At 34.2% G+C, this 61075-nt stretch overlaps 4 protein-coding genes and 1 long non-coding RNA gene across 5 annotated transcripts; 4 read left to right on the top strand and 1 right to left on the bottom strand.

Annotated features, from left to right (window-relative positions):
• The first annotated feature begins 8294 nt into the window (after window positions 1–8294).
• LOC112734304 (probable 3-hydroxyisobutyrate dehydrogenase-like 2, mitochondrial) lies at window positions 8295–9590 on the top strand. The gene has a single exon (XM_025783561.3). It carries the CDS (start codon window positions 8410–8412, stop codon window positions 9337–9339), a length of 930 nt encoding a protein of 309 aa, XP_025639346.1. The 5' UTR covers window positions 8295–8409; the 3' UTR covers window positions 9340–9590.
• Window positions 9591–14324: 4734 nt separating this feature from the next.
• LOC112734303 (uncharacterized) lies at window positions 14325–16033 on the bottom strand. Its single transcript, XR_003168345.3, has 4 exons — window positions 15753–16033; window positions 15445–15508; window positions 15179–15294; window positions 14325–14682 (listed from the first exon to the last, which is right to left on the bottom strand). It is a non-coding gene; the product is annotated as an uncharacterized lncRNA (long non-coding RNA).
• Window positions 16034–23018: 6985 nt separating this feature from the next.
• LOC112734302 (cocosin 1) lies at window positions 23019–26210 on the top strand. Its single transcript, XM_025783559.3, has 4 exons — window positions 23019–23157; window positions 23633–23827; window positions 25089–25821; window positions 25911–26210. Exons 2-4 carry the CDS (start codon window positions 23641–23643, stop codon window positions 26062–26064), a joined length of 1074 nt encoding a protein of 357 aa, XP_025639344.1. The 5' UTR covers window positions 23019–23157; window positions 23633–23640; the 3' UTR covers window positions 26065–26210.
• A 9517-nt stretch (window positions 26211–35727) lies between these two features.
• LOC112734301 (putative transferase At1g60990, chloroplastic) lies at window positions 35728–39428 on the top strand. The gene is made up of 12 exons (XM_025783557.3): window positions 35728–35978; window positions 36081–36182; window positions 36497–36530; window positions 36878–36951; window positions 37082–37147; window positions 37265–37329; window positions 37520–37607; window positions 37833–37898; window positions 38163–38328; window positions 38433–38516; window positions 38602–38729; window positions 38931–39428. The coding sequence occupies exons 1-12, from the start codon at window positions 35793–35795 to the stop codon at window positions 39114–39116; spliced, it is 1245 nt and encodes a 414-aa protein (XP_025639342.1). The 5' UTR covers window positions 35728–35792; the 3' UTR covers window positions 39117–39428.
• A 33-nt stretch (window positions 39429–39461) lies between these two features.
• On the top strand, window positions 39462–42848 carry LOC112734300 (probable receptor-like protein kinase At1g11050). The gene has a single exon (XM_025783556.3). The coding sequence runs from the start codon at window positions 40784–40786 to the stop codon at window positions 42689–42691; it is 1908 nt and encodes a 635-aa protein (XP_025639341.1). The 5' UTR covers window positions 39462–40783; the 3' UTR covers window positions 42692–42848.
• The last annotated feature ends 18227 nt before the right edge of the window (window positions 42849–61075 follow it).

Genomic DNA, 61075 nt, shown 5'->3' with positions numbered 1-61075 from the left:
AAAAATAGAGGCAGAGATCACGGAACTTTCAACAATTCCGATTCTTAGTATATAAAAAAATTTATAAAATATATAAAAGAACATCCATTTAGTATGAAAAAGAAACATTTTGATATTTAACAGAAGAAACATCTTAATGTATAGTATAAACACCATCCACATAAAAATTTTGGATTCACTCAAAAGTATTTAAAGTATTTGGCTGATTTTTTATTGCTACCCCTTAGTGCTAAACATTGTTGTTTCGCCAATTATGAGCTAACACAATGAAAAAATGCAAATATCAATTATCTCAGGAAGTTTCAAATATAATATATATGTAAACATCAGTATAACTAGGTATCTTTTAAAAATAGTATTTTTCATATGTGAAATAAGAATATAAACTGAGCATGGAGAATGAAGTGCTTGGAGAGAGATACTTGTCCCTAGGGAGAGATTATCGACGGTGGGGCTGTTACAAAGACCAGCCAAACACTTGGAAACATATCCATTAATTATGTTGCACTTTGAATAATATATATAATTAATATAGTTATTATTAAATCAAGCTACAGGACACGTTGAAACCAAGATCATTAGAAAATGTGTGTGAGTGATCTTTTTGACACCTTATATTATCTATAATTAAACTATTAATTCATTGCTTTCTGAATCAGAAAGCAAGCAATTATATATTATACGCCTTTCGTTTTCAAGAACCACAGGAAGCATTTTATTCTTCCACAACAGGCAACTTTGATTGGATGCGAAGTTAACAAACAATATCTTTAGTTTAATTTAATAACAATAATCCCATAACAAAGTAGCATCATATACAGTACTTTACTTTTAAACTTGAAAATTTTCAACGTATTAATCTAATACAAAAATACAAACAACCAATGTGGAAATAGAAAGATATTTTGAGTTTTTTCTTTAAAAAGAGAATTGTAGAAGTTATAATTTATAAATAGTCATTTCAAGCGAAGCCGCCAGGCTGATTGAATCACATCTTGACAACTTTCTCTATAATTGATAGATCATAGATGATAGATCATATTCCTCAAGCTAATGCAGTCCAAGAACAACGAATATACAAAGCAGATATTTTACCATATGATTCGTCGGCAACGCATAGAATTGGAATTGTGAGCTACAGCTTACATGGCCATAACACTGTCACTGATCATTAAACCTGGGTTTTTTTTTTAATATTGCATATTTTTATAAAAAATACCAATTACTGCCAAAAAGAACGAACCCTAAATATAGCCCATAGGGCTTAAACGTTTTTGGACTTGGCCCAAAATACAAACCTTAACCCAACTTTAAAGTCCACTCCCTCAATCAGACCCAAAAAAAGCCTCCAATTTCACATCAAATAAAAACTCTCCCAAGTCCATTTCTCTAATAAAGAATTTAAAATCTCTTGTCACGAGTATTTCGGCTTCTCCCCTTTATCATATACACATACTCACCAATAACTAACAAAAAAAATAATAATAATAAAATATTAGAGAATTACTATAATTTATTATTTTTAACTATTATTTTTTAGAGTATATACCCATTTTGATCCTCAAAGAATTTTAAACCAAACATTTTAGTCCCCAACTAAAATTAATTACTCGATTGGTCCCTAACAATTAATTCCGTCAGTCACTTAAGTCCTTGACTCCGTCAACTCTAACGGAAGACAAGATGATCCTTGAAAACTCTAACATGAGATAAAATGATCTCGGACAACTCTAACAAGGAACAAAATGATCCCTAACCCTTTATTCGAAAATGACACTGTTATTTCCCAATTTTTATCATATCTCGCATAACCCTAACATTCATACTCTCCTTCTTCACCTTCACAGTCTTCTTTTCCATCTTTTCCTGCCTCCTCTTTAGCTCCAAGATTAAGCCATGGTGTAATTGTCACACGTGTCGCACCTACCTCAACATGTCATCGACCACACACTTCCTAAATCTTTGTGACTGGTACATCCACCTCCTCTGCACTTCACCCACCAAAAGCATCCACTTCCACGTCTTTGATAACATCACCTCCAACCCCGACAACGTCCACGACATCCTCGAGACTAAGTTCCACAACTACTCCAAGGGCATGCCTTTCTCCACTATCCGGCAAGTAATATAGATTGTTGGACATTAGGACATCATGAGGAGATTCTCCTTCGACATCATATGCAAATTCTTATTTGAAATAGACATTGAGTGCTTCATTCCTTCTTTTCCGGAGTCCAAGTTGGCAGACAGCTTCGACTTCGCATCCAAGCTATTACAACGAGCAATGTCGTCGTTGCCGCTCATATGAAAACTGAAGCGATTACTGAACATTGGTTCGGATAAGAAGCTGAAGGAAGCAATCGAAGTGGTGGACAATGTGGTCATGGAGATGTTAGGCAGATGAGGAGGGAGATGGCAACGACGACGACGAGTCTTAACAAATCAGACTTGCTGTCTAGATTCATGGGATCCATCGAAGATGACAGCTAGTTGAGAGACATAGGCATTAGTTTTCTGAGTATGAATTGGTTGAGAACAAGTTGAGGATTTTTTTTTCTTGTGAACATTAAATTTATAGAGTGTGCATTGTGTAGTTTGAAGTTATAGTGTTATATTGTTAGTGTTATGCGAGATATGATGAAATTTGAGAGAGAACAGTGTCATTTCCGAATAGAGGAGATCAGGGACCATTTTGTCCCCTATTAGAGTTTTCAGGGTCTATTTTGTCCTCCGTTAGAATTAACGGAGTAAAGAACCTAAGTGACTGACGAAGTTAATTGTTAGGGACCAATCGAGTAATTAATTTTAGTTGGAGACTAAAGTGTCCAGTCTGAAATTCTTTGAAAACCAAAATGGATATATATTAGATTTTTTATTTTTAATTTATTTTTTTAATCTTATAATATACTTTAAATATTAATAACTAATGGAAGAAGGGACAAAATTACACCTGAAAGTTCATACGCTGGACAATAATACACTTGAATCATTTTATGAGTCACGCATGCACAGTAATTATACACTCCGGCGGACACAATCACCATTTCGGCCATCAGCGTGTGGCGTGGTTAGTTTGAGTGGACACCTAGCTCTATTTTGTCCTTGCTGGCACGTTCAGATTCAGTGAGCTGGCCATTTAGTGCCAACTCAAAAAAAATATTTTATTTTAATGAATAATTCCAGTAAACCTTCGTTCTCTTTTATCTTCATAAGGAAGATGCTCAGTGTTGAAACCCTAACACCTTAACCAATAACTAAGAACATGGCTTCACTCAAGGAAAAATCGAGCTCCATATCCCTAAATTGTGGCAGCGCTGTTGGTGGCGGGTCTTCGTTGTTGAGGAACAAGAAGAAGAAGAAGAAGTTTGAGTACAACAACGGCAAGTGTTTGCACGGATTTGAAGCTGTGGTACTCAAGTCTGGAACAGAGTGGAATCTAGATAGATTGTTTCTGCGATGTCCTCTGTGGGAGGTAGGTTTCGAAATTGCATTTCTTATTGTTACTGAGCCGTTTGTTTCCTTCTTCACCCCTCCTTGGATTGTTGTGTCTAATCTTTAGAGTGCTGAACATCGTTGTGAGTATTTTGTTTGGCTGGACGAAGTGGAAGAAAAAACAAGAAACATTGGGGTAGAGGTTGTATCTGAAAAAAGGCCATTGAAACAATCATACAAGAAGATGAATAAACTTACAGAGTGTGCCAGCAAGTTGGAAGAAGATGTGCAAGAGTTACATAAGACAGTTGATATAATTAGGGGTGAAATAACTTGTATTAAGAATATAGTTATGGGTGTTTGTTTAAGGTTGAGTTTTTGGGCATTATTGATTTTGATGATATATTCTCAGAAGTGAGGATCGTGTCTAATAACTTTCAAAGTTGTATTGAATAAATGGAAGAAAAAAAGATCTCATTTTTTTGTGAATCATATATTGTAAGTGGTGTAACATCAACCATTGACATCAGAAAAAAATATAAACATGTGACAAGATTAGGTACAAAACAAGCAATTCATAACCAAGCTATTTCATACAATATCCAACAACATCTTTTCAACCACAAGTCTCTGCTTCATTGTAAACACAAAATAGGCAGAGTAGCGACCATAATCATTGAGTTTTCAAACAAGGCAGAAATACATAATTAAGAAGCAAAGTCACAATGTATATAAGATAATATATCACATACTACTAGATTACATAAAAAGGTCCCAAGGTTTATGATGATAAAGAAAACAGCCATGTCCACAAAAAACAAAACATACACATCAGTCTTTAGTAAAGGTTCTATGTCTATGTTGTAGCCCCTTGCATGGTCCACCTTCACTTGGGCCAACTTGATCAGTTGCTGCAGCTGGGCCATTGGTTATCCCATAAACTCCTCTTGGGACCACTTTTGATGGTCTTGGGTCCGGATTTGGTTGTTGTCTCAGACTTGGAGTTGGCATAAACTGTTCAAACCTCTGCCTCATTGTTGGGCTTGCAGCATTCATGGTTTTAGTGGAGACTATAGCGTTAGACTTGAGTCTTGGAGCAGTAGCATCATCATTAGGGTTCTGTTGTTGGGGTGGTGGTGGCTGTGCAGGGTTTGTTGCAACAGCAGCTTCCTCTGCCTCCATAGCTGCTACCTCATCAGCCATATCAGCCTGCTTTTTTTCACAACTCCTACTATTGTGGCCACTCTACAACATATAAACATGATTGGAGTAAATATAAGAGTATGAGTAATCTCTAGGAATAATACATAAAACATGATATTCATACCTCTTCACAGTATTTGTAAATGATTGTTCCATATCTCCTTTTAAGCTTATGTGGGTTGGAATTTGGTCTTGCCTCATTTCTCTACTTTCTTCTCTTTTTGTTGGTCTGTCAATGGGTGTCTTATAATGAGGGGCTAGTGGAGGATAGCCTTCAGCTTTATCCCAAAATTCTTTACTTGGTACAGGGTTGATGTTATGTTGATATGCTGAGTTATATGCAGTCATTCCCAACCAGTTATGAATCTGGTCTTCTGGCCTCCGACCCCTCAGAGCAAGTGCTGCACAAGCGTGTCTGCAAGGCAAGCCTGTGAGCTGCCAAAATCGACAGGTGCACTTCTGATTTCCCAAGTCAACAGTAACCTTAGTAGGATGCTTCTCAACCTCATATATTTCTTCATTGTCATCCCCTGCCCATGTGGGAGTCTATTTGTTACTTTCTTCCTTCTCTCTCTCAAGCCTACTTAGTTGTCTTGGTGCAACAGAACCAACATAGCCACTTAGAAACTTTTTGTTCATTGCCATAACCCTCATGATATGAACTATGACTTCCTCTAACATTGTGATGATTGGCTTGCCTCTGTACTTGAGAATCTTACCATTGAAAGTCTCACAGTTGTTGTTAGTGACATTGTCCACCTTCGGCCACTCATTGAAATGTGCCTTTGTCCAAGTTTTTGGGTCAAGTCGATCTAAGTATTCCCAGACAGCATTGTTGATTCCCTTTAACCTCATCATTGCAGCCTCAAACTCACTAACAGTGGTAGCTCAACAACATGCCCACACTGCTCCTTTCAACTGTTTATCCTTCCACCTTTTAGTGAAGTTGCTCCAAATGTGCATTGCACAAAAATGATGATGCACTCCGGGCATTACCTGCTCCATGGCTGGTATGAGACCCTGCGTTCACACAAACAACAACAATTAACAAGCTGAGTGATACAAATCAACTAGGAAACAACAATTAACAATTACCTTCTGTTGATCACTCATGAAGTTCCAACCATGCACCCTATAGTTTCCCAAATCACGATGCAGGAGTTCTAGAAATCATCTTCAGTTATCTCTTGTCTCTGAGTCAATGACTACATATGCAATGGGAAAGATCTGATTGTTAGCATCTTGTTCCACTATTGTAAGCAATTGTCCACCGTAATAACCTTTTAGGAATGTACCATCAAGTCCAATAAATGGACTGCAACCTTGTATGAAACCTTTTTTGCAAGCGTTAAAACATATGTAGAGTCTCTTGAAGATCGGGAGGGAATTAGGCATAGGGGTAGTGTCCATATCAATAGTTGCTCCTGGGTTAGCTGTCAACAGGGCAAGAATGTAATCCCTCAACTCAGCATACTACTTCCTCTCTGAGCCCTCAATATTCTCCCTTGCCTTCTTCATTGCCCTCTGTATTTTCTTGTAGTTGATGGTTACATTGAACTCTCTCCTAAACCATGCCTCAGCTTCAGAGGTTTTAAAGTCCCTTTGGTCCCTCAACTTCTCCTCCAGCTGTTCAATAACCCACTTTCTATCAGCTGATTTGTTGGTGTGGCTTCGTGCACAAACATGTTGGTTAACAAACGTCTTTACTTAAAAACTCTTTGGTTCATTAGACCTTGAACAGTAGATAGTCCAAGGACAGTTGGCCTCACAACAAATTGCCTTACACTTCAAAGGTTCCAATCGGCTAAACATGATACTCCTTTCAATTTGTATATTGAACTTCCTAACAGCTCTTTTAAATTAGTCCATAGTTTTGAATTCCATCCCCAGCTCTAAATGTACTGAGCCAAAAGCAGCATTCGGGTTCCCTTGAGACCAAACAGTACGCTCTGCCTCATAGTCACTATCACAGTCTACTGAATAAGGGCTGTGCAGCTCCTCAGACTCATACTGATGGTAATCTGGGTCAGAGTCGTCATCATCATCACTCTCTGATGACTCACTGGTTGCACGAGGGACAAATATTTTTGGAGCTTCACCTATGCCTCCTTGCACAAAGGTCTGTCCACTAGGAGCTAGCCTCTTGTAAGAATTTCTTCTGTTCTTTTGTTTTGTTCTTGATTCTTGGGTAGGGACCTCATCTTGTTCAAGGTTAGGTTGTGATTGAGTTCCAGGTTCAGAATGTGTTGGTGGTGCAGTTTGAGTGGTTTGGGTTTGGGCCACAGGAGTTGTATGTTAGGTTGGGCCACATGTGGTGTGTGTTGGGTTTGGGCCACATGTGTTGGATTAACTTGGGCTGTGAGTGAGATTTTTTTGGACTTGGACTGTGGGTGAGATTGTTTTGCTGGTTCAGATTGTGTGATTTTTTATTGTCTTTTCCTTGGGTTGGTTCTCTTCATTGAAGGTAATGAACTCTGGGATGACTTCTAGCCTAGTGTTGTTAGTTTTCTTGGCCTCGGAATTCTGGCTGGTTTTTGAGTCCTTTGTGCCATCTTCTTTATCCTTCCACCAGGTGATTTCACACTATCTGCATTTACATTGGATGGTTCTGTTTTAGGGCTAGGGACCTCTTCTGCATCTACGTCAACCACCTCAACCTCAGTTGGAATGTCTACCGTATGCTCTCAATACACATGTACCACCCTATCATCATTTGTAATTGCATCCTCATACATGTTCACCACATCTCTATCAAGCCTAAGTAGCTTAAGAGCAACACCACCTCCGGCATCAGGTTTTTTCCAGTAAAAATCCTTCCAGTGAATATATCCCAAATCCTTGAACAATCCCTCCATGAAAAACAGGTTCAGCGTATCCACATTGACTCTAAGTATTAATGATACTTGACCACAGTTGTATACTGTAACCCCTTTTGAATTTCTCTCCAACCTCCCCCCGTGGTGATACACTAGCGTGATGTGACTTGACATCTACGAAGAAAAATAAAACCTTCATAACCACAACTAAACCCAGTAAAACCATCATTTTTTTTGGACAACCACAAACTAGTAACTAAACAAAGATCAAATAGCATGTTTGATCATCATAGGTACAATGGAAAGTTCAAAAGATGTTACCTTTAGATCGTCCCTGACTACCGTTGCTGTTGGTGGTGTGGGTTGCCTTTCTCGAGTACTCCTCCAACGATCAACTGAGTCACCACTTCAGAGCAATGTCATTGCCTCTCTGCTAGGACTCTCTAACTCTCTCAACGTGCAAACTATGTTACATTAAACACCAAGAAAACCTTGAAGGTTCATAATTCAATAAAAGAGAACGAAGGGTTTCAGCCTTAATTTTACCTAATTAATCATTAAAATAAAATATTTTTTTTGAGTTGACACTAAATGGCCAGCTCACTAAATCTGAACGTGCCAATAAAGACAAAATAGAACCAAGTGTCCACTCAAACTAACCACATCACATGCTGATGGCCGAAATGGTAATTATGTCCGTCAGAATGTATAATTAGTGTGCACACGTGACTCATTAAATAATTCAAGTGTATTACTATCCAGTCTATTGCATATGAACTTTCAGTTGTAATTTTGTTTCTTCTTCCAAAACTAATTAATAGAAGAAAAAAACAATACTTTTAACAGCCTTCTAACCTTTCTTGTTAACAAGTGCGAAATTAGAAGAGCATCCAAAACACACCAGAGTGGCCAGTGCGCACTCCAGTCTGACGAGCATCTTCACTCGGTACCAAAGAAAATGGGAACGCCGTACCCGATGCCCATTGATCCATCGAAGACCAGAATTGGATTCATCGGAATCGGAGTTATGGGCGCCGCTATGGCCTCCCGCCTCATCTCAGCCGGCTACAACCTCTCTTTCTACGCACGCGACCCATCCAACCCAAACTCCCTCTCTCTCCAATCAAAGGGCGCAACCCTCTCCCCTTCCATCTCCGCCCTCTCCCAATCCTCCAACATTCTCTTCACCATGGTCGGTCACCCCTCCGACGTCCGCTCCCTCTACCTCGACGGCCCTCACTCCATCATCTCTTCCCTAAACCCTAACTCCGTCACCGTCGACACCACCAGCTCCCACCCGGACCTCGCCCGCCAGATCTTCTCCGCCGCACGACAACGCTCGTCCTGGTCCGTCGACGCGCCGGTCTCCGGCGGCGACATCGGCGCCAGGGACGGAAAACTGGCGATCTTCGCGGCCGGAGATCGCGACGTGGTGGAATGGCTGCAACCGTTGTTCTCGGTGATGGGAAAAGCAACGTACATGGGAGGCGCGGGGTGCGGACAGAGCTGCAAGATCGCGAACCAGATCACGATAGGAGGGAACCTGGTTGGGATAAGTGAGGGTTTGGTGTTCGCGAAGCGCGTGGGGCTGGATCTGGAGAAGTTCGTTGAGGCGGTTAGGGAAGGCGCGGCGGGCTCGAAGGCGATGGAGCTTTTCGCTGGGAGGATGATTGGGAGAGATTTCAGGCCAGGTGGTTATGCTGAGTATCAGGTTAAGGATTTGGGAATGGGTGTGGATGTTGTTGAAGGTGGTGATGATGAATCTTGTGTTGTGCTTCCTGGTGCTGCCATCTGTAAGCAGATTTTTCAGAGTATGGTTGCTAATGGTGATGGTAAGCTTGGTGGTCAGGGTGTTATAACTGTTATTGAGAGGATCAATGGCATGTGATGTTTGTTAGTTAGTTAGTTAATTATCAATGTAAAATTATCACTATGACTCTACCCAATAAGATTGCATGATTTGCATCACGCATTCACACTCTTAGTAGGAATCCAGTATAGGAAGCACTAGCAGCTTGCACTAGTTCACGTTCAAAGTTGAAACAAATATATTTGCCAAGACCAAGAGTACATGATAGTATTGCAAGTGTAAATTGATAGCTAGTTAGTAATGTGTGGCTGCCTCATGAATTCCTCTCACCTAGATCTTTGACTTTTGAGTGAATTCATTCCATCTGCGTTTGCTTATTCAAAATTGGGCTTCATATCACTCCACAGACTAGACGAAATTTTGTGTCCGACAGAAAAGGACAAATAGTCATTGATCTTTTGATCCGCAAACATTTAGGTTTTCGATAATTTGAAAATATATTTAAGTCCTTGATCTTTTTAAAATTTAGACTTATCAATCACTCATGTTCATTTAAATTATTGACCTTTTCAAAATCTAGACTTATCGATCCCTTATGTTCACTTGGGTTTGTCAGACTCAACAGAAAAATCTGATATGGTTGATACAAATGCACACATGAAAAAATTTTTAAAATTGGACAAATTAAACTCAGGGATCGATATGTCTATATTTTGAAAAGGTCAGGTACTTAAATATATTTTTAAATCTTTAGGAATTTAAATGTCCAAAGACCAAATAATTAGGGATCTATTTGTCCTTTTCTATATGTGTTTTCCTTATTTTGTTTTAGTTGGGCCTTTCCCCACACATGTAATAAAAAAAAATGCCTTTGCAAGATCTCACAAGTCTCAAAATCCTTGCACGATCAAAAGTGTGGGCTGAAATCAAGTGTTATTGGACATACACTCAAGTTGATTTGTTAAGAAATTTGTTGTCAAGTTGGGGTAGCTCTTCTATTCTAACATCAGAACCCCATTGACCCAATAAAAAGTTGGCATTCCCCCAAAAAAAAAAAGACAAAAAGTGTTGGGTATACGAAGATGGAACATGATAAAAATTTAATTGTGTTTTGGTTTGGAGACACAATTTTATCGCTTTCTTTAAAGAGTCCCTATTTACTATAGATTTGATGATAATACTCTCTTAAAATATAATAAAACTTAAGAATTTTTTAATTAGTAATATTAAAATTTTTTTAACTCTCTTTAACAAAATAAATCTCTTAATAATTGAGTAAAATGTACAGTTAATACTTGTATGTTTGAAATAATGGAGAAAGACATATTTATACATATTGTACGTAATAATTATAATTTGCTACATATACAAATAATTGTGTCTATTGTTAATAAATACAATGTTTTAAATATACATAATTCTTTAAGAATTGTGTTTTTTTAACCAATAAATACAATATTTTAAATATAGATAATTTTTAAAAAATTATGTCCTTTTAACCAAATGATATTAATAACCATTTATTAAAAAATTTCGTCTTGTTTGGTTTATCCACACGCACTCGTTACATGCATAAAACGTTTCCAAATTTCAATTGTTCAGAAGTTTAGTTGGAGAATTGCAAATCATGAATCATGGTTTTTTTTTCTTTTAAAAAAATCATATTTAATTTATATTAGAAATATAAATTAAATATGTTTCTTTTATTTTTTTGAATTGAACGCATTAGAAAAATCAAATTTTCTTATATCTAATTCTCTTAACTAATATTTTTAGAACTTTTAAACCTAAGGTTTAATAAATTTTGTTCTTTTTTTCTTTTTATTTGGTTGAAAAATAAATTATATATAAATTTTTCGTTAGTTGAAAAAAAGTCTAATTAGTTAGGCCTTTCTAAAACGGCACTAGACATTTAATAGAGCCGCGTGTGCAAGTCTATTAGCTATATTTATTTTGGTTGTTTACCGTATTTTTTAGTTTGATAAAAAATTTAAATTTTATTTAAATTATCGATATTTATTTAGGTAGATAAATTTAAATTGATTGATTATTAGCTATATTTAATTAAAAATATTATTTATATATTAAAATTAATTATAATATTTATATATAAATATAAATATAATAATTTATTTTTAATATATATTTTATATTAATAAATTATTTTAATAATTAATTTTAGTATATATCTAATATCAATGATATATAGTTACCAATTTGAATACATTTGTAGACTTTATCTTCCTCAATCATGAAATTCACGGATCAATAATTGCTTGTCGTGCCACAATTCTTTATGGTTGACGAAGGAAGGAAGACTTATTTCATCGTAAATTCGTAACTATATGGACTTATGGAGTAATGTTACTACAATTTACTCTTTGTTGAGCAACTAATTATTTGACTATGTATACAACATTATTACAACACACAATTGTAATCATTTGGAACGCTATATCACCGACGTTGCAATGCAACAAGTGGCTCTGATTCTGGATTCAGAATTTCTAAAAGCTTTTTACATATATAATGATCGAAGACAGCATCAATATATATGTTTATCTTATCCATCCCTTTTTCTCCGCATATAGCATCAATCTTTATCTCATGCTAATTCAGGTGTGGTCCCCATATATATCTAAACAAAAATGACATAGCTGGTTTCAAGTTAATGTGGCCGCACATACTTTAATGATGAAAAATGTGTTTGTATTTACGTGATATGTTTATACCCACCGAATCCATTCTATAGATTTTGTGTTATTATTGGTACGTACCATATGTAGCAGGCAGATACTATTGCACGTACGTTAAGTGAACAATAAAATTATGGTCAATTATAATGTACACATCTAAATTTATACAGATTTTATTATAGAGATTCCATTTTAGTCACAATCTAAGTGACACATGTATATGATGATACAAGAGTGATGTAAGTTAGAGAAATATCTTATCAAAATATTTTAATACCATTAGTTAGTTAAGCATTTGATTAAAAGAACTAAGTAGATAGGATTATGCTAAATATTTGTATTAATTGATTGATATTAATTTATATATCTCATAATTAATTAGGGATAAAATTTTAAAATTCAAACTAAATTATAAAATTTATTACTTTTTAATGTTCACAATCAACAACCACACTTTTAAAAATATTTCTATAAGGAAAAGTCTATGAGACCAGCAACTTTTGTGTTTTCTGGCCGGTACTTAACCATCAAAATAAAAGTGAGTGATTTTTCACTATTAGATATAATCTCACACCATTAAAAATACTATTGATGGCCAATTAATGGTTACAAAGCCCCCTAACATTCCTCTTATCATTATTATGTATTTCTAAGCTTAACAAAAAGAATTTATCTAAAAAGTATCACAAAAGGCATTTGTTATCGGTTTATTATTAATAGTAAATTTTGTAAATTTTTTTAGAAGTATTGATTTCTAACTCTTCAATATAGAAGTTTTTTAAAATTAAACACCTTATTATCAAGTGATCTATGTTGTTAAATGATAGGATTGTTAAAATAGTTATAAGAATTGAACCAATAATCGATGAGTCGTTAGTTAAATTGGTTGAACCGATTTTATATAAATAAAAAATATAAAATAGTCAAAAATCTAAAATTAAAATTTAAAATACATATCTTAACTAATATTTTAAAAACAATTATGCTTCAACAAATTATAATCAATAAGTTATAATCCGGTTATTGTTAAATAAGTATATAAAATTTTAGAATTTTTCATGATAAAAGTTTTTAAATTTTTTTTATATTAAACTATATTGTTATATACTATATGTATTTATTAAAAAATAATATTAATAAATATCATATAATTATAAAAAAATAACTATATTGTAATTAATAAAATTTTTTTATTTTTTTTATACATATTTAATAATATTTATATTAATAATTATGAATAATAAAAAAAATAATTAATTTAAATATAAGTAAATGTAAAATTAAAATAATATTTAAAAAATTATTATATAATTTTACTATATTATTAATAATTAGCATATAAAATAATAAGAAATATCGTGGTTTAGCAATAAGGAGAGCATTCTTATAGTATATTTTTTTTTCAAATCAATAATATTACTTTTGTTGATTCATATTTTATAATTTTTACAGTACCCTTTTTAATACAAGAGTCTAATATTTTTTATTTAATCAAGGTTTAAGATTCACTTTTAACTTGGTTATAATCTATTAAATAATGAATTATTTTTACCCATAACATCAAAATATTAAATTATAATTTAGTGATAATAAATAAATAAAATAGTTTCCAGTTTTGATATTCCAATTTTTTTACATATTTATTTCGTTTATCCTCTAAAAAAAATTGATTGTAAAGTATAAATAAACTTTTTTAATTATTATACACAGTTATATGATATATTACTAACAAAAAAATTAAAGAATATATTCTAACAATTTAAATTTTTTTATAAAATCTAGAATTTATTTATGTCCTTTATTATCAAACAGATTATTTAACATATACTACAGGAAATAATTTTAATTATAATTAAGGAATATTACTTTTATTTTTAACTGAAATAAGTATTTCTTTTAAAAATGATTTAATTATTCTGCAGGTCCCTATAGTTTTACCGAATTTTTAATTAGATTCTTATACTTTTTTTCTTTTTAATTGGGTCCCTATACATTATTTTTTTTTTCAATTTAGTTCTTGTTAACGTTAAACGTCAAAAAAATGTTAGTGAATTGTGAAATTACTTGTATACCCTTAGGGACCTAATTGAAAAGAAAAAAAAAAGTATAAGGACCTAATTGAAAATTCGATGAAATTATAAATATTCAAAGAAAGATATTACTATAATCCCTATTCAATGATTTTACGAAAAGAAAAATATTCCTATAATCTCTTTTATTTTGTCACTATCATTCTTTTGCTTATTGATATACAAATTGTACCAAAAATACCTTCTCTTTTTTCTTGATTTTTAAAATACCTTATCTTAAGAACATACAAAAAAAAGTAATGGATAAAATGAAACAAAAATAGTAGTAATAAGTATATATAAAATTCAGCTTCTATCATTCAAGTATTCATTATGATCATATAACATTTTACATCTGTGTGGATTCATGGAATATAATTTGTCTTTATCATATCATGGTACTCCATAAAAATCACAAGACTATATAATTTGTGTTATTAAAATTTGAAATTTAAAAACAAAAACCATAAAAAAACGTAATTTTAGTGTAATACAGATAATTTAAAAATTAGTTCTTGTGTTGCAACCTCTCATTCTCTGAACCAGCATAGGGATCAACAATAACAAAGGATCAACAATAACATTGATAACTGTCGGTTTCTGAGCCGAAAAAATTTTTGAAAGAGCAATGTCTGTAACTGGTACCGAACCAATGTCTAGATTGAAAAAGAAAAAAAAAGATTAATCATCACACAAATTGAACCATTATATCAAAAATGATCATTTTAGAGGTTATATCAAAAATTGACCATAGTGGAGTGGGGGAAACGTTTTGATAATACCAATCAAAACCATTTGATACATGAATCAAGAAAGGAAAGATTTTCTTAAACAAGAAATTATTAATTTCAAAGCATTAGATACAAAACAACTTTAAAAGCAAAATCCAAAGAAAATTTATTATGCTGTGTTTTTGTTTTTGCTTATTTAGAATCACAAGCTACTTAATCAAAGAGTATGGCTTTTATAATGTTGCCACCCAACTTAATTATCTTTTATATAATATATATAGATCAATCCAATACTAACTAATTAGTAATCCTCTTGTAAGGACTATTCTTTGCCAAAGAGATTAAGGGATGTAATTAATAGTCAGAGGTAGAAAATATAATAAATTAATAGCAGACGATTAAATCATTCCATGTGACTAACCTTCCTAGAATCACTAGGATTCTCAGCATAGATTAGATGCAGAGGTGGGAAGAGATCACATCCAAAGGCTCATAAACTTCGTGTCCCAGTTTATCTATGTTTTTCTTGCTAAAATCCTATAAAAACACTCAAACAAAGTCAAATGACTTATTAGCATTCATTCATCATTCTACAACAAGATTTAATAACATATATACATACATGAGCACCATCAAAAAATAACATTAAAACAAAAAAAGTGGTTTTATAAGTTAGATGAAGCATACCTTTTTCGAGAGCAATTGTAACAGAAGATGGATGGGGAACATTAAACAAAATTCAAAGATAAATCTGACAATTAAACAAAATTAGAAAATATGAACAATTAAACAAATTAAACAAATTCAGCAAATAGAAACAAGAAGATAATCAAACAGGAGGTATTAAACAGGAACAAAATAATTAAACAAATTAAACAAATGTTCATTCAAAAAAATTTAACAAACTCACATTCAAACAAGAAAAGAAACAGGAACAGAGAGAATCAAACATAAACAGAAATAGAAGTTGAAACAAAAAAATCAAACAAACTCACATCAAATTCAATGGGGACGGCGCAGCGACGGGATGCCAACAAAAGGGACGGCGATGACAAACGCGTGTGAATAAGCGAAGGGAATGGCGACGACGAACGCGAGCGAAAGGGAGGCGAAGGGAATGGCGATGGAGGAGCGGCGTGGCATTCTGCGAGTAGTGGAACACACCAGGGTTACGATAAGTGACGGCAGACGACCAGCGACGGATGCCAAGCGGAGGAAACGCGGCGACAGGGAAGCTCAACGAAGAACATAGGACAAGGTATGAGTGCGGTGCAATGTGAAAGGGTATTTTGGAATTTTAAAAAAATTAAAGTCTCTTTAATTTGGTTTTTAATTTTAACAATGAGAATATTTATTTTTTTAATGGAATATTTTGTTATTTTAAACATTTTTGTCACGGTAAGAATTAAATTGAAAATAAAATTATAGTATAGGGACCCAATTAAAAAAAAATATATATAGGGACCTAATTAAAAATTTGGTAAAACGATAGAAACTAACAGAATAATTAAACCTTTAAAAATCAATGAAGAATGCATAACTTGTAAAACCATTTTTTAATTTTTGTTTTAATGAAAATATTAAAGAAGTAGAAAGATTCCTTGTGATTCCACAATTCAACTCTTCATTAATATTGTAACTACACACCGACAGTCACAAAGTTAAAATTACCTAACTCCATCTATTTTATTACGGTTTAATTATACAATAAATAGAACATTGTTAACAACTTAACATCCCAAACTTTCCCAACATCACTAGTCCACTTATGAAAACTAACACGTGTCTTTTAAAATAATCACAAATTAAATCTGTATAAAATCTGTACCGTATAATGACCTGAAATTATATTAAGAATGAATGATAGTGTGTGGTGATATATAATTCTTAGTCAAAAAACATCATAACTCAATCATCTACACAAAATAATATGACAAAAGTTAAACACATGAATGAATATGTGTAAATCAAAATTAGTCACAAAATTTAGCTATGGATATAAAATATATATTAAAATATAAATATAAAAAATATATATATATTTCTCGTGTAACGTGCCACGGAAGGCAAAAAATTGGACGAGTGTTGGGAAGAACTTAGGTAGACTGAATATTTTGAAAAATTTTAGGTTAAGTATTTTTTTCGTCCTTAAAATTTTGGGTTAAAATTAAAATTGTTTCAATTTTTTTTGTATTAAAATTATTATCAACGTTACAAAAAAATATTATAAAATTGTCCTTTTGTCCATAAATAATATTTTTATCATAATTTTACCTTCAAAAAAATCCTCTCCCCATTCCTACTAACCCCAATCCCTTTCATCAATCATCATCATCACCGAATTTTTCTCTTTTTTTTTTTTTAGATTTCTACTCCCTCACCAAATTACGTTTAACTAAAAAAAATTATAAAATAAAAATAAAAAACAAGAGGCAGAGAGCATTTAAAAGGGTGAGAGGGAAGTAGAATTGAAGTGAAAACTGGAAAGCATTAAGATTAGAGGAAGGGTGTTCAATGGAGAGGCCTTCGAATTTATCCTCGTCCAGAAATCGAAGGTGGTGGGCAATAGTTTTGAGAGATCGGAGGGTGCAGGTTTGAAGAGGCAGCGCTGTGACATGTTATGGGAAGGGAGAGGTGGCGCTTGTAGTGGTTGTTGGCTTTCAACAGACGGCAACGGTGGGGGTAGTTGAAAGGAAGAGGAAGAAGAATGGGAAGAAGAAGGAGGGGCGCACTGAGGGCAGTGGCGGCCAAAGGTTGATGGCAGTAGGTTCCCGCACCACACCGTCACTTCCTTCCTCCTTTTTCTGTTCTTCCTTTTTTTTTTTAAGAATATGAACGTCATTTTTTTTATTTTTTTTTTAATTTTTAGTTGTTGTTGATTTTGGATCTGAAGTTGCAGTGATTATTGTTGAATTGTTGTTAAATCTAAAATTTCTGTTAATTTATTTTGTGGATATTGCTGCTGTTGTTGATTCATTTTGATTTTGGTGTTGCTAAAAGTGTGTTGCTGTTGCTGAACTTGGTTGTTGCTGTTGCTTGATTTGTTTGGTCCAGATCCTCAGAGTGATCCCTCAAATTCACAACTTTTACCATTTTAGTCCCTCAAATTCAAAATTATCAGTACTGGTCCCGAGATTTAGTTTGGGCACCATATTAGTCTCTAAACCATTTCTAATACTGAATTAGCGAGTTAAGTGCTGAATTGGCTCTAAGTTGCCATACTGGATGTATGGCTAAACAACGTCGTTTCGTTTTAGCATTTAAACAAGGCAAAAATGAGAAAAAGAAGAAGAGTTTATATGATGTGTAAATTATTATATCTCCTTTCATTCTCCAAAACGACCATTTTTTTTTGCCTTATTTAAGTGCTAAAAAGAAAAGACGCTATTTAACCATGTGTCTAGCGTGGTAGGTTAGAGCTAGTTCAACATTTCATTTGTTGATTCAATATTGAAAAGCGTTTAGGGACCAATATGGTGCCTGGAATTGGATCTCGAGGATCAGCATAGTGTATTTTGAATATGAGGGACTAAAATGGTGAAAGTCGTGAATCTAAGGGACCACTATGGAAATTAAGTCAATTTGTTTGTTAACTTGAACGAAAACTTGTTGTTAATGAAGTTTGAGGAGAGAGAAAATGGGGGTTGGTGTAGAGAGAGAAAGGTGGGTGAGGAAAGAAGCTTGGGTTGGGAGTTTGAGTTTATTGGGTTGTTGGGGAGAGAACAAAGTTTGGATCTTTGGTTGGAGGAAGAAATGGGTTGGGAGGATGATGGAGAAAGAGAGGGATAATGAAGCCGCTGCAAATGGTTGAGTTTAATCTTTTTATTTTATAATTTTTTATTTTATAATTTATTTTTTATAAGGGTAAATTTATTTTTTAGAGTGAAAAGGATGATTTTAAAGCGTTTTTAAACGTTAAGGATGATTTTTGTATTTTTCGTTCGTACTATTTTTTTCTTTCTTTTTTGTCTATATTTTGATGTTTTCTCACCTCATCTATTAGCTTATTCACTACTTATTCTCACGAAAAAACCATATATTTTTCCGTCACCTTCCGATGATTTACCATCTCTTCACACTTTGTCACTTTTCAACCATTTTTTGACAGTTCGTCATCTTTTCAGCAGTTTTTCAGCAGTTGACCACCCTTGTGGCAGTTCTGTCTGCGCTTCCTTCCAACAGTTCCGTCTATATTTTCTTATGGCAGTTCCGTCTACACTTTTTGTGGCAGTTTTGTCTGCGCTTCCTAGTGGCAGTTTTGTCTGCATTTTCTTTTGACAGTTATATCTGCACCCGTGCTATTAGTTTAGGAGACCATTTCGATAAAGACACTAAAAATGTCTTTATTTAAAGACGTTTACATGTATCATGATATTATTGGACATCTTTATTAAACCGGTTAATAATTTATTTTTTAATAAACCAGACCAAAATTAGTTTATTATAGCAACAATAATAAACCCAATTATTCGCACTATAATTTTTAGACCCGAGTTGATTCGATCGATTTACACAATCTAAACTGAATCATGTTTAAATTTGTAAAAAGATAAATATATCCCTGATTTTTGTTTAAAAAAAAAAAGAACAAAAAAAAATGATTTAGTGAGTTATGTAAATTGGTTTATTCGACCGAATCTAATAACAATTGGGTTTATTGTTATTGTTATAAAAAAATCAGTTTTATTGTAGTTTGTTAAGAAATTTAAAAATAACCAATTCATTAATATATCTAATAATAATGCGACAGATAAATGTCTTTACAAAAAGACGTTTTATTCGTCTTTATGGGAGCATCCTCTATTAGTTTAGGTATTTTTTCGTTATTTTAAATAAATTTCAAACTCAAGTGACTATATTAGAATATATTAAGATCAATTAGTTTTTATTAGAATTATTTAACATATCTGAATATTTATTATAGGATAATATTATATCTTTATGAAGGTTGTAGAAGGTTTAGAGAATGGCGGTTGAATCTAGGACCTTCTTTTACTTTAATAAAATATGGCTTAACTTATAAACTTTCACTTGGATTCTGTTCGGACTCAGCAGTGAAAAATTTATGAGATAATTTATTTTTATCTCATAAATATAAGAAAATAGAACAGAGAAGGGAAAGGAGAAGCTGACACCATCATGTATCTTGGTTCAGTTGCATTGTGCAATGCAACCTACATGCAGTTCCACCACAACAGTGGTGGGATTTCCAGTATAGTTAAAGTATTATATACACCAATTCTATAGGATTCACACAATCCTTCTACTCTCAAATTCTAACCTAACTTGATTTGGTTATGCTAATACCTAATCCTTTACTCTTATTGCTTACCCAACTAAGAAAGGGGTACCTCATAGGTATAAGATACAAGACACAAAACCAATCTAAAGAAATCTGAAATCACTCTAGGCTTTTCTCTCAAGTGTTTCACTCAGCCTGTTAACACTCTTTGACTTTTACTTGAGCTATCTCTTTATGCCTTTTCACACTCAAAATTACAGAAAGATATACATAGAAAATGAAATTACAATCTGTAAAACATGAAGGAGATTGATGCTTCAACAGTCTCTGTTGCTTTGTGATGAACAAGATTTGCTTAATTCTGATTTAGTTCCTCATTCTGGCGGAATGCTTATTTGAAAGAAAGCACTGTCCAAGTTGATGAACTCTCTCAGATAGGAGTGTGCATGGCCCGGCCCGGCCCAGTCCCGAACACTTTAGGGGGCTAATTTGGTGTGATTTCATCGGGTTTAGGGTCAGGTATGGGTCTCAAAAATAGACCCGGTCATTATTTCGGGTCGGATCCGGGCCATAACTCGGGTCACCCGAAATCGGCCCGGTGACCCGGTCATCATACATAATTAATATTTTGTGTTATTAGTGATGGATGATGGCTATTATTATGTGAAATTTAAGTGTTGTAAACCTTAATATTTTGTGTTATTAGTCATTATATATAAGACTATAAGTTAATATTTTATGTTTAAAATGCATAAGACTTTAGACTAATGCATAATCTTGTGTTATTTGTATTGATTTAAATATTTGGTGTTATTAGGCAATATTAGTATTGATTATGGTTATGCTTTAATTTTAGAAAAGAGTTGGTTCTTATTATATTTTTCTAAGTGAATTTTACCATGTCAAATAATGATTGGAGTCTTGGAAATTTAGATATTTTTACATGCTAACTTACAAGAAGGTATCAAGGTAATATAATGTTAATGGCCCGGTTTTCACCCGGTATAATCATGGCCCGAAAGTGTATAGGTTTCATCAGGTCTAGGGTCGGGTTCGGGTCTAACAAATAGGCCCGGTATATATTTCGGGTCGGGTCTGGATCACATCAAACCCTATTTCACCCGGCCCATGCACACCCCTACTCTCAGAGAAGACTTGTCAGAACATGAACTTCAAACCCTGGTTCTCTCTCCTTACCTCAATATGAACAAAGATTTTCTTTTTTATATCTCCTTACATGTTGCTGAGTTGCTCTCATCCAGGTCAACTCCTCGAGCTGTGTGCTTTCCAGAGGTGACATTTCACTTTCTTCCATTAACCCCAAATCAGAAATTTCAAATATGATTTTCTTGTTTGACCGAAGTTAACTGAGCAGCAAAAATGGTGGTTCAGTGATGAGCCTCAAATCCATACCATTAAGAATGTGCTTTGACTCCAAGTAACTTTGTGAACCATTGATTTACAGTAGCATAGATCAAAAATACCTTTTGCCATTTATCCAAAAATAGTGTCGTAGAGAGTTGGAGATGGAGTGAAGAAAATAAATTGTATGCAAATGGAAATGAATCACCTTTTATCTTTTGACTTAGCTTAACATGGTTTGATTTTGGTGATTAGACATTTGCTTTTTGCTTAACTTTTCTCTTTCTTTCTTCTTTGATGAAATGGGCAAGAAGAAGCTCTCTCTCTATCTCTGTGATTCTGATCGCAAATGAAAAAGGTGAACATTGCTTTGGAGGCAACACCTTGAAGAGATCAGCTTGAGAGGAATGTCTTGGACTTGGATCATATTCACTTACCATTCAATCCATTTGCTTTCTGTTCATCATCTTCGGGCCGTTAGTGTCTTGTAGCTCACCAATTTTGATTTTATTTTTCATTCATTTGGGCTGCTGCTTTGTTTTTTTCTTTGGCCTGCAACACTTAATCAAATTCAATTAAAAATTAATTAGGTGTTTAACCCATTAAAAATAATATTTGTCATTATTAAATTAATTTAATTAATTTCTTAACTCAACACTTTATTATTTCAATTCTCTTAATATTTATAAATATTTTTTTATATTATATTATTTGATACAATTAGAATACACACATTTTTTGTATACTGTGCTTTCTCCTACCTTTTATAACAATGTTGATTTGTTTTTTGGATAGTTATATAAATTTTAAAATTTATGTAATAGCTAGCTGCTAGCTATAGATTATATTGTTTTGTTTTTATCTTGTGGCTGTTATGCGTGCAAAGCATGGCTTGTTAATAGTACCTAATAAACTATAGTATCTGACTCTATTTTAGACATTTGAATAGGGTTATCTGTCGGATACATCTAATTCATTTTATTTTATTATATTTTATATGCATTATTGCTATGATGATATATCATATATCTAACATAGACCGTCAATTTTTATTTAAAAATTTAATAATGCCACTTTGAGAATAATAATATATTTAAATAAGAGTAAAATATCGTTTTTATCTCCAACGTTTAGGGTAAATCTTATTTGTGTTTCTAACGTTTAAATCGTCTTATTTGTATCCCTAACATTTATAAAAGTGATTCAATGTTATCCTGCCATCAATTACACATTATGAGTGATTTAGTTTGAGTTTTAAAAATCTCTTTTTGAAATTAGAATACAAATGTCTAGGATAGAATCGATGATCTATCTTCTCTAAAAAATAACTCATCAAATGTTGAAACTAATTCCTACAACATTTACATAATTTACTTTTCTAGAGACATAATTGAATCTAAACACAAATAGTGGGTATAATATTAAATCGAACACATCCAAGTGAGACCTAATTGAGAATGAATACATCCAAGTGAAAATAATTGAAAAATATAATCTGATTTGTTAATATAATTGATAGTAGGATAACATTGAATTACTTTTATAAACGTTAAAGATACAAATAGGACGATTTAAACATTAGAGACACAAATAAAACTTAACCCAAATGTTGGGGACAAAAACAATACTTTCCTCTTTAAACAAATTGTCGGTCTCACATACATGCCCTTCACTCGGAACTCTATAAATGTCAATGATGTCTCTTGAGTTTGCGTGGCTTCTTAATTAGAAGAAAAGATTTGGGACAACCTAGGCTTATACTCTTCTTCCTTCCATATTACATTGCAGAAGTACAGGTACATGTTTCTCTTCTCTTATAATTTTAATGTCTTTAATAATAGAAAGAAACTTGTGGTATATGTTAATTTTTTTTTTAAATATTTTTCTTGTTACAATAGAAATCCAATTCCTTCACCCTTACCCATTTTATATTTTGTTGATGGATTATTAACTAAAAGGATAGTTTTCTAAAATGGAACTGTTTTGTGTTTTATTTTACAACATATACATGTGTATTTATTTTTCTCTTTAATTTTACGTTTTCAAATGTGAGATATAGAGGCTTTTTTTTTTTAATTATTTCTTGGTCTTTGTATTTAATCTCTATTTTGATAAGTAAGAAAATATTTTAATATCCGAGTAAAAATTATATTAAAGGATGATACACTGATTAAGGTGCAAAGAGTTAACTTTTTTTTCTTTTTTAATATCCGAGTAAAAATTATATTAAAAGATGATAGAATGATTAATATGAAATTATTGGTCCCAAAGAAAAAGAAATGGAGTTGGAGTTGACACCAAAGAGAGCAGAAACAGTGTTTGAAGGAGATGGAGGAGGGTACTACGCTTGGTCAAGTCCTATGTTGTCTAAGTTCAATTTGGGTGGTGGTCGCCTTCACCTTAAGCCTTGGGGCTTCGCTCTTCCTCATTATGGAGATGTTTCCAAAGTTGGTTATGTCATTCAAGGTAACCTACACTCTCTATTTTCCTTTTTAGTTAAATTTAGTGCTCTATAAAATTTAACATTAGAGTAATGCTAGCCAACTATTCTTTTCCATTTAACATTAGTTAATTTTTTATAATATTTTATTTATCTTTAAATTATAGATTCTAAATCAATGATCTTTAACTATAAATATTTAATGATAAACTTAAATTCTAAAATCAATTAATATTAACTAATTAAAAGTTTTTTTTATTTTTTTTAACATTATTATCATCCCATAATTCTACCTGTACCAAAAAAATACTAGATTTAAATACATTTCTTAATATTAGTAAGAGAGTAAGTCTAGGATTGTACATGGATTACATAATATCCACATATTTTCCGTAATTATTTACATTCGATTCGAATTTTGTGGATATTATCCGATCTGCAAAGCCATCGGATCAGATCCAACCTGCACTATGCTACGATCAGATTGCAGATTTGATAGTGATATTCGCAGATTTGTAGATCCGCATATCGGCATGTCTCATACAATAGCATAGTTTATGATATTTTGTTTTTAATTTTTTATGTTGTCTTCAACTTAGAATAATTAAACTTAGATCTTGTGTTATTAGTTTTTTTTGTTATTCAAGAGAATTTTTATTGATAATATTTTAGGAGTAAATAGGCTTAAACAGGTGAACAAATGAATTTTCTGGACATTTTTTAGTAAAAACAATCTAACAGGACTTTAAAACACTTGCGGATCGGATCGGACCTGACCTGAAAAATGTGGATATTGTATCCGATCCAATCCGATAAGTACAGTACAGATAAGATAAAATTAAAGGCTATATCCAATCTGATCCGTATGCAGCCCTAAGTAAGGCAACAATAACTTATTCATTTTTTGCATACTCTTATGTATATATGATTATTTAAGTAGTAAATCTAAGATAAAAATTTTTCTAAATTCAAGGCATTGATAAAGTAAGAAAGTATAAATTAATTATTTTTAACCACAATTATGAAACTTACATATATGATAGAAATTATAAATTTAATAATAATTAATCTTTTTTATTTAATTATTTTACAATTTTTTTTTTGTAAATCTATATGACTATATCTATTATATATATAAAGAAAATTCAAAAAATTTTAGCATAACTTTTTATTTTTTTCTAAAATATCTTTATGAGTATTTTTCTCCTTAAATTTATTAACTCAAACTCAAATTACATGTTGAAGTTATTATTTCTTGAATTGTAAGTATGGCACATATATATGTAGGGAACAATGGTGTAGCAGGAATAGTACTCCCCAACACTAAAAAAGAAGTGGTTGTAAAACTTAAGCAAGGTGACATAATACCAGTGCCTATAGGATCTGTCTCATGGTGGTTCAACAATGGAGATTCAGATGTTATCATTGCTTATCTTGGTGAAACCTCAAAGGCTATTTTCCCTGGTCAAATCACCTACTTCTTCCTATCTGGCTTTGGAGGAATTTTAGGAGGCTTCTCTTCTGATCTCACAAGCAAATCCTATAATCTCAACAAAGATGAGACAAAAATACTCACAACAAGCCAAACTGGTGCTGTCATAATTAAATTAGAAAAAGAAAAGGCTCATGACATGCCTCATCCCCATGTAGACCTCACCAAAAAGCTGGTCCACAATATAGATGCCTCAAAACCTGATTATAGTGTGAATAAAGGTGGCTCAGTCACAACAGTAACAAGCAAAGAGTTCCCTTTTATTGGGGAAGTTGGGTTGAGTGTAATTATAGTGAAATTGGAACCTAATGCTATTAAGACTCCATCACACTCAATTAGCCCTGTGGCTCAGTTAATTTACATTGCTAGAGGAGGTGGCAAAATTGAAATTGTGGGTTTGAATGGACAAAGTGTGTTGGATACTCAAGTTGAGGCTGGTCAATTACTTCTTGTGCCACAGTTCTTTGTGGCAGCTCAAATTGCTGGTGATCAAGGAATGGAGACTTACTCTATTGTAACCACTGAAAAGTAAGTTTGAGATACTGAAACCATACCACACATTTTTCTTATTAATATTTGGTTATAGTACAATAATAATACTCTGTTATTATTTGCAGTCCCTTGTTTGAAGAGTTGGCTGGAAAGGCATCGGTGTGGGGAGCTATGTCCCCTATAATTCAAGAAGTGGCTCTTAATGTTGACTCTGAATTTCAGAAGCTTTTCATATCCAAGATTGAGGAGACAACAAATCTTATCCCCTCTGATATTTAATTCGTATTGTATGTATGAGTATGACCTACGTGTTATTTTATTTTATTTTTTATGATATCTTTGATTTGGTATGAACCCCGTGATGGATGCAAAGATTGCATGCAATTTAATTAATAATATGGGTTATTGTACCAGTGTTTGGGTTATTGTACCAGTGTTTTAATTGCCAAAAACGTGGTCTTAATTCCATTAGGAGAAAATATAAGTAGACAATAAAAATATTAAACAATGTGAATAATGGATATATCAGATGTTCATTTTATTAGGTGTATGGATGACTATTATAATATTAAGATTTAAGTGAATAATTTAGAGATGTAACATGTTTTGATTTGATTAGTGGTTGTTTATGTTGTTCAAAAAAATTATTGGTTACTTAACATTACCCATTTCATATTATTGCGTGTAATATTGAATCGAAAGGTTGAAAATATTTTCAACATTTAAATATATGAGTGATTTGATATTTATTTTATGATGAGTGTTAAGAAGTCAATAAATTTTATAACTTGTAATCATTAATTAATTATTATTAATATTTTTAATGATATTTTTTGGTGACTTAAAAGAAAAATAAACAAAAACTAAGAAAGAAAAAAAAACAAGAAACTGCTTAAGAAAGGCAGTCCCGCTGAATACTACTCTCAAACTCCTTCCAAGGCAATGGAAGCTCCACTTGGGGAGAAATAGTCCTCATTGCAGTCTTTGCCATGATGTCTGCTACTGTATTTGCATCTCTCAAGATCAATCGAAGATCAGCACGCCATTTCCAAGACATGATATCTCGGATTTTTAACACCAAAGGATCAGTAAACCCAGAGCAATCTTGTAAATTATTGACAATAGTAAAAGCCTCCACACAGTCTGTCTCACATATAATGTCTCTTTGTCCCGAGTCCCATGCTAAAAGAAAGCCTCTCCAAATAGCAAACAACTCTCCTTGCAAAATGCTACGACTCTCAATTGTTTCCAGACAGCCTCGTTGCCACCTTCCCTTCCAATCTCTGCTAACACAAGCAAAACCAACTCGAGCACCACCACTAATGGTTGAGGGGATAGATAGTCGTTGCAACTCAAATATTTTTAATGATATGAGATTATATTTAATAGTATAGAATTATTCATTTTTTTAGTTAGTTAAATATTGATCAAATTTTAATAAAAATATCGGTCTCTTAAATTTTCTCTTATTTTATTTAAATAAGATCTTAGGTTGCAATAACGTGAAAAGACTAAAAACACTATTAAAAAGAAAACATACATCTTGTGGAATTCAAGGGAAAAGAGAACATAATACGAAACTGAAAATTAGGATTATCAGGATCTGTCATTGACTCGAAATTTAGTCTGAATTAAAAGTATATTTTATTGAGTTTGATTATTTTATTTTTGTTCGATTTTATTTTTCAGTCAGATTTCGATTATATTTCGTGTCATCTGCTTCGATTTTGAAATTAGTTTTTTATAATAAAAATTATATATTTTAGAGTGAAATTAGTAGTGTGATATTATATTTTTATATTTTAATTAATATTTTTTATATTATAAAATATTATTTTTATTTTAGAATAATTTATTTTAATATAAATATGATATACCATTTATTAAATTTAATTTTTAAAAATAAAATTTTATTATTATAATATTTAAAATTTATAAATTTATATATACTAATTTTATATCGGTCAAATCGGTTTAATCTAATTTATTTTTAGTCACTTTTAAATCAAATTAAAATAGACCTATTATCCTTTTGAAATTGGGTCCGGATTTAATTAAATCTACCCAACTCATAAACACTCCTACAACGGTCAGGAATAACAAAAATTCATTGTGAGTAGTCCTTAATTGTCAAATGCCTGTAAAAGTAAATTCAATTCAATCCAGATGAAATTGCATGCCTATATAAAAATTGCAGAACTAACAATTTATTCAATTCAAGAACATCTTACTTCAAGAACATGTTCTATTATATTGTTCTAATCAATTTTGTTGTCTTGGTTTTCCGAGCACCGCTTTCACCAGTGAACAAGCTAGATTATTGGCCTTGGCTTTCTTTCATCATTGCTGTAAATCATGACTAGCAGATAGTCACTATTGCAGTTTAACATAGCTGACAAAATATCAAATTTAATTATGAACACACCAATTATAAATAGGAGTGTCAAAAATTTTCAGGATGTGAGAATTTTGGCGGAAACCGTCTTGAATGAGGCTTTAATGATGGAGAAATTTTTTCGTGAAAATGGGGATGGGGAGCGAAATTTTCTCGAGACAGGCGGGGAGTCGAGCGAGAATCTCGCCCCATCTTCGATAATTTTTCGAATTTTTTAACTTACTTAATAATCCTTACTTTATTTTTAATATAGGAGTTTTTTTAGTAATTTCACTCATTGAAAAATCCTAACCCTATTGTTTAAGATTTTATTTTATGGACTATAATTTGCTATATTATATTTCTAGACTTATAATCTTGGATAAGATATGTTTGTGTGTTTGTAATAATATTTTGTAGTTTGTTTTTTTTGTTTTTATATTTTTTATTATAATTTTCATATGGATGTTAACACATAAGGAGAGGAAGAATGAGGTTCCGCAAAAAATACAGGAAACACTGAGAATGGAGATGAGAACAATTATTTTCTCATGGCAAAAAACGGAACGGAGACGAAGATTAATTCTAGGGCCAGGATGGGAAGCAAGGAGACATCTTCCGCCCCCACCCTGCCTCATTAACATCTCTAGTTGCAAACGAGATTCTCTCATACTACTCCATTTATACGTCTGCAATGACAAATAAATCAGGCAAAATCTTGGATAAGATATGTTTGTGTGTTTGTAATAATTGAGATTTTTTCAAAAGGAATACAGGGGAAATAAGGCCAATATATATTAGAAGATAACTAGATATTCACACAAGCTTTGTTCAACGTCTATGATCTCACATCAAGTTGGTCTCTATGAAAATTTGAAAACAGTGCAAGACACCGCATATATGCCATTATCACCAAATATGAAAAATAAAAACAAACAAAGCAAGATGAGGTGTTTACGACTTTACATACACAGGGCAACCTAGATGGAGGATTATGAATAATGGATCTCTGTTTTTTCTGTGGAGTCCAATATGAGCCCATTATATACGGAGATTCAATATTATTGGGCTTAAAATGGATGCTAATATCAGTAATATTAAAAGGATTGGGTTTTGGACACACCAGCACCAAGGTCCATTTGAACCCTATGTTGGACTTCCAACTTCGCGGTGGATTAATCCTTGCTTGTCGGATTAGAAAATATCATGAAAAGTTTTTTGCATCATAGTTTCTCTCTTCCACCGCTTTTGCCGATTCTGAACCACCACCATGAGGGGCGGTTTTGTCCGAGGAGGACACTCTCGCTCACATGAACCACCCAGAGCTCCTGGAGAAGATAATGCGAGAGCAACCAGAAAAGTGAGGAAGGTAGGTGAAGACCAATGCTTTTCGGGAGAGTCTCTTCTCAAAGCAAGGGAGGAAGAATGGATGGTTGAAGAAGGGATATGAGGACAAGCTGGAGGTGAAGCTAGAAGATCCTTCAGTGAGATGGTAAAAGGAGGTAGAACTCCAGTAACAACGGAAACTAACAGTGGAGCTGGAAGCCTGGTAAGAAATCAGGAGGATATGATGGAGGAGGACGGAAGAGATAAAAGAGAAGAACCACAACCACAAAGCAGAAACATTCCAGAGATAAGGGTGGAGAAGGTTAATGGGATCTTCAACTTTATTTTGAATGAAGCGGCCATGAAGAACCTCAGACATCCATGGTGGGATACACTGATTGTGAAGTTGATGGGTAGGAAAATATCATTACCAGTCCTCACCCGCAGGCTAGAGAGTATGTGGGGGAAGCAGGGAAGTATTGAGATGATCGACATTGGCAACGAGTTCTTCATTGTAAAGTTCTTCTCACAAGAGGACCTTGACTATGCACTGACAGAGGGACCGTGGAGGATCTTTGACCATTATTTATCAATCAGATTTTGGAAGCCAGATTTCAATCCAATGGAGGCAACAATTGATACAGTGGCAGCGTGGGTGAGGTTACCAGGTCTGGCCATTGAGTACTATGACAAAGAGATGCTAGAGAGGATAGGTAATATTGTGGGAAGAACTCTCAAGGTGGATTCCAACACAGCTGAAAAGTGCAGAGGTAAATTTGCTAGGTTGTGTGTGGAGCTCGACTTGACAGCACCACTCATATCTCAATATTCCATCAATGGTGTGAGGTATTTGGTGGAATATGAGGGGTTGTATGATATATGCTTTACCTGCGGTATGGTAGGCCATGAAAAAGCAAAATGCCCAAAGAATGTAGTGACCGGAGAGGGACAGGATAAGCCGGCGGCATCAGGGAAAGAAGACAGTCAAGGAAGAGAAGTTGATCAGGATGTAGAACAGCAGAGGAGAGCCCAGAAGGGTAAAGAAGTAATTATAGAAAATGAGGGGGGCACTTTGGGAACTGATATTTCACAGGAGCAATTTGGACCATGGATGGTTGTGAATCGTCAGCCACGTGGCAGGAGAACAAAGATAGGGGACGCTGCGGCGGGTAATGGGACGAAAGGAACAAATGATGGTGGAGAAAAGCAAAATACCAGGAACGTGGGTGGTACGAGGTTCGCAGTGTTGTCTGCAGAGGAGACAAATGAGGAGGCAGCCAATCATCTGGCAATTAAGGATATTCCACCAGAAAAGACAAATCAGAAGATTCAAGAGCCTAGTATCGTTTCTACAAGCAACCCCACTAATACACACAAGGCACCCAACATGAGCTCATCAATTAACATCTCAGACCAAGCATTTGTTTCATCCCAACAAAAAAGAAACCAAACAGAAAAACCCAAAAGCCCAAAAAATCTTGCCAACATAAAGACCCCAACACAAGCCAACCCAACAAAGAACACCACAGAAACCCAAAAAGAACTCATAAGAAAAACACCCAGCAAACCAAACCCAGCCCATAATTCTGCTACACAATCTATCACCTTAGGCGATCCAAACAATATGGACACATCACAAAACCTTTTATCCCAAAGTCCGGGTACTCAAATTGAAAATACACAAGATATTGGGGAAGACATGGTCATTCCCGAGATAGCTGTTATGGAGGAGGATCAACACAACTCCATGGACTCAGAACCACCAGACCCACACTCTATAGCTTCAGAGATAATGGTGGAAGCAGCTCTTAAGTTTGAAGAAGAGGAGCGGGAAAAAATATCGGCAGAAGAGGAAATAGCTATGGCCATGCAGGAAATGGATGAGAGCGACATGCGAGTTGAAAACAACTCAATGAACACAGAGAACGGTGAAGATATGTGCCTTGAGAGGGATAAGATGCTGATGGAACAGTAGGTGTCCGGGTGTGCTTCTCTACCTATCTTTCTCTATGATCGTCCTTTCGTGGAATTGCAGAGGAGCAGTGAGTAAGGCTTTCACTCGCTCCCTTAAAGAATTTAGTAGGTTATATAAACCTGATTTCATAATACTTCAAGAAACTAGATGTAGTGGTGACAAAGCTTTGGAAGTTGTTAGGAGGATTGGGTTTGAATTTTTTCATATAGAAGAAGCCGTTGGCTTCAGTGGTGGTATCTGGATCCTTTGGAAGGACCCACATATAAATGTTAATGTCAGAGTTTCAAAAACCCAATTTGTGCACTTAGATATCACCAGCAGCAATGGGGAGACTTGGCTTCTTACCGCCGTTTATGCTAGCCCCCATGAGAGTTTAAGGAAAGAGTTTAGAGAGGATGTAGTCTGCCTTGCAAGGGGCGTGCAGAAGGAGTGGCTAGTGGTGGGAGATTTCAATGACATAGCGTGCCCTTCAGAAAAGAAAGGAGGGGGGAGTATTGATTCTAGAGCGTGCATCAGATTTAAGGAATGGATTAATGCTTGCGGCCTCATAGACCTTGGCTATGTGGGAGCCAAATATACGTGGAGAGGACCTCAATGGCAGGGGCTAGAGCGAGTTTTCAAACGGCTTGATAGGGCCTTGGGAAATACAGCTTGGAGAACTAGATTTGAGGAGGCTAGAGTTGATGTTCTTACGAGAATAAACTCTGATCACCACCCCCTCTTAATTACTTTCAAACCACAAGCACAACAACGAAAAGAGAGACCTTTCCGTTTTGAGGTTATGTGGAACCTCCATCCAGAATTCAAAGGGTATGTGGAGAGCACCTGGAAGAAACAAGAGCCGCTTGGTACTGCCTTAAGAAACCTCTCAAGAGGATTGAAGGATTGGAATAGAGATGTTTTTGGTCATATTGGAAAGAAAAAGCAGAAGCTACTCAATCGTTTAGGGGGAATTCAGAGAGCGCAAGCTAGGGGCCACAACCCTTTTCTTGAGAGGTTGGAAAGAGAGCTCACAACAGAGCTTGAAAATGATTTGGAGAAGGAGGAGCTAATGTGGCTACAGAAGTCCAGAGAGAGATGGGTAGTTGAAGGCGACCGCAATACAAAGTTCTACCATACTAAGACCATTATAAGAAGGAGAAAGAACAAAATCTTAAAGTTGCGTAACGAGAATGGGGAGTGGATGGAAGAAGAGGAGACCATTGCCCAACATGCTATTAATTTCTTTAAGATGTTGTACAAGGAAGAGGAAAACAATAAGCTAGTTCAGCTTGTTATCAATAAGTACCCCCCACTAGATGAAGACATCAGGAGGGAGATGGATGCACTTCCAACCCCAGAGGAAATTAAAGGAGCTTTCTTTAGAATTGGTTCTCTTAAAGCGCCGGGGGAGGACGGCTTCCCGGCTAGTTTTTATAAGGATAATTGGAACTGTATTAAATCTAATGTTCTCTCCATGGTGGATATCTGTTGGAAAGATCCGGCTTGCATTAGGGAGATGAATAACACGCTGATTACACTCATCCCAAAGACCCCCACACCAGAGTTTATAACCCAGTTTAGACCCATTTCCCTCTGTAACGTCAGTTATAAAGGGCTATCTAAAATAATAGTTGACAGAATCAAACCTTGGCTGGTGAGTAGAATTGCCCCACAGCAATCCAGCTTTGTTCCAGGCCGGAATATTCATGATAATATATTGATAGCCAAAGAGATAACTCATATCATGAAAAGAATGAGAGGTAAGAAAGGCTTCATGGCGATCAAATTCGACTTCGAGAAAGCCTATGATAGAGTGAGGTGGTCTTTCCTTAACCAATGTTTGGAGGAGTTTGGGGTGACAAGCAAGTTGAGAGAGATTATCATGACATGCGTGTCATCCGTCTCATACAATTTGTTGTGGAACGGAGGAAAAACAGAGATTTTCAGCCCCACAAGGGGTTTGAGGCAAGGTGACCCATTGTCACCTTATCTTTTTGTAATGGTGATGGATAAATTATCCCAGATGATAGAAGAGTATGTGGAATCTAATAACTGGAAGCCAATCACAGTTGGAAGAAAGGGACCGAAAATCTCCCACCTTCTTTTTGCAGATGATCTCTTAGTGTTTGCGGAAGCAACTGTGGAGCAAATTGCTACTATTACAGATGTGATGAAGAAATTTTGCGACGTGTCTGGGTTGAAAGTCAGTGTTTCCAAAACAGCTATAACATTTTCTAATAATGTGAAGAAAGAGGAGAGAGAGACCATAAAGGGAATCTGTCAGTTCCAGCAAAATCAAAGCTTGGGCAAGTATCTCGGAGCAATGTTTACTAATCAACGAAGAGGGAAGGAGAAGTTTAAACATGTACTACAACGAGTGCATAACAAGTTAAAGGGATGGAAAAGACAGTGTCTATCTTTAGCGGGGAGAGTAACACTTGCAAAGGCGGTGCTGAACCCTTTAGCATATTATGACATGCAACACACCAGACTCCCAAAAGGAATTTGCAGGGAGATAGAGAAAGCTATTCGAAGTTTCGTTTGGGGGGATAACCAATCTCAAAAAAAAGTTCATAACATCGGGTGGGAGACGTTGTGCCAACCAAAACAACAAGGAGGGCTAGGTTTTAGAAAGCTACATGAGATGAATGAAGCCTTTATTATGAAAACTCTATGGAGACTGTTCACGGAACAGGGAACTCTATGGACACAAGTGGTTACTCACGATAAGCAGGGAAGTTTGGATGGGCTAGAGAATATAAACATCAGTAATAAACGCTCTCCTTTTTGGAAGGAACTGCAGAGAGCCTGGGCTAGAATGAAGCAGCACTGTAAGTGGATCGTAGGTGATGGTAAAACAATTCGATTCTGGGATGACATTTGGCTATCAGGAGAGGAACCTCTTAGAGGAAACATTTTACAAGACATTCCAAGAGAGTGGGATCAGTACACAATTGGAGACTTTGTAAATATAGATAATCAATGGCAGCTCAATATTTTGGAACCTTTTCTCCCACAGAATCTAATAGAGGAAATAAGAAAGACAGAGCCGCCACAACCTCAAAAAGGAAAAGACACTATCGGGTGGAAATATACAGCAAATGGAGTTTTTTCTATTGCAACTGCATACAAGAGCCTAAGTAGCCAGCAAAGTGAAAACAGCAAAATTTGGAAAGCAATATGGAAATGGAAAGGCCCAGAAAGAGTGCGTACCTTTTTGTGGCTCATGAATCATGGAAGGTTGATGACAGCAGATAGAAAAGCCAGAATGATGGGAACTTCTCCTTACTGTCATAATTGTCCCCAAGTGAAAGAATCGATCCTCCACGTGCTGCGAGACTGTCCTAGCGCATCCAGGATCTGGGCCAAATTAGTACACCCAAATGCTATTGCTCTCTTTTTCACAATGCCTCTGGAGTTATGGATACAGACGAACTTTAGCAATGACATGGGCAAAAGCTCTGAGCACAATTGGGTGGACGAATTTGTGCTAACCTGCTATTGGCTTTGGAAGTGGCGAAATGAAGAGGTTCACAATCCAAGTTTCCTCCGCCCAGTGAATCCTATTTCAATTATAAGGGAAAAAGCAAAGGAGTATAAGAGAGCTCATCAGAAAGGCACGCTTCTATCTATTGAATCAGCTCAAAATAAGGAAAACTTACATTGGATCCCACCCAAAAGAGGGTGGGTTAAATTGAATACCGATGGCACATCACAAGAAAGAACAATGAAGGCTGGGTGTGGAGGTCTTCTTCGAACCCATAATGGGGAGTGGATTGGGGGTTTTCGGGCAAATTTGGGAAGATGCCAACCAGTGCAAGCTGAGTTGTGGGGCGTCCTCCATGGACTTCACATGGCAGCAGACCTGGGAATGAGAAGAGTGGAGGTGGAAGTAGATGCAAAGGAAGTTTACGAGGCTTTGAAGGAGTATAAGACAGAAAAATTATGTCACAACAAAGTGCTAAACGAGATTCACAAAATCCTTCGTAGACCATGGGAAATTGCTTTTATTCATATTGGTAGAGAAGCCAATCAGTGTGCACATTGGCTAGCGCACAGTAGCATCAAGTACAGGGAGTCTCTTTACTTTCTGGATGTTCCCCCGATAGATTTAGTTAGTTTAATGAGAGATGATGTAAAAGGGGTTCCTTGCCCCGAAGTTAGTTTAGTTTTGTAGGTTTTTTTTCTTTTTTTGGGCCTACGGCCCCTTACACTTACCAAAAAAAAAAAGAAAATATCATGAGAAATAAAAAAAAAAAAAGAAAAGAATTTCAATATGAACAACACACCTGCTTCGAAATTCTTATAGATTTTGCGTTCTAATCCAAAGTGTGCGTGTGAATTGCGAAAATGGCAACTACTACTACCACCATGTTAGTAGCATCTCATCTCTCACTGCTCTCAAGATATCGTGTTCCCCGAAACGCTGCGTTTTGGTCGCCACATCATCATCATCAAAAGAATAAGCTAAATTCATGGTCCATTTCGGCAAATTCTTTCGATCTCTCTCCTCCGCCAATCGACCATGACTTCCTGGTCTGCTCTCAGCCTCTCTCTTTTTACTATTTTTATATTTGTTTTATTTTTTTAAGCTCTCTTTTCTTTAGTTATGTTATTATTTTCTTGATTCTTTTGCAGGACACTGTTAAAACTGCAGGCGCTAGGGTTTCTGAGGAAGGGATCGTTGAAACATTTTATAATGATGATGAAGCGCTCGATGCCGCGGAGAACGGAGTTGCGGTAATTTTGTTGTTTTATTGGATTATTTGTGCCTGTAACTTGCTGCTTTTAGTTGACGGTTTGTTTTAGTTCCTTGAGCTGATTAATCCGTGATTCTAGAGAAGTAGAGATGCTTCAGTTTTCGTGGATTACCATAACTAAATACTCATTGCTTTGGATGTGTCTAACAAAATGTTAAAGCTAATACAATTTGTGAAGTCTAATAGTTCCATGAATGTTAACTATTTTAGCTAGGTTCATTACAATTGTGTTAGATAATATGTGGGATTTAGTTGTTTACTTAATTTGATTCTTTGTGGCGTCTAATTGTGTAGGTTGTTGATCTTTCACATTTTGGGCGGATTAGAGGTATACTTGCTTTCTCTATCATTGTTAACAAAATTTCCTAGCCATATTAGGTTAAATAAAGTAAAATTGGCAGAAACATGCATAAAGAGACACTAATGACAAAAAAAGGGGCAAAATATTTTTGCATAACTATTTTTCTTTTGCTATTTTCTGTTCATGATTAGTGTATAATGTGGTACTTATTAGTTACTTGTAGATCAAGTGAAATATGGCTAGTGGCCATGGTTTGTTAGAGATATAAAACTAAGCATTCACAGCACAACTTAACCTATTGGGGAAGTTAACCCTTGACATGTTTAATGTTTGATTAATTTTCTATGCATATATTTGTCAAATCTGAAATGAAGTCAGTGGAGAAGATCGTACCCAGTTCCTTCACAACCAGACTACTGCAAACTTTGAATGTCTGCAGCCGGGGCAAGTGCGTACGGGAAGAAAGTAGCATTGTTTCATTGAACTAAGGCGTTATTTGGAAGTTCTCTTCAATTTATTTTTATATTTCATATTATAATACAGGCTTAAGTAATGGGATTTCTAACTGAAATCCATAGGGATGTGACACTGCCTTTGTGACCCCAACAGCTCGAACAATAGATATTGCACATGCATGGATCATGGTAAACTTCATTTCTTGCTTGTTTTCTCTGACTTTGTTAGTGGTTGTTCTCTTTTCTACAATGTAATGATATCTAAGTTTTGAAGTAGCTGATGACTTTCTCCTATTGCTTTGACAGAAAAATGCAATCACATTAGTGGTTTCACCTGAGACTTGTAGGACCATTACAGAAATGCTGAATAAGTAGGTAACTTCATTTAATGATTGCATTCTCACAAAGAGCTTAAACCTTTTTTTTGGGGGGTTTGAAGAGAAAAGGAAGAAGAGGGGGGGGGGGGGGGGGATAAGAGAACAGGAAAAGCTTTTTTCTTGAGGAATATCTTCAGACTATGGAAGCTGCACGAATTAAATCTTTACATATAATGATTTCAAGGTACATATTTTTTGCTGATAAGGTAGAGATTCAAGACATTACTGAGCAAACAAGCTTATTTGTTTTGTTGGGACCTAAAAGTGACCAGGTAAGAAACATCTTACTTATTAGATAAAAAGCAAGAAACAGTATTTTTCTTTTACACCTTTAGGTTGTTTGGAAGGTTGGAGAGGAATGGAGGGCTTGTACTTGTAGTGTGAAATTCACACTATAAGCCTTTCCTTCCCACCAAACATCTAATTCACAAAGGCACAAACAACCTTAGTGTTTTGAATGACTAAGTTGGTAATTTTCAAAATAATGAAATGAACAGGTCATGGAGAACTTGAAACTTGGTGAACTTGTGGGAAAACCATATGGCACACATCAACATTTTAATGTGAGCATTGACCATACTGATAATCTAGTGTGATGTGTACCAATTATTAGTTGTTCAAATTTTGCATGTTTAACTTCTTCATAACTTCTTAAAATGATTTAAATTTATTCTTCCCATATAAAGTTTCAACAGCATTACATAATAATTAATATCTGCATTGTTATAACGTTTTCCTCTGGTTGAAGACTTGAAAAGCTTTAAAACCTAACTAATCTGTTAATATTCATGTAAAGGAATTCTCTGAAATGTCTTTGAAATTTGTAGGTTGATAAGCAGCCTTTAACTATAGGGGTCGGAAATATCCTTTCTGAAGGTGGTTTTTCATTCTTGATGTCTCCAGCAGCTGCTCCATCTGTCTGGAATGCTATTCTTGCTCAAGGGGCCATTCCAATGGGTTCTAATGCATGGAATAAATTACGGATAATTCAAGGTATTGAGAGTATCACTGACTTGGCTTTAGATTATATGGACTTTATATATAATTAACATATACTTACTTTTGCATTATCTTTTGATCATGACTTGACTTCTCAGGAAGGCCTGCTCCAGGAATGGAGCTTACTAAGGAATTCAATGTCTTAGAAGCCTGTCTATGGAACTCAATTTCTCTAAATAAGGGTGTGTGACTGTTATTTTGCAGCTACTGATCTGCATGTAACGTTGATACTTGTTGGATGCTTAAGTCTGTTTTTGATCTTCTTAGGTTGTTACAAAGGACAGGAAACTATAGCAAGGCTGATAACTTATGATGGAATCAAGCAGCGGTTATGGGGATTGCATCTTTCTGCTGCTGCTGAACCTGGCAGCATTATTACAGTTGATGGCAAAAAGGTTATTTATTTCATTTTTTTTATTAATGATCGCATTATTTTTAATGAATTGTTGCATTTTATTTGGCCCCTATCACCTCAGAGATATTGGTAACTCTTAGGTAATACTAGTTCCCTATGCACCTGATATTGAGTTGCATTCTGTAATCCTGATTTTTCTCTTCAACGGGTTGGAAGTTGATGTTTTCTGTGAATCATGCAGGTTGGGAAGTTGACCAGCTATGCATCAGGAAGAAAGCAATCTGAACACTACGGATTAGGCTACATTAAGAGGCAAGCTGCTTCAGAAGGAGATACTGTAGTTGTGGGAGACAACATCAGTGGAACAGTGGTGGAAGTTCCTTTCCTTTCTCAGCAACGGTCGCCTTCTGGTAGTTCAACTTGTTGATTCTTTTGGCATGAAAAATAGAACATTGTGGATCAGTGTGGTTGTGAATTTGTGATACATAACATATTGATGTCGGATCAGGTAGAAGCGTATGAAAAGTTCCACTTTTTAATTTAGATGTGGTTGGGGGAATGGTGTAGGACGCAGTTATGGAATGTATAAGTGCTTTACGCAACTGTACTGTCAGGAACAAAAATCGGACCCTCCGATTACCTTTGTCAAAATTTAAATTTTCTCTTCCAAACTAATCGGACTCTCCGATTAGTAGGCTTAATTTTTTTTACAAAGAAATCGAATGGTCTGATTTCTTCATCCTTGGTTTCAGAAAAAGCTGTCTCACATCCATGTCTAGTACCCACATTCTCCACAACAACGCATAACACACATGCTTCTTATATCCAAAAAAATGAGCCGAAAAGTTCATGCATCATACTGGCCAATTTTTTTAACTAGTTTGCTAAATTATTAATGTCTGAATACAACTGGTGCCTATTTCATATTTGGAGGCTAATTATGTTTAGTTTGCATAAAGTTTTTAGAAAATACACTATACCTTTCGAGGAGGAATCTTGTCAATGTATAGTGTTAATTTTTTTTTATTAGAAAAGAGTTTCATCAGCCGAAAATTAATTCTTCATTCATTACTGAAAATTTTCTAAGTTACGTGTTAAGCTGATGTTTCATTTTTAATCCTTACTTATCTCTTGGTTTATAATATATTAAGATACAAATTTTGGTACAAGTGTTGACATTTTAGCATTATGTTTTGTAACAGAAAGTAGCAAATTTGGACTTATGTATATATACTATGGCGGTTTTGAAATTTTTTTTTGGATCGAGATTTAATTGGTGAATCCTGATACACGAGTAAAATTACCATAAAATGAAATAAAGAGAAAAGGATAAATAGGTTCTTTGCTTTTTGTTTCGCGAACATTTTCGTTTCTAATCATTTGAAAATATTTTTAAGTCTCTCACCTTTTTAAAAGTTGAACGAATTAGTCTTTTTATGCAAATATCTCCGTCAAACCTAACAAAAAAAATCTGATGTAATTCCCGTTTTGATGAGCTGGCGTTACGGATGCACACGTGGCATATAAATGAAAGGATATAAGTGGAAGGGTAATTTGTCCAATTTCCAAAATTACCCTTCCACTTATATGCCACGTGCATCCGTAACGCCAGGTCGTCAGGTCATTAGAACGGGAGTCACGACAGACTTTTTTGTTGAGTCTGACGGAGGCATTTGTACGAAGAGATTAATCCGTCCAACTTTTAAAAAGATGAGAGACTTAAAAATATTTTTAAATGGTTAGAGACAAAAATGTCCGTGTAGCAAAATATTAAGAACTTATTTGTCATTTTCTCTAAAATAGAATCATGTAAAAGAATTGGAAAATAGTTACGAGGAATGAGCATTTCAAAGTCAACTGTTGCATTGATTTCCGCAATACCTCTCCATAAGAACTTACTTCAACCACTCTTGTTAATGCAAAGTCATCAGCTTTTATTTCTGATCAATGCCGCGTTCCTTGAAATGGTGTCAGTGGCTCAGTTCTTTCTACCCCGTCTTTCACTATGTCATTGACTCATTGGTTCTTCTATAACATCCTTAAATACACACAATATGAAACAAACAACACAGCAAAAACACTGTAATCATAAACATGAAACCTGTTTTTGTGCTTCTCCTAATCTTTATTGTGTTTCCTACAAGGCCATTCTCAGCATCATCATCATCATCATCATCTCCCACCATTTCCCATGGTAGCAACAATTCTGTGTGCCCAGTGGGAATGGATTATGTGCTGACAGTCCCCTGGAACTCCTCTAGCTGCCATAACTTCCAACCTTTCCCATCCAAAAACAAAACACGTTCAAGTTTTTGTTGCACAGCTCTGTTATCCCTCTTTGGCATAGCACTTGCTCAAAACCTCAAAGAAAACTCTCTTTTCCAGTTCCCGAATCTTCCTACCTCAAAATCCTGCCTTCATCACTTCCAATCCAAGCTCAGTGCTCTCTCACTTCCAAACAACCTTGTTTCCTCTTGTTTTGACCCGCTTCAATTTGTTATCAGTCCCAACCTATGCGCTAACATCCAATCTAAGCAAGACTGGATCAACAATCTTGGTCCTACAACTCGGTTCAACGATGCCTGTAAGCCAGACCTCAGTGTCTCTGCCAACTGCGACATTTGTGTCACAGAAGGTCTAAATGTTCTGCAAAAGATGAATGTTATTGATGGAAATGCTTCTCATTCCCAAGACTGTTTTTATTTTTCAATTCTATATGCTGCTGGAATCGCAAACGAGCTTGGCCCTGAAAGCAGAGGTGCTATGTCTTGTATTTATGAGTTGCCACTTATTAATGATCAAGGGAGAGGTGCCAGAAGAAAGAGCCATAATCATGCTCTTGTATTTGGTTTAATTGGAGCTTCAATTGGAATCTTGGTTGTGTCTTCCTTGATAGGTTTGTGTCTATGCTACAACAGGTTGGGGACGAGAAAAGCTGCTGAGAATTTGTATGTCTGTGCTGAACCGACAGTGCAAGGGTCTAGGACTCAAGTGAGACCAAATACAGGGTCAATTTGGTTCAAGTTTGAGGACCTAGTGAAGGCCACTAACAATTTTTCAACCCAGAACTTCATTGGCAGAGGTGGTTCTGGCTTAGTTTACAAGGGCATTCTACCTGATGGCACAATGGTTGCAGTTAAAAGGATAGAAGAATCGGATTCTCAAGGAGATGAAGAATTCTACAGGGAGGTGGACATTATTAGCAACTTGAAACACCGCAATCTAGTGCTGCTAAGAGGGTGTTGTGTGGCTGTTAAAGAAGAGGAAGAGGATTCTGGGTACAGAGAAAGCCAAAGATATCTTGTTTATGATTACATGCCAAATGGTAGCCTTGAAGACCATCTCTTCTCTTCCATGGACAACCGAAATATGAAGAAATCACTTACTTGGTCTCAAAGAAAGAGCATAATCTTGGATGTGGCAAATGGGTTGGTCTATTTGCACTTTGGAGTTAAACCTGCAATCTATCACAGAGATATCAAAACCACCAATATACTTCTTGATGCAGGTATGAATGCAAGAGTTGCTGATTTCGGGTTAGCTAAACAAAACTTTGAAAGTAGGTCTCTGATAAACACAAGAGTTGCTGGAACTCATGGGTACCTGGCACCAGAATATGCACTTTATGGCCAGTTATCTGAAAAGAGTGATGTCTATAGTTTTGGTGTGGTTATATTGGAAATATTGTGTGGAAGAAAAGCTCTTGATTTATCTTCATCCGGAACACCTGCATTCTTTATCTCAGATTGGGTTTGGTCATTGCTGAAATCTGGTAACTTAGAATCAGCTTTGGATGCTTCTATGTTAATAGATGAAAACCTTACTAGTAGGAAAATAATAGAAAGATTCTTAATGGTTGGTGTTCTGTCTTCTCATGTAGTAGCTGATTCAAGGCCAATAATTTTGGATGCTTTGAAGATGTTAGAAGGGGATATTGAGATTCCACCAATTCCAGATAGGCCAATGGCTCTTGCACACCATGTGTTTCCCATAGTTATTTAGAATAGCGAAAATCAAGATGTATAAAGAAAATTAAGATTGAGGATGTAACTAAACTAAGTGATCCACTGGCACAGGTAACATTTAGCATAAGAGTTATAATTAAAAAATATATTTGGATGATATCGTATTCTTAACTAAAAAGCTTGTGTATATTGTCACAATATTAAGCATATGTTTTGTGTTTTACCGAAAGTGGCCGTTACAAGATTTAGCAGCACTTTAAACAGACTTCAGTATAACGAAAAGTGGTCGACACAATTGATACCTAAAAAAAATCTTATATCTTGTTGCGAGAATGCTAGTTTGAGTTTTGCTATTAATACAATGATTGATTCAATAATACTTTAGTAAATACTCAAAGAACTTTAATAATGAGATTTAATATCACTTGAATAACTATACGTTTCACTTTTATGACCAAATATATATAAGAAGAAATTTAAATATATTCACTTATAATCACCACAAAATATGTTGAAGATATTATAAATGAAATGAACGTGGGCTTATTTTTGTGTGTCATTATGTCAAATACTCAAATCTAATTAATTACAAGTTTAATCACCCATGACATGTACGTGATAAGATTGAAATTATAATTTTAAGTTGTTATGTTAAATTTTATTTTAATTATAATAATTTAATTAATAAAAAAATAACTTGTATGCGTTGTTTTTCTTTTTTTAATATAGTGTTAATTGTATTAACTATAAAATAGTTATTTAATCTACTTTTTTCAATAAATCAGGCATATATACTCAATATGACCATAAATAATCTAGTAATACTCAATATGATTTTATAAGTTCTCTTTTTTCGGTTAAGAATCCAATAACATCTAATTTAAAAAAAAAAAGACGAATTAAAAGCATGAAATTAAAGACAAATAAATGAAACAATAACAACAACAACAACAACATAATAATAATAATAATAATAATAATAATAATAATAATAATAATAATAATAATAATAATACAAATTAACTACGCACCAAATAAGTTAGTTTTTTCATTTGTTTGTCTCAATATATCAGCATGATCGAGAAAATTGAAATGATTGTCAGGAATATTACGATCATCGATCGTATTTACTATACGTGACTCCTTCTTAAAGGTTATTCTACACACATGTGTAGTCGGAAGATAAATTCCGCTTGATTCCTCAATCAGAAAATTTGAGAAGACATAAACTTTCCCCTCGATCAGATCATTCTCAAACATCTTTGCCAAATAATTCTTCACTGAACAATGAATTTTATCACAATGTAAAATAAATTAAAAATAAAGACTATTAGCACTTACAACTCTATTAAATCGCACTGTGGTTGATTCCTCCAAGAGTTTACTCACGAAATAAAGTTAAAATGTGAACAGTAAATATATATAAACTGGACCTAGCATCACTCGAATAAATCATGTAGAATAATCAACCTACCTTATCATCCATGAGAACCATTTCTAGATAAGCTGTCTTACTCTTGTCAAATTTGGATGGAACTTTCCATAACCTTATAATACTTGCCTTTATTTTCCAAACCTTTTCATTACATAATCTACTACAGGTAATACTGTTCATAGAATCATAGCTTGTAGCCATTAGATATGGAAAATAATAAAGAGAAAAATAAATACGAATAAGATACGAATTTTGTAGATGAAAAATAATTGAAACAATTGACTATTACGACTTATATATATATATATATATATATATATATATATATATATATATATATACTAATTACAAACGATATGAATTTTTAATGGAGATACTTGATACTAATAGAAAAAAAATTATATAAATAAAAATTATTTAATTTCAATTTCAATTTCATATAACAAAACAGTAGTTTTTAAAAATTATGGAATCTTTTTTTGACATATGTATTATGCCATACGTATAAATTATACGGGTTATTATATAAATTCATATATATGCATAACAAAGCAGTTTAACATTATATATTTTTTATATTAATTATATGCCAATATTTAAAAAAAAGAGATAAAAAAAAGATATATAAATATATAAAATATTATTTCTATATATGAAACAGTTTTGTATTGCTTTAATTATAGAAACTTACTATAATTATATAAAATTTAATTTGAGAAAATAATTTTTCTTGCCATAAATAATATACTAAAACTGTTAGTATATTATCTTCTTTATGGTTAATTGAATTTATCAATGATTTTCCCGTGTAAATCGTTATTACCCAATTTTTAATAATTACTTAATATACAAAATTTGAAATTGGAAATTGTTATTACTAATTCAATTAATTGGTTAATTGAATAATAATTATCAAATTATTAAGGTGCAAAATCATTAATTTACTCAATTGATTTCCATATATTATTTATATTTTAAGTAATAATTTGAAATTATATTATTTATCCAGTTAATAATATTATTATTAAAAATTATTTTTTGCATTGATTTTTAAAACAATTATTAAATAATTATTTTTGTTAAGATAATTGTTTATAAATTATTTCAAATTATATTTTGTTAAGATATAATTATTTAGATTATTACTCATGACATGGGTATAATTTCATTTTATACCAATTGATCAATTATAATTATATGACACGGGTGTAATTTCAATTTTATCTATGGATTATTTTCCGTAATAATATACAACATATTATTTACTGTGATAATTTGATTTGATTGATTTCTAATTATTTACGTACATAAATGATTAAAATATATAACATAAATATCGTAATTATTATAATTCTATGATATAATTATAATTAACATATTTTATCATAATTAAATATTGATTTGATATAATTATAATGAAAATACTTTTCTAAAATAATATAATCTACTATTATTCATCCACTAATTATTTGGCAATAAACCTTAATATGATTTTTTACATCTTTGTTATGAGAAATAACTACTTAGATATACCAAATAATATGTAACATATTACTACCTATATAAGTTAAAGGCACAAAGACAGAATTTAATTAAGGTGATTGAAACTTTCACCAAATAGAATATGATCTCAATCGAATAAAAAAGGGTACTCGATTTTGCATTAATTAGCTAGTCGAAGAAATAACATACTCATTCATTATTCATGTTTCATTATATTTTTTAAATAATATATAGAAAATATATATCCTGTGTATAAAAATGTGACTATTAGTAATTTTATTAATAAACATTTTTTTAAACTATTACTAATTTCAATTTTAATAGAAAATCTGAGAAAATAATTTCGCTTGCCATAAATAATATACTAAAACTGTTAGTATATTATCTTCTATATGGTTAATTGAATTTATCAATGATTTTTCCGTGTAAATCGTTATTACCCAGTTTTTAATAACTACTTAATATACAAAATTTGAAATTGGAAATTGTTATTACTAATTCAATTAACTGGTTAATTGAGTAATAATTGTCAAATTATTAAGGTGCAAAATCATTGATTTACTCAATAGATTTCCATATATTATTTATATTTCAAGTAATAATTTGAAAGGGTTAATACTCAAATTCGTCCCCGAAAGATTACGCGATCTTCATTTTCGTCCCCGAACGATTTTTTTAATCAAATTAGTCCCTGAAAGATAAAAAATAAATCAAATTAGTCCTCTTGTCAGTTGGGGCGATGACGTGGCACGTCAAGTGCCACGTGGCAGGTCAGCAACACGTGGCAGGTCAGTGACACGTGGCATACCCAGGTCAACGCCACGTGTCACTTGACATGTAAAAAAGATTTTTATAGTCAAAATAGTCCTTGAAAGTCTAGAAATAAGTCATTTTCATCCCTCAAATTTTAAAAATTAGTCAAACTAGTCCTTATATAATTTTTTTTTATTTTTTCTTTATAATATTAAATTTGAAATATTTTTTGATACTACTAATTTTAATAGAAATGTAATTGACAAACAAAACATTAGTAATTGTATCTTTTCTTCTTAAAAAATTTTTCCAATAAAATTATCTATCTCCTTTAATTCTTCTCAAAATCTCTCTTATTCTTTTCTATTATAAAACATTTTTCTTACATACATTTTGCTCGAATATATATATATATACTCAAAATTGAAATGTATGAATTTATTAATCTAAACAAAGTTATATGCTCGAAATCAAAATTTATGTATTGTTACGGATCCGGCCCACGGATCCCGGACCCAAGGTTAAACCCGAACCCGGTTCCTCGGGTCCGACCCATCTCCTTCTTCCGGAAGGCCCGGAAACGGCCCTCTAGAACTCCTAACTGACTTTCGAATTCAAACGTCTCCCTTATCTTAACCAAATAAGATAAGATAAGATATTCACCATCACCTATAAATAGAGGACCCAGGTCTCTCCAGGTATTCATTCATTCCACACACTTTACACCTCTTTGCAGGTACCTCCCCCCATCGCTCCAGTCACGCGATCCGGTCTTCGCCTCGACCCGCAGGTTCCCGATCCATCCTTCAACCCGTACCAGAGACATCTTGTACATGTATGTTAAGCTAAACAAAGTTATACCACTATTTTTTTTCGATTACATCTTTTTTTGTAGTATAACTTTTGCGTATAACTTTGTTTGGGTTAACATACATAAATTTTGATTTCGAGCATATAACTTTGTTTAGGTTAATAAATACATACATTTCAATTTTGAGTATATATATATATATATATATATATATATATATATATATATATATATATATATATATATATATTCCAGCAAAATGTATGTAAGAAAAATGTTTTAGAATAGAAAAGAATAAGAGAGATTTTGAGAAGAATTAAAGGAGATAGATAATTTTATTGGAAAATTTTTTTAAGAAGAAAAGATACAATTACTAATGTTTTGTTTGTCAATTACATTTCTATTAAAATTAGTAGTATCAAAAAACATTTCAAATTTAATATTATGAAGAAAAAATAAAAAAAAATTATATAAGGACTAGTTTGACTAATTTTTAAAATTTGAGGGATGAAAATGACTTATTTCTAGACTTTCAAGGACTATTTTGACTATAAAAATCTTTTTTACATGTCAAGTGACACGTGGCGTTGACTTGGGTATGCCACGTGTCACTGACCTGCCACGTGTTGCTGACCTGCCACGTGTTGCTGACCTGCCACGTGGCACTTGACGTGCCACGTCATCGCCCAACTGACAAGATGACTAATTTGACTTATTTTTTATCTTTCAGGGATTAATTTGATTAAAAAAAATCGTTCTGAGACGAAAATGAAGATCGCGTAATCTTTCGGGGACGAATTTGAGTATTAACCCTAATTTGAAATTATATTATTTATCCAGTTAATAATACTATTATTAATAATTATTTTTTGCATTGATTTTTAAATCAATTATTAAATAATTATTTTTGTTAAGATAAATTGTTTATAAATTATTTCAAATTATATTTTGTTAAGATATAATTATTTAGATTATTACTCATGGCACGGGTATAATTTTATTTTATACCAATTAATCAATTATAATTATATGACACGGGTGTAATTTCAATTTTATCCACCGATTATTGGCAAATAAATTTTATTCTAATTATAAATAAAATATGTTTCTATTGGCAAATAAATTGTTTTTAGGTCAACGATTTAATATACGTGTAGGTTCATTTTTTGTCAAATATAATGAAAATACAAATAAAGAAATAAAGGATAAAAATAAACTTAATAATATTTGACAGTACTTCATTTTATTAAATTATTTAAAAATAGCACATCCACAAAAAATAATCGTAATATATAAATTGAGGCAATAATTTAAAATTCTATAATTATAATTTAATCAAATACTAATAGTAAAACCAAATTAACTAAACAATATTGAACATATTCTAGTCCTTAGTCACCTATAGTATAGAATCATTCTTGTAACGATAACCAACTGAAATAACATCGTAAGTTTCAATATTTAGAATTCGTGCAAAATCAGACCATTCTCTTGTTAGATAAGTTTCATCATCCGCTATCCATGCAATGCGGCAAGGTATATAATTGCCACATCGAGAAACCAAACTAACTCTTATTCCCCTCAATGGCATTGCATACATGCAAAAGAAAGCTGATAATTTCTGAAAAAAATCAAAATATGTTAAAAAATTATTCTAATAATGAACAGCTTAAACTAAGAAAATTTAAATATATTACCAATAGTTGAAATTGCATATCTGAATTTGTCACGAATTTAGTGAAACTGAGAGAATTCAATTTCATTATGTACTCCACTTCGAAGATTTTCGGGCATACGTAAAAAGCATGGAGGGAATGGAACTTGAACTTGCCCTATAAAGTTCTGTGGATGCAATTCCTCAATCAAAAATCGAGCTCCTCCTAAGAAATCTAACTTTAACCACATTCCATTGGGTTGGTCATAATAGGTGAGTAGATCCAACCATCCTTCGGTAAAGTAGAGACTATTGCCTCTTCTTTGAACGCTTACATCCATGTAGTTGGAACCCGAATCAGTGAAGACAACTCGATGAGGTATTTCATGTGATGCATGATTGTGGCAAAAGACAATCGAACTGGAACATTAGACGATAAGAATAACTTAGAGTAACAACAAATAAAAAATTATCAAAAGAATAATATAATAGAACGAGTATATGAAAAATATTATAAAAAATTATAAATTGTACCTTAAAAGGATCAACTTCAATAAAAAACGAAGAATACATTCTTATTCTATGAAGTAGTAAAAAAAACACTAAATATAAAATTATGAATTAACTCTCAAATTTAGATTCATGTACCATAGGAAAACACTATATATAGACTTTAGTGAAACAAAAATAAATATGTAAATTATCTATTATTAAGGTAATTTTTTAATAATGCATTAAATTTTGATTTGATACAATTATAATGAAAATATGTTTCTAAATTAGTATAATTATATATTATTCATTAAATATTAATTACAATATAATTATATTAAAGATATTTTTTATAAAATAATTTAGAAAAATTATTTGATATACGTGTGAATCGGGTAACAAAGATTTTTTATTATTATTATTACTATTATTGATATTATTATTATCATTAAAATTATTAAAAGTATTTTTAATTGATAATTGATAAGTAGTTTAATAGTGCATTAAATATTGATTTGATATAATTATAATAAAGATATGTTGCTAAATTAGTATAATTATATATTATTCGTTTAGTATTAATTATAATATAATTACAATAAAATAATTTAGAATAGAAAAAAAATTTTATTCGTTTTGGAGGGAAAACGGAGGCATGAGAGATCGACACGTCACCTTTAGTAGCGAGGAAAACCCAGTTTTAGTATATTAAGTAGATTTCAGTAGAATTAGACACCAGTAAGAGTAAAGCATCGTTTTTGTCCCCAATGTTTGGGTAAGTCTTAAAGTTATCTATAATGTTTCAATCATTCTATTTAAGTCCTTAACGTTTCAAAATTGACTCAATGTTGTCCTGCCGTTAGGGATCCTTTAATAGAATTGACGACGGGACAAAATTGAGACGATTTTGAAACGTTAGGGACTTAAATAGGACGAAAACGTTAGGGACAAAAACGATACATAGAAATAAATTTTAATTTTGTGTTTCAATAATATCAATTTTTTACTGTACATAGTATTCAATTATTTTTTAATCACATCTAAATGAATTACACTTAATCATATTACTTTCATTCTAAATAAATAATGTAATGTGATTAGAATAAATTTATTTTTTATTACCTAGATTATTTTTTATTAGTTTAATATTGATAAAAATTAATTATAGTAAGAATACATAAAGAATACATAAGGTTAAAAATTATATGTTCAACAATTTTCTTAATGGCACCACTCATATGCAATTTAAATCTATTATAAGGAGAAAAGAAAAAAAAGGTGTGAGAGAGAAAATTTTTATCATTCATTGTCATTGTACAATTTACAAAATATAATTTAATGAGAAATAACTGGAAGAATAAAACTAGTCTGATATGAAACTACAAAATTATACATAACAACGCTAAATAAGATCCAAATAGCTGAAACATATCTTTCTACAACCGTATATTAAATGAATAATCACCAAAATCTACTATTTAATGTTACAAGTGTGAGGAGTAGTGTATGAAATTAGTTACACATTAAGGAGAAAAAAAATATTAATACTTATATATAGAAAAATATTTTAATTATATATTTATTAGGTTAATATCGACAGAAATTAATTATAGTAAGAGTACATGGAGAGTACATAAGGTTAAAAATTATGTTCAACAATAATTTTCTTAAGGGCACCACTCATACAATTTAAATATATTATGAGGAGAAAAGAAAAAGGTGTGAGAGAGAAAATTTCTATCATTCATTGTCGTTGTACAATTTACAAAATATAATTCAATGAGAAATAACTAGAAGAATAAAACTAGTCCGATATGAAACTACAAAACTATAGAAAACAATGCTAAATAAAATCCAAATAGTTTAAACATATCTTCCTGCAACCGTATACTAAATGAATAATCACTGAAATCTACCATTTAATGTTACAAGTACTAGGAGTAGTGTATGAAATTAGTCCCACGTTAAGGACAAAAAAAATATTGATAGTTATATCTAGAAAAATATTTTAATTACATATTTATTAATTACCTAGATTATTTTTTTATTAGTTTAATATTAATAGAAATTAATTATAGTAGGAGTACATAAAGAGTATATAAGGTTAAAAATTAGATGTTCAAAAATTTTTGTAAGGGCACCACTCATATACAATTTAAATATATTATGTGGAGAAAAGAAAAAGTTGTGAGAGAGAAAACTTCTATCATTCATTGTCATTGTACAATTTTTAAAATATAATTCAATGAAAAATGACTGGAAGAATAAAACTAATCCGATATAAAACTAAAAAACTATATATAACAACACTAAATAAAATTTAAATAGTTGAAACAAATCATACACTAAATGAATAATCACCAAAACCTAACATTTAATGTCACAAGTGTGAGGAGTAGTATATGAAATTAGTCCCCGTTGAAAAGAAAAAAAAATATTGATAGTTATATCTAGAAAAATATTTTAATTATATATTTATTAATTACTTAGATTTTTTTTATTAGTTTAATAATGATAGAAATTAATAACACCAACTAAGAACGATTTTTTAGACTTTTCTCTTAACCGCTCAAGAGAGCATAGCTACCAATGAGGGTAGATGACTGCTATAGAAAGCAGAGCTGCCATTGAGGGCAGATGATGAGACGATGTAATGTGCAGAATTATGGAAAAGTCATATCTGGAATTTACACCAGATAATGTCGGAAACGGGTAGACAACTGATACATGATCTCATAACCTGCATAGGGCCAAACATGCATCATGCTTGTTTGTCGCGTATTTATCTAATATTCATTCCATATGTATTGCGCTTTCTTTATTGTATGTTATTTTCTGTATTCTGTTTGTCTACTATCTTCTTGTATTTTCTGTTATTTTTTATATTTTATATTGGCAATAATAAAAAAATTAATGAACTTAATTAACAGCCCAACCTTCCGAATAACCCCAAGTTTTTATCCTTTTTCTCTTTTTCGGATATTTTATCTTGAGTAATGAGAGAATAATCGTGCGATAGAGTGATCGAAGATATCTAATCTTGCATTTTGGATGTCATCAGCTTGACTCAAATTTTTGAAGACTTAGAGTATTAGGATTTATGCTCGTCCAAAGGGGAATCGAAGCCAATCCGAATAAATATTAAGCAATATTTGAGATGAAAAGTCCGACCTTTGCCTCAAAGATGTTCATAAACTAAATGGAAGGTTGACAGATCGGCTTTAAACGTTTTACCTCTATTTTCAATATTCAATAAGGATGTTGTTCCTGCGTGAAAAAGGGGTCTCCGAGGTATGATTCGTCCTATTGATGCTCGAACTTACTTTCCTTGGAGTGGAAGCGCGGAACGTCTTCTTCTAGTAAGAGGGGCGGCGCTGGGCACTTGCAAAGAGACTCCAACGCTCAAGTAAGTAATAGTGTGAGTATATTCAGAGTGAGAAATGGAATGAATTGGGTACCTATGACCGAGTGAGTCACCTGTATATAATGGAGTTATTGGAGGTAGTTATTCGTATCATTTGTTGCTTTTTGGCCGTTATCCTTATCCTTGTTACTGGTTTTGACGGGGTCTTTTGTTGGTGGCCCGATATTTGGGGCTTTAGTGGTTGAGCGTGGAGAGATTTGTGGGGAAGTTATATGCTGATTCTGGTTCCAAAGTTGCTGGTATAGACCAGTTTCGGGGTAACGGATCATAGCCTCCTAAGTTGACCTGTCTGAGAAGCCGAGCTATAAAGCTTACACGAGTTATATCACGGAACCAGGATTTGCGGTAGGCTCCCATTCTCCACTTATGTATTGGCGATTTTGAAGCAGGGTAACTTTTGTGTGCTGAGGAGCCGAGCTATAACTAGGGGTGGTAAAACGGGTTGAACCCGTTGGGCCGACCCGCTAAACCCGCCAAAAAAGACGGGTCGGACTAGGATTTGGAGCCCGCCAAATTAAAAAAATCTGCCAAACCCGCACCACCAAATTGGCGGGTTTTAGCGGGCGGGACGGGCCGGTCCGCCGGGCCGAAGACTTTTATTTTTATTTTTTTTATTAAATAAAAGAGTGATTACTATTATAACATTAATAATTATAGAATTTTCAAACACTTTTTTTTGTTTTTATTTTTATTCTTCTTTTAGTTATTAACTTTATTTATTTTATTTTACAATTTCGTATATTTGCTCAAATTATGTGACTTATTTTTTAAAATAAAGATGATTCTATTGACAAATATTATTTTGAATAATTTTATTGAAGTTAAAAATTTAAAAAAAATATAGTGAAAAAATTATATAATAATTTGACTATTTTTTATTTGTATTTGATTTTTTAATTATTATTTTTTGGTTAATTTTAATGAATTTTATTTTTTTTAAAAAAAGAGTCAAGCAGGCTAGCCCGCCAACCCGCCAATCTGCCATAAAGTGGGGCGGGCTAGCATTTTGAACCCATATTAGTTGGTGGGGCGGGCCGTTTATGGGACGGGCCTAAGCGGGGCGGGGCGGGTTGGGCGGGCCGGCCCGCTTTGCCACCCCTAGCTATAACTAGTTGCTTTGGGGGTATAGCTCGGAATAGTTGGAGCCCCCAAGCTTAACTTATTTATTGCGAGATTTTTGAAAATAGGTTAAGCTTTGTATTTTGGCGGTAACCTATCAAGAGTGTCTGTAGAAGAGAGAGAATGTTGGAAAAGACAGGTGCATTTAATGTTTGTTGGTAATTAGAACGGTGGTGAATACTGACCATTGATTTGTAGTGTTGCTTTTTTTATCGATGGCTAGGGTTTGTTTTTGATGTTGTAGTGTTGTTGAAGGTGTGGGTAGTGGGCTGGTGGGTGGTTGTTGCTGGACTCTTTGAATATCCACTTTGGGTCTTTACATTTTCTTTGTATTTGCAGAAGATGAGTAAGAAAGGTTAGTTGCTCTTCACTTGGTTTCTTTTTTGTTTTCTGTTTGCATTTTGTTTTTGAGATGGAGAAAGGGAAAAAGGTTGTGGTAGGGACGGATGCTAGGGGTAAAAAAGAAGATAAAATTGTTGAAGAGGTTTGGGTTTGGGATCCTAATGATCCTTTTGCTTGGGTGGCGGAGTCGGTCAGAGGGTATTCTTCCGTGTTTAGTGACGAGCAGAGTATATCACAGTTAGGCTCAATGTCTTCATGGGTTGGAGAGGGTAGTGATATCAAACTTAGGTTTTTGCTATGCAATGCTACTGATCGCGTATATCACCGCGGGGAGGGTTTTGAATTTTTCTTCATGTATAGTTATGTTTTCATGGATCTGGATGTGAAATTCCCTTTTTCCGAATTTGAACGTGGCGTGTTGATGCAGCTTAAATGTGCACCGTCGCAGCTACACCCTAATTCTTGGGTATTTGTTAGAGCTTTTGAGATTTTGATGGAGTGTTTAGAGATCGAGCCGTCGTTAGAAGTCTTTTTTGCGTTGTTTCAATGTAAGAGGGTTAAGCGGGGTTTTTGGTTAAACCTGGCCAGTGCCCCTGGTCACGCCATTTTTAGCTTGTATAGGTCTTCTTACAAGGGTTTTAAATCTATGTTTTTGAATATTGGTGTCGCCGAGGATGAGTTTCCTTGGTATGTTGATGAATGCCTATTAGAGAGGTTTCATTTGTTTTGGGTTTCGAGGCCTAGACAGATACTAGGTATGGATGGAATGGAATATAAGAATGAGATGATTATGGAATTTTTAGTTAACTATATATCTTCGTTTGACTTGTTGTCTGTCGTTGAACACCTTGAGTTGGAAACATATAAAGATGCATTGGCTGGATACATAGGTAATAATTGTGTGCATCTTGTTTGTATGTGATTGTTTATGGTGTGTAACTCCTTTGTTGGTTTTTTGTTTGTAGTTGAGAAAGCTCCCAAGGTAACTTCCAGTAGCCTGCGAGCTTATTTTCGGACAAAAAACGTTGAAAAAGCAGGGTTCGAGTAGTCACATTATAGTAGAAAAAGGTGCCGAGGTTGACCAACCGTCGCCTGCTAAGAAGATTAGCTTTAAATGGAAACGAGGTGAAGGGAAGAAAGGGAGACCTGTGCAATTGGCTGAGGATAAAATTGATCGGAAGGATATTGATCTAGAGGCAGTGAAAAAGTTTACTACAAATCAGAGGGTGCTTCATGGCTATAGAGGGGACGAGGACTTGACCTCGCTGTGGAGTGAACACTTCCCTTTGACCATAGTAGCCGATGAGTACTGTCAGAGTCCCGCCGACGTCTAGTTTGTTCATGATGTTGGGGGATGTTGGCGTCTGTCAATATCTGCAGGTAAGTAATGTGTTATGGTTTTTTCTTACTTTCATTTGTGTCGGCTTGTCTGGTTTTCTTTTGCTGTTGTAGGTGATGGGAGCTCGGCTGATTTCTATTGGCTGAACTCAAGAGCTAAAGCATGCTAGGGATGCTTTTGACAAAGTCGCTGTTGATCAGCCGAAGCAGGATAATTTGGATAAGGGGAATAAACTACGCACTGCTCTGGATTTGGTGGACTCTTTACAAGGGAAGTTAACAGCCGCCGAGGATATTGGGAAGAAGCTTGGAGAAGAAAAAGCTGCTTTGGAAGCTAGGGTGGCTGTGTTGGTTGCTGAAAAGAATGAGGTTGAGGCTGTTAAGGAAGATCATGGCCTTGAGATGTTCGCTGTTGGATTTGAGATGGTTGTTGAGCAAGCAAAACTTTTGGCGCTTGCTACGGATTTGTCTGGAATGGACCACTGTAAAGTTGTTGTTGGTGGGGAGTTAGTTGACGATGATGAGGATGGCGTTGAGGGGGAGGGTGAGAACCCAGATGCCCCGTGAATCTTGTTAATATTTTTATTGCTTTGTATAACTGTGGAACTGCTAGCTTATAGCCAAAAATTGGTTTGTTTATGTATTTTGAAATTTTTAACTCTTAGCTGAACAAGTTTGGTATTGTTGGAATTTGATTTTGTGCTTATAGCACTTGTTTGATGGATTTATTTGATTTCTTTAGGAGAAAACATCTGAATTTGGTTTAGAATTTTGACAGTGTGATTGAAATACACTTTTGTTTGGTTACGAGATTTTGTTGTATGAAAATCTTTTTTTATTTTTCTTGTTATGAGTTTGTGATGATTGTTAATGGTGCTCGGCCGAGTAGAATAGAGAATAGATGTACCAAGTGACTGATAGATTTTGTATTGTGAGTGTCTTAGTAATTGTAAAGGTGCGGGGTGGTGTGCCTCATTAAAATCTCTCTAGCAAAACCCAACATAGGAAAAAGAGTGCATCACCGTGCCCGACTTATAGACTAGCTATAGTACAATTTTAAGGAAAAAATTTTCCAATTATTTGGTAGTACAACTCCATCGAGAGTTTGAATTTTGTACGCCCCTTTGCCGATGACTTTGTATATCCAGAATGGCCCTTCCCAGTTGGCACTTAGCTTGCCATGTCCTGGTAATCGTCACACATCCTCTATTTTCCTGAGGACGAGGTCGACTTCTGAAAATGTCCTCGGTTTGAGCCTTCTGTTATATTTTCGAGCTATAGCTCGCTTTGTGGCGAGTTGTTGCAACGCTGATTTGTTTTGGTTTTCCTCGACGAGGTCGAGTTCGGTTCGTCTGTTGTGGTTGTTGTCATCTTCTTTGATGTTCTCGGTCCTAGGCGATTGTAGTGAGATTTCAACAGGTAGCATGGCATCACATCCGTAATGTGTAAAAGCCTGCTCTCATTTTGAATTTTCTTTTATTTTGAATGCTGTTGGGTATATCACCTGTTTGCAGGCAACGTATGAAAGGCGTTCGCCAATCATCTTCCTGCGAAATACTTGAAATCGTTGTTAGCATAACACTGGATTCATCAAGTGTTAGTTGAGATAATATAGGTATTTTGGTTTGACTTCTTGTTGTTGCTAGTTTTGAAAGGATATCTGCTCTGTCATTTTGTTTTTGAGGTATATGGGAAATAGCAAATTTCTGAAAACCGTTAATAAGGTCATTGACAGTAGCATTATATTTTTCTAATAGTGGATCTTTTACCTGGAAATTACCTGTTACCTGTTGCACAACAAGTAAGGAATCACAATTGACATGTAGTTGCGTTACGCCTACTGTGTGGGCTAGTCTTAGTCCTGCTATGAGTGCTTCATATTCTACTTGGTTATTACTTGCATGGAAGGTAAATTGTATGGATTGTTCTAAAGCTGTTCCATTTTCATCTTCAAGCAATTATCCTGTGCCGGAGCCTTTATTGTTTCAAGCTCTATCAACGTGTAATGTCCATTTGTTCTCTATAGGATCAAATTCTCCTATAGTGAGTTCTGCTATAAAGTCAGCCAGCACTTAAGATTTGATGGCTCCTCGGGATTGGTATTGGATGTCATACACAGATAGCTCGATTGACCATTTAATCGGCCTTCCAGCCAGCTCGGGTTTTGTTAAAATTTGCCGGAGGGGTTGCTTGGTTCTGACCACGATGGTATGGCTTTGGAAGTAATCCCGCAATCGTCTGGCCATTGTTACAAGAGCCAGTGTGAGTTTTTCTAGTTTCGGGTATCGGACCTCGGCCCTTTAGAGGGATTTGCTGACGAAGTATACAGGGTGTTGTTGCTTTCCTATTTCTGTTACCAAGGCAGAACTGATAACATGGTTAGTAACAGATAAATAGAGGTATAGTGGTTTACCACTTTACCGACTTCTGGCGTTTGAAGTATTAATGGTTCTGATAGTATGGTCTTAAGCTCGGTGAAGGTTTCTTTGCATTCCCCGGTCCATTCGAACCTTTCTTGTTTTCTTATAGTCTTGAAAAAGTAGTGTGATCGGTGAGCTATGCGAGGTAAAAACCTGGCCAATGCTGCAAGCCGACTAGTCAATTGTTGAACTTCTTTAACCGTCTTTGGGCTTCTCATGTTTAAGATTGCTTGGCATTTTTCGGGGTTGGCTTCAATACCTCGGCGAGTTAGCATGAAGCCGAGGAATTTCCCTCCCTGCACTCCAAAAGCGCACTTCTCTGGATTGAGCTTCATGTTGTATATTCGAAGTTGCTGGAATATTTCCTTCAAGTCGTTGATGTGATCTGCTGCATGTGTTGATTTTGCCACCATGTCATCAACATAGACTTCTATGTTCCGGCCAATTTGATTTGAAAAGATCTTGTCCATAAGTTTTTGATATGTTGCACCTGCATTTTTGAGTCCGAATGGCATAACCTTATAACAGAAATTTCCATTGTCAGTAATAAAGGCAGTTTTATCATGGTCGGCCGGATACATTAGTATTTGGTTATAACTAGAATAGGCATCCATAAAACTTAAACATTGAAAACCGGAGGAACTATTAACTAGTTTATCAATGCATGGGAGGGGGTATGCATCCTTTGAACAGGCCTTGTTAAGGTCTGTATAGTCCACACATATCCTCCACTTACTGTTATTCTTCCTTACCATTACCACGTTGGCTAACCAAGTGGAGTATCTGAGCTCTTTAATGAAACCGGCATTGAGAAGCTTTTGGGTTTCCTCCAGGGAAGTTGCCCTTTTATCTGTGCCGATGTGTCTTTTCTTCTGGGCTATAGGTCGGATTGATGGGTTGATTGCTAACTTGTGACAGATGACGTTGGGATCTATCCCTGGCATATCTGCCAGAGTCCACGCGAATAGATCGAGATTTTGCCATAATAGCTCAGCCAGTTGTTCGCGTTCTTCATTTTTAGTGCGTTGCCGAGGTATGTATACTTTTCTTCTTCAACTATTAGTTGAACCTTTATGAGGTCGTCTCTTGGCATTGGTCATTCTTGGTAATTGGTCCGAGGGTCCAAGTCGGTCAGGAGAGGTAATTGTTCCGAATTGTATACTGCCTGAACATACTGTTGTTCGGGCTGTCTTGAGTATTCGTTCTTCAGGCTGGCGTTATAGCACTGCCTGGCTTCCCTCTGGTCTCCGTGGATTGTTGCGACTTTGTTATCCTATGAAAGAAACTTGACACACAAATGCAGAGTAGAAATAATAGCATTGAATGCATTTAAGGAGGGTCTGCCTAGGATTATATTGTAAGGACTTTTGCAATTAACAACAAGATATTGTATGTATATAGTTTTATTGTCAGGATAATTTTCAAATGTAGTTTATAACCAGATGTGACCTCGAATAGAAACTCGCTCACCTGAGAAACCTACCAGTTCCCCGGATGATGGTTGGAGGGCTTTGTCACTTAATTTCATCTTTTGAAATGTTGAGTAGAATAACACGTCTGCACTACTCCTCGGATCCATCAGGATCTTCTTGACTAGTGGCTCTCCGACCTGTGCAGTGATGACTACGGGGTCGTCAAGGTTGCGATCGGTTGCTTTACAGTCCTTAGGGAGGAATGAGATTTTTGGTTTGTCATGGTTGATGGGTTGAGACGAGGTTGACCCTTTCAAGGTCATCATAGCTCGGTATGATCTCTTTCTTGCTGAGTTTGTACATCCTCCACCTGCAAAACCACCAGAAATGCAAGTTATTATTCTTCGGGGTGGATTAACATCACCGCCTACCTTTTTCCCTTTATCTCGGGGACTGTCAGTTGTTTTAGACTGCTGGCCGAGGTCTTCTGTGTTTCGCTTTCGTCCACGGCTAACGATATATTTGTCCAATAGTCCTTGGTGGGCCAGCTTCTCGAGAACATCTTTCGCTATTACATAGTCATCTGTGGTATGTCCGTATTTCTGATGGAAAGCGCAGTATTTAGATTTGTCTAAATATCGCTGGTCTTGATATGTGCCAGCCCTGTTTGGGGACTTGATGAATTTTGAATGCAGGATGTCTTTGATAATGTCTTCCCTTTTGGTATTAAGGGGAGTGTAGCTGTCAAATTTGGGTGTCAATATGAATGACTTTTGGTCTGGCCTACTGTTTGAATGCTTGTTTCTCCTTTCATCCTCTCTATTTGAGGTGGGCTTTTCTGCCTTCCACAGTGCTATGAGTTCTTCGATTTCGATTTAGGTTGTTGCCTTTTCTCAGAATTTAGCTAGAGTTTTCGGCTTTGCTATGACTATGGTCTCTTGAAATTTCCCTGGGCGAAGGCCGCTTTTCAGAGCGTGGAGGTGGACTTCTGAGTTTAGTGAGGGAGACCATGTTTTTCTTAAAGTAACCCCGACTAATTGAATAGGTAGAGCCCTTAAGACTAAAAAGCTTAACCCTCGATACATAGGACCTTTCCAAATACTTAAAAGAGTCGGTCTAGTAGCTTATCAAGTAGCCCTTCCTCCATATCTGTCAAACCTTCATGATGTTTTTCATTTCTCGCAAATTAAGAAATATATTCCCGACGAGAGTCACATTTTACAACCAGAGACAGTACAGTTATGAAATGATTTGACATATCAAGCATCACCAGTTCAGATCATAGAAAGAAGTGATAAGGAGCTAAGAGGCAAGACTTTTCGTTTAGTTAAAGTTGTTTGGGGACAAAGAGGAGAAGAAGAGCACACTTGGGAACTGGAAGATAAGATGAAAGCTGATTACCCGCATCTATTCTCAGGTAACTGAAATTTTGAGGGCAAAATTTTCTTTTAGGAGGGTAGAATGTAACAACCCCGGTTTTCGAGTACGCGAGATCTTTTCTGAAAGTACGGATTTCTCTGGAAGATCAGTAAGGGGAGAACCTCTGATATATCATCAAGTATCTCGATCCTCATTTTTATTATTTCATCTTTAAGCTAGAATCTTTTCTGAGGCAAGCTCGATAACGCGGTCACGAAGAACCTAGTTTTTGAACCGTATCGGTTAGGAGTTTTCATTCTAATTTTCGTAAATAGTCCCAGTTTGACGAACTGGACTCG

Source organism: Arachis hypogaea, chromosome 3, assembly GCF_003086295.3.
Source record: "Arachis hypogaea cultivar Tifrunner chromosome 3, arahy.Tifrunner.gnm2.J5K5, whole genome shotgun sequence".
In the NCBI taxonomy this organism is placed as follows: domain Eukaryota; kingdom Viridiplantae; phylum Streptophyta; class Magnoliopsida; order Fabales; family Fabaceae; genus Arachis; species Arachis hypogaea.
This window is presented reverse-complemented; position numbering and strand designations above follow the sequence as displayed.

Excerpts from the sequence above, each read along its gene's own strand:
- LOC112734304 (XM_025783561.3), top strand. The coding sequence starts at position 8,410 with ATGGGAACGCCGTACCCGATGCCCATTGATCCATCGAAGACCAGAATT.
- LOC112734302 (XM_025783559.3), top strand. The coding sequence starts at position 23,641 with ATGGAGTTGGAGTTGACACCAAAGAGAGCAGAAACAGTGTTTGAAGGA. Across the intron at positions 23,828-25,088 it reads AGTTGGTTATGTCATTCAAG|GGAACAATGGTGTAGCAGGA; the intron begins GTAACCTACACT and ends ATATATATGTAG. Across the intron at positions 25,822-25,910 it reads TCTATTGTAACCACTGAAAA|TCCCTTGTTTGAAGAGTTGG; the intron begins GTAAGTTTGAGA and ends TATTATTTGCAG.
- LOC112734301 (XM_025783557.3), top strand. The coding sequence starts at position 35,793 with ATGGCAACTACTACTACCACCATGTTAGTAGCATCTCATCTCTCACTG. Across the intron at positions 35,979-36,080 it reads CAATCGACCATGACTTCCTG|GACACTGTTAAAACTGCAGG; the intron begins GTCTGCTCTCAG and ends ATTCTTTTGCAG. Across the intron at positions 37,608-37,832 it reads TGGGACCTAAAAGTGACCAG|GTCATGGAGAACTTGAAACT; the intron begins GTAAGAAACATC and ends TGAAATGAACAG.
- LOC112734300 (XM_025783556.3), top strand. The coding sequence starts at position 40,784 with ATGAAACCTGTTTTTGTGCTTCTCCTAATCTTTATTGTGTTTCCTACA.